Source organism: Homarus americanus, unplaced genomic scaffold (genome assembly GCF_018991925.1).
Source record: "Homarus americanus isolate GMGI-L3 unplaced genomic scaffold, GMGI_Hamer_2.0 scaffold24260, whole genome shotgun sequence".
In the NCBI taxonomy this organism is placed as follows: domain Eukaryota; kingdom Metazoa; phylum Arthropoda; class Malacostraca; order Decapoda; family Nephropidae; genus Homarus; species Homarus americanus.
The window spans coordinates 6516340-6588428 of NW_024721079.1; the positions used below are offsets into that span (position 1 = coordinate 6516340).

The following is a 72089-nucleotide window of genomic DNA, read 5'->3' on the forward strand; positions in this document are numbered from 1 at the left end:
CAATTTTACTCTTTTAGCAGTGAATAAATATATGGGACCTATTGTCATAATTCAAGGTACAGTTGCCTACATTTCCATCAGGTACAGTTAGTGTTGCCAATCCTCTCTCTTCTTGATGTATGAACCCAGGGAGTATTGAAGCATGATTCTGAAGTACTCACAAGTGAGGGGGAGAGAGGGTCCAAGGGATGACGGGACCGATGTGTGAGAGCAGGTGACAGGGTACAGAGGTTGAGCTGACGACAAATTGTTAGTTCATTTGTGATTGGCTGCCTTCACACAATCATATTTCATTAACCATCAGTTTTAAGTTTTTGTAATCCAGGTCAAACTATGTATCTGGCTGTATCATATTGATACTTTGTTTTTCAGATAATATAGTGATTCTGGGAAGTTCAGTAAGTCACCATTAAATACTGCATGTGGCTTTGGCTTAAATGCTGATAACACTAGTTCTTCATGTGTGTAGAGTCTCTTCTAGCATAAAATCATCACCTGAATCTTAGTTTGGATTCAAGTGAGCTTGGACTACTTCTTAAATATGTGGTTACACATTTTACTCCTAATATATGTTTTACCTTACTTGTTTATATCCCTTCTTGTTAAATACTGTGTGGTACTAGTTGCAAAAGCCCTCTCCTTTCCTCTTAACCTCTAAACCATAACCAGAGTTGTAAAGTAACGAAATAAATTTACTTGAGTACTGTACTCAAGTAACATTTTGGGTATCTACTTTTTAAAAAGTACTAAAAATTTTTAGTACTTTTACTTCTACTTAAGTATGGTTTTCTAATACTTTTACTCCAATACAATTGGAAAAAAAAATCGTTATTCGTTACATGCCCCAAACAAACAAACAAAGATTTTGATTGTGGCAAACTAATAATATATATATTTTTTAATTAATTAACTAATTATTAACTATATTAAAAGAGTTGTGTAGGGTATGGTGTGGGTGGAGCAGTGAAGGGTACGGTGTGGGGAGACACCACAAGGTCACATACCGAGAGGTCTCATGAGTTGATGTAATGTCAGGTGTCAGTGGCCATAACAGTGGACTTTCCCTTTGATCTTCTTGTGTCCATTTGCACCTTGACCACCCACCTCACCCAGCCTACCCTCTTATTCCCCCCTCATCGAATCCCCTCTCTTCTCATCTACCTTTCCATTAGACGTCAGTTACTCTTTGCATATACAGTCATTTCTGCTACAACGTGTGTTTTGTCAACGCGAATTGGTTGTAACGCGATTGATGAATAGAGGAACGCTGTTTGTAAAACGCGAAATTTTGCATATGAATGTTGGTTATAACATGATTTCATCCTCAATGTTTTGAATCCATCCTCAACGTTTTAAGTGTAGCGTGGCGAGGAGTTATGCAATGTTTACAGTTCACTTTCGACATCACATGTTCAATTGATTCGTGTGTTTTGTTTGTGAAGTATTTTTTGGGAGGTACCCTGTAAATTTTGTTCTTTTTTTTGCAAATTTAGCTGTTACCCATAAATACTGTAGGAAAAGAATAAGTAAAAAGAATGTTTCGCAGTGCGGACTAATAACGGTCTACACCAGCGCTCTCTGTTTACATCACCTGATGAGTTGAATCGTGCGGTTTATGTTGATTGCTCTGAAGTGTCCATGATTTTTGCTGTTTTCTCCAGTTTTGTTGTTAGCCATGAATATGGAAAGACAGGGTAAGAAGAATGTTTCCAAGAAGCGTTCTGGTGATCGAATTGCCGGTGGTGAACATAAAAGAAAGGCGATAACATTGTTGCTGGAACAAGCTTGAGTGCTAGCAAATCTGTGAGATCACAGCCAAAGTAATATGCACCTAACCCTATTTTCTCCATAAGCCCTGTTATTTTTATTGAGCGAATTTCTACAGCACGAGGTTTCACAAGAACACAACTATCGTGTTGTAGCAGAAATGACTGTACCTGTACCTAAAATGAATTTCAAAGAGGCTGTGATTCTAAAATGTCTTACATAATTTCATCTAAGATATAAAGCAGGTATCTAGACATACAGTATGTGTGAGACTGAATGTATTTAAAATTCTGCTTTAATAACTAAGTACCACTGCCCCCCACCCCACCCCACCCACCCATCAGGTGTTATGTGGTACGAAAAATTCAGCCACTCATCAATTAGAATCGAAGAGTGACGTTACCAAAGCCACACCCACAGTTAGAGGGACAGTTCATGGTGTCTTAGTCAGACTCGGTCACTATGGAGGCAACAATCATCCACAAACTCCTCAAATGAAGGAACTTGATAGCTACTTGGCAGGCCCAGGGAATGGAATGGAGCTACTGAGGTCTTTCCTGACATTATGTGACTTATCTCTCAAGCTTAACACCTCACTACCTGCATCTCCTGCTTGTGAGCATCTGTTTAGTCATGCTGGAATTGTTATTTATTATTTAATTAAGTTATTACACCCCTGGGGGCAACAAGCCTAGTCACAAGACCTTGCAGCCAGGCACTAATACATTGGTACTCATGTCTCGCAGGACACGCTGTGACTTGTGATATGGTGACAATATTGATATGATATAAGGACATTGGGAGTTATCACCCACCAAAGCTTGGGTAGCGTACAAGAATTAATTCTAAATTATTACGAATAAGTAGGTGGTGACATCGTACATAGTTAGTAGTAGGAGGTCCCTGACAATGGGACAGTCAAAGCAATACAGTAGTGTTGAAGGGTGTTAGTGTTGGGACAGTTAGAGTTTACAGGAAGTGAAGTGCGGGTCATCCCCCACCTCAGATACTTGCCAGATTGGTCTTTATCCTAGTTTAATGCGAGCAGACAATATTATGTCTGCGGGCCGTGAGTCCACGTCGACGATACTTCTGTGGTTAAGGAAGAAAGTGATCATGGTGTTGGATGGATATAATTTCAGCCCATTCACCATCCCTGTGATGGATTTCAGGGAGAAGAGTGGCTGAAAGTATTCTCTTTCGGTAGGTCATGGTGGGCTTATATTTAGGCCTAAAAGATCCTGGATGGACAGCCATAATTTTGAGAATCTGTTGTTAATATTAATAGAAAGATTAGCAAATAAACATGTGAAATGCTGTCTTTTATTTTTTATCTTTAGTTAACTTTTTTTAAATTTATTGTACTGTGATTTTATTTTAATATTTGAAACAAATAATTATTTTGTTGTTACTTTTTTACTTTCAGTACTTGAGTACCTTAAGAATGGGATACTCTTTTACTTCTACTTGAGTAACATATTGCCAATGTAACAATACTTTTACTTACGTAACAAAGTCCAGTACTTTTTATAACTCTCTTCCTCAACCCTGTACCCCGTCACCCCTTCACACACCGGCCTCCATCATACCCCTGACCTTCTCTCCCCTCACTTGTGAGCGCTTTGGAATCATGCTTCAATGCTGTCTGGATTCATACATCATGGATAGAGAGGATTGTAATGCTAACTGTAGCAGGTGGAAGTGTGGGCAACTGTAAATATGCCAACTTAGAACAAATTTAATTACATATGTATTGCAGAAAGGTGTAGTATGGAAACTTTGCTGGTATTTTACTTATAACTTGTCATTGCATTTTAGAAAATTTACCATTTTATTTCAGAAGAATTGATGATATACAGAGTAACCATTCACTGAATATATGTCATTATTTGTAAAGTTAAAAAATTTGTTTGAAACATTATGTTTGCAAGTATGTGTGTGGATGTGTGAGGAGTATGCTTATTTTAAATATTTATTTTTTTAATGATATAATCTTCAAAAAATTGGTTTGGATTTCATTAACATGAAAATCAGTTCCTTTTTCAATGAATGAAGATAGCATCTTTTTAGCTTTCTGCAATATGGACCTTAATTCAAGGCCACCAAAAAGTAATGAATTAAGGTAGAGTACTGCATTCTTATATGCTTTTAAGTAGAGGTCAAAGTATGACATACATACGAGAAGATTGCAATAGAATCTTGAATCATGGTTATTATTGTTAAAGTCTTCATGGGAACAGAAGTTTTTATATAAATTATTATCATGGTAGACTTGTGCCATACTCAAATACAAGAGTAAAATACCGGTGCCAAGTTATACACTAGTAGATATGATTTAAGAAAAAATAGAAACTGCCTGCTTCAGATCAAACAGTCCTGAAGAAGATTTTGCATTATGCTTAAGCATTGTACCTCATTTAGTTGTAATTAATTATTGATACTTGTGGTATTATTGTATTTGAATATGATATCATTTCTAGAAAAACAGGTCTTTGAAAATGGTTCATCTTCAATGACTGAAAATGCCTGTAAATATAAAATTATTGAAGCTAAAATCATACCTAACTTGCTAACAACACCTGGCCCTTCAGGCACTCTCATCCATGTAAGTCTAAGAAGGCAAGCGTGAGCTCTACATGCTTCCATTTTGGGTTCTGTAATGTTTCTCCACTTTTCCTTGCATAAGAGATAGGTGGGTGCCCAATAAACTATCCCTTGCACTGAATGGAGCAAATCTGAAGAAAAAAATCATACCCAACATATCTTACAAGAACTATTCATTGAACACTTTCATACCAAAAGAGAATTAGTCAATGAGTTTATAGCAAGTTATTGAGCGGAAATCAAATTTGTCATGGATGGGTGGATGGATAACAACAGTGTCATATCCCCTGATAATTTTATTTTGGAGGAGGGCAGACAAAAATGAGATTTAATCTTCCCCAGATTCAACTGTATAGTCATTCTACAAACTAACTGCACAGTTCTTGTTGTTTTTAGAATAATAATGAAGACATCAAATGTATATTAAGGTATTTTCTTTACCAGCAGTGCTCAATTGTATGGCTGTCATAATCATGTCAACATTCATTTGCAAGAAATACAGAGGATGTAGAATTATAAAACTATTAAAATTAAATTGATTGGTTACTATATTTCCATAAGATTGTGTTTTAGTGTGTATGTTGATTGGTTTTGATTATTTGTTTATGTAGTCCATAGTTGTTTAGTGTTCTTAACAAGTTTCATTTGTTATTTTAAATTGCAATACAAAGCTTGTGTATGAGTTTAAATATAACAACAGGTGTAATGCTATGTAAATATTTGATCGACAGGTGTTAACAACTTCATTACTAATGAAAACAACTATTTCTTCAGTTTAAATTGCCGGATATCAGTATGTAGTATTGTAGTGCAGTGAACCATCCTCATTCTTATGCCCCCACCATAGACTTTTAGGGGCCACATAATGCTACCATGGTCCGTCTGACTGTACAAATTTATTTCCATTCTATAATTTGAGGAAGGCTTTGTGGATCAAAATGGAATGTAGTTTGCAGCTTCCTATCAAGATTATCTAGGCTGAGTTTGATATTCAGCATATTCCATCTCTATTGTATGGAGTTATGACCCTGTTTGATTGAGAGGATTGACAAGGGCAAACATCATCTTCTGTGATAGTCATTGATTTATTTAACTGCTTTGAAATTTCAGATGGTTCATCCATGAAGTTTGAATATGCAAATTTTCCTGTAATACTGTGCTGTATGTGTTTTAGTACTTTTTATATACATATATATAAATAAACATGAATTTTTGTGCCAAAAGTATTAATATTAAAAAGCATATACAGTAGATGTCAGTGTTTATGGCTACATGGGACAGAAATAATTCCAGTTGAATAACAAGATTCAATATAAGATGTACTGTTCTCATAAAAGACACCTGAAACTTACTATTTAGAATAAAATATGCTCATTGGGAGATTTAAGGAATGAGATAGATGGCTGATGGCCATATATATAGATAGTAAGGAAAAATAGAAAATTGTAATTTTCTGAATGATATATTTTTGAGAGGCTGTGTATATGTAGCTTTTGAGAGATTAAGATGAATGTTGAATTGTTGCTACAGTTTTGAGGTGTGCACAGCTTAGATGATTGTAATATTTATTTCCAGTTGCTAGGTAATTGTTTTTAATAATGAGTGACCAGTGATTGCTGAGTTGCCTAATGTATTTATTTAGTGAATATCCCCCCAATTCACTTGGTACTGCAGTTGCATTGAAATTATCCTGTAAGTAAGTATACAATACTGAAAGCATCTTCAGGTATTGTTTTTGTTTTCTAATTTGTCTCCATTCTTCTTGTTTGTCTTTGTATATTGTGTCATCCAAAGGTAAACCTCTGGTCTCTTATGGTTAATTAGGCTGTAATGTATCTGTAAAAGTCATTAATCATAATGTCATCTTGCTGAATGTGTACTAACATCCAATATTGTAACAGTTAACATCATTTTCAGCTTATGTACTTAATTGCTAAATGATGACAGCAAATTTTTCAATAATTCAAATGAATTACAAGGAATTTTTTTTTTTTTTTTTTTTTAACATGCAGTATTTCTTTGGAAACAAAATAAAGATATAAAGGCCATCTATAGTATGTATACATTTATAGCCATTGTTTTGAACATCTACATAATCTTGTTGCATCCACATACCTGTTCCATTAAAATATGAAAAATAAGTAAGTGAGGTACAGTAACACAATATACAGTCGGTATTAACCCACAGGAGCAAATATTTTAAGAGCTAACTTGAAGATGCTCCTCTTGAGTATACTGTATATTGTGTAGTTGTGGCTACTTCAGGCAGAGTGGCTGAATGTCATAATGTATGCACATTTCTTTAGGAAAGATTCTTGTTGTAACTTGTTATTTTTCACTTTATTCAACACTCGCACTTGCCTTGGTAATGAAATAGGGAGAACTACAAATAAAAAGATGGTACAGTATATAACTAATCCCTAGAATGTGATGTGACTGGAACAACTGTAAACTTGGGTCAGGGAACAAGCAAACGTGTCTTTAGTTAACTGAAGAAGTAAGAATGCACGTGATGTGTTGATTAAAACTAAAATACCAAAATAATGTCCATGTATAGAATCAAAATTATACTGTGACCATCATAACTTGGTACTGTACTGTTCATTCACCCAGCACCAGACAAATTGAAGGTAAAGAATCTTCCAGTAGATTCTTCACTACGCATTTTAACTTCCAAACAGCTGCTAATTGAAAGTATCTTGTTAATGTAGAGTCACAGTATAATTTGATGCCATTTTTTGGATGTCCATATTTTTTTACACATTTTGTGAATTCATAATAAGCTCTCATTCCTTTGTTTTCATCATTAGCCGGTGGAGTGAAATTTTAATGTAAATACCATACAGTATGCTGGCTGCAGATGGTGCTTCATTTGTTATGTCTTATTTATCAATACAGTACTACTCTTTTTATCTATAATATTCCAGCATTTTCTTATTTTGTAAGAAGAATCCAAGCAGATCACTATAACTATTTAAGTAGGGATAATTTTTGCAACAAATCTGAATATTTTTTATTTTTCCATTTTTCCTAAAAGAGAACTAGTGGGCCAGACTGTGTCTGGGTTATCCTGATTAAGTCAGTCTGGATAAGGCTTTACTTTACAAAGGATAGTGCAGCAGCTTTTGTGCTAGTAAACATTGGTCAACATAGTATAATTATACCTTCCAACAGAATTGCAGAGCACCTACAGTACTGTGTATGATTATAATTTTTTCACCAAAGCATTATATCAGACACATTGATCTTTTATCGCATTAAATTAATTCTTAAGCAAGAATCCTTCCAGTAACTGATGAAATAGCAAACCTAGTTGATATTGATGGATATTGTGCACTAGAATTTATGTTTGTGGTAGCTTTATTGACCATCTCGTGGGTACATGTTACTGGAGTAGGTACAGTACAAGTCCACAATTGCAACCTCATTTTTAACTAGCATCAACAATACTTTTATTTATAGTTCATTAAGCAGATGATGAGTGAAGTTTAGGTACAGTGGAGGTGAGTTGTGTTAGAAGATGGAATAATATGTTGGAGATGAGTCTCATTACAAATCAACTTTTTTTTAAGTCATAAAATGTGATCTCTTGATTTCTGCAACTTGCCAGGAGTTGTGAAACTCATTTGCATTTGAGTCATTACACATCTGTTTCAATCCGGTAAGTTAGGAATAAAGAAAGCTTGATAGGTCATTTCAGTTTTTTGAAAGCAGAAAAATTTATCAAAGAATAATTTGTAATATGTGTCAACATAAGTGTACTGTCCCTTCATTCATATAACACATTCAACAGAATTAACAATGACTAAAAAATAGTCGTGTTTTTTTTGTGTCAACAGATCATATTTTCAGTATTCCGACCACTACAGTATTTGTATAACCCAAAATAATCAAACCTCTTAATCCCAGCAACAGCGCTGAATGGTCTATTGGCTCCAGTTTTGAGCTTAAGTTCCATAAATAAATAAATCTTAACCCCAGCTGTTGCAAAAAGGGCCTTTTGTATATCCCCTTTGTGTTTTTGGTCTTTAGATTTTTCTCATAGTTTTGGCTTTCAGACTTTGACTTTTTTCAGTCATTCACACAGTCACCAGTAATAAATTTATCACATTGTAAGTGAAAGGATTTTAAAGGATATTTTTGTGAAAATTACTCCCTAACAAGTATTATGCATGACACATTTCAATGTCTTTGATTGTTTAAATTTTACTTTTGACAGAAATCGGTATTGCAGTGTTATGAAATGAAGATTTACATGATAAATCAAATGTTAATGACAATTTTGGGAACCACAGAGGAGGAGCATGCTATGTAACATTTACTGCTGATCCACTTTGCACTCATGTATGAACAAACAGCTTAATTTTCATCATCTATAATAAGCCATTTATGTGGAAATTAGTAAGTTCAGTAAATAAAGAAATTATTTTACTTTAGGATCATAATCTAAAACAAAATTAGAGAAGAAATAATAGAACTAGAAGTACTAAAAACATGAAATGAGTCTTATCTCAGAATTCCAGCAGTTACTATGTGGTTGCAACAGATAAGGTTAAGGGCAATTCCATCATGGTCTCTCGTAAAACATTTTAATGCTTTATATTATTGTGTGTGTGTGTGTGTGTGTGTATTATTTTATATTATATTACACTTTTATTGCTGCAATACAATCAATGTATTATGTTGAGGATTTGGCCTTAACTTATTGGACAACTCTGAAGAAAATTACTTGTACTGAAACCAGTAATTTACAAGTCTGATATCATATTTGTGCCAAATAAAAAAATAATCATAATAATCATGAAATGTTCACCCACACTCTCAAAGTTTTAATGTAAACTTTGGCATCACCACCTCACACACTGAGAATGGCTATAACATCAGTGTAGGCTTGCCCAGGGAACATACAGTAAAAATATAAGGTCTGTAAATGTTTACATAGTTTATAAATTGTCTTTTGCTATCACAGACTTTTAATAAAAAAAAAAAAAAATTAAGAACACTATTTACATCATGTTAATAAGTTGCAGTCACATTCATTACCTCTTGATAAAATATCATTTTTACAAAATTAGGCATATGCTTTGAAACGCTATGCATACTGTACTGGATAAACATGGTGATTTGGGGTCATTGGTTTCTCGGTTGTTAGAAGGTGCATTGTAGAGATTAAGACACCATACCATAATTGTGTTTGGTTGTAATTTTAAAATGTCAGCACACTGGATGATTGCATTCCTGGAAAATGCTGTACACAGAAACCCTAGTAAGACGGGGTTAGGTTGCAGTCCCTCCCCAGACCTAATGTAGTACCTCTCTTCATTTGTACTCCTGTTTCTTGAACATATATAACTTATATCCTTTATGCACAACATAAAAAATGTGAATGCCTAACCATAAGGAATAGTTGTAGAATGTATGTAAACTAGTCCAGTCCATTATGCAAGCCAGACTCACTGGGAGCCACAGTAAGACTGGTGCCTCTTCACCTTTAAGTCATCAAATGACTTGGATTACAGCATAAATATTGTCTTGTGTTTCTTTCTGTGGTCATCCTGCTTAAGAGGATTAATGGGCAAAACATTTAGGTGGGGTCAATATGTGACAGTAAGTGAAAAACACAAACTTGGCCAAGTGCAAGCCAAAGTTGGCAACCACGGCATCTTGAGTTTTTTGTTACAGGCATCATGAGGTGTAATGGAAGTATGTTTGAGTGTGGCCATTATGCTAATGCAGTAACAAGAACGTATGTAAAAATGTGTATGAATGAGCGAGAAAGATTTACCACCATTTGAGGGATTGAGGTATTTGTCTTTCCCATGATGCTTCACTTGGTATGTGTGTTGAATTTTGCCAACTCCAATGTAATGACCCTCTCTTTTCTATGGTGCAATACTATTTTCCATTTTCTTTTTTGTTAACAATACACATGATTGAATATATAGTGACCAAACCCATTCAAAGAAAGGGACCAGAGTATTTTTATCTATTTATTTATTTAAATTTTCATGTAAATATATGTTGAATAGAGGTATTATTATTATTTTTTTTTTTTTTACCTATAACTATTCTGAAGAAACTTTACCAGACACTTTAATTACTGTAATGTACTATGGTTCTTAATGAAGAGTATGGGTGCAGGTCCTTTGATGATAAGGTACAGTGTACATCTGAAAGGGAGTGGTTTTTATACAGTAATACTGTATAGAAAAATATGGAACTGGAGTTGATTTGTAAGTGTAATTAATCAGGCTGTGTTGTGTACTAGATTGTTGAAGTCAGGTTTTATATTTACCTTTGGATGACAAATCAGTGTTAGGTAGTCCATAACTTGTGGTATAAAGAATACTGTACTTGATTTAATATAATGTATACCTATTTTGTCATTATAATTAATATACTGCAATATATTATTTGGATATTTTAAGCCAGTTTAATAACAAAGGGAAGATATATACTTTGATGTAATCTTGTGGAATTAGTACAGCAATACAATATTGCAATTAAAAAAAATATTTACACATGAAAGCATGAAGCAGCACTTCTTGTAAAGATAAATAAAACTTCTTGTACAATAGTTTGCTCTAATACTTACTGTTGTGCCTTGTTAGTAATTTTAATTGGAAATTTTAAGTTAATTTGCCTTTTGTAAATTTTTTAATGAATGTACCTATACAATAACTTGAAACGTTTCATTTTTGTTAATAGTGATGATTATTGAAGTTGCCATTGTACTAAAGTCCTGATGGCATCTCTTTACAAGCTGCTTCCAACTCTACAAGAAAATCATTACAAAACATGGGATTACAGTTTGTATATTGTTGGCATATTGATCTTTTCAAGTTAACACTTTCTGGCAATCCTGTTATCCTGTTTTATATTTGCATATCAGAAAGAACACACTTTATATTTATGATAATTAGTGCCATTAATCTGACTAGTAGTTGTTGATGATAATTTTATACATTCAAGACTATAACTGTTTATTAAGGATATTTTTCTAAATTAGTAGCAAGTCAGGTCCAGTAGGAAAAAAATGAAGCCACATCAGTTAGTTGTTAATATATCCAGCCAGTGATAACATGTTTCTAAGTTTAGTTTTGTTGCAGTGCCATGTCTATCTTGTCTGTCTGTCTGCCTCAACAGCATATTTGTGTGAATGAGTATGTGATTTGATACTAGAATAATATTGCAACAACTATTAAGTACAGTCAATATATGTAACTCCCATCTTTTGTTCATTATATCCTAGAGTAAAGAATCAATTCAGGAGTTCAGAGTTAGCTTGATACTGTGTTTGGAGCCTGTGTTTGTCAAGAGTCTTTACACTGTATCTTGGAGCCCAATAATCAGTGTCATGCCAACTTTAAACTTATAAGTTGAGCACTAAGTAGTGTTGTTTGTGTATCAATTTCAGTTAAAATTTTGCATGACATTTATTAGTTTGGGGGCCCATAGACACACTGCAAATATGTTTTACATATCCAGGCCTCAAAAACAGTAACATGCTAGCTTTAAAGCTTCTGAACTGACTCCATAAAGATAATTTGAATGTGCTTCATGGCTATATTCATATTCCACAGTGATTTGCCAAGCCCTGTGGTATAAATGTGACAGTGTACTCTGATAACTTTTTAGGTTTTGGACAGAAGTTGGTTGTATGCACTGTCACATTAAGACTGAGGTTTCCCTCGTGTAATTTATTAGTTTGCTTAACAATTAAGGACAAATGCCAAAATTTGTTTACTAAGTGCACGATGAATGGAAGTGGATGGTATTGGCTGTATGTTGTGCATGTTCTAGTCTCTCATGAGTTATTTTTTTCCCTTGGAGAAATTTCTCTTTAGAAGTACAAATTAAAAAAGGGCTAAACCACTTCTGTAAAGCCACAACTATGTAACCTTAATTAAGGTTTATACTTATCCATAAGAAATGGATATATTTTTTGTTATGCTTAAAAAATCTTCATTTAGAAGATTTTTTTGCATATGATTTTTTTCTATTGTAATAATAAGCTGCATCAACTTACCTAAGGAGTTGCATTAGGAAGAGATTCAAAGATACAACCAGAATAGTCTTTATATAGTCAGTGAAATCTTTTCTCATGTTTTAACTTTTTATGATGGCTTGTGTACAAGTGCAAATTTTTACTGAAGTACAGTTTTATTAGTGTAATATAATGTCTATTAGTATAAATGAAATTATTGCTGTGTTAATGTTGAGTATGATCTTATTCAAAAGAATCTTATGTAACTTGTACATATTGTGAAGTGATGTCAGGAGAGCAAGTCCTATCAAATAAAAAAATACATCTACATTTCCTTTTAATATCCTTGCTTAAGGGGGTAAGAATAAGTAATCCTACGAGCTGTTACAATTTGTAAGATGGGTACTTTTATAATTGTTGGAGATTTATTTTTATTTTTTATTTCTATAACTACCATGTACTGTAATCGTTTTTAAGTTTCTTGGTTATTTTTCTCATTTTATTTTTAACTTTTTTTCTATACAGTATTTATTGCTTTCTTTCAATATTTTACTAACTGTATTTTTTTCATTATTATTATTTCTTTACTTATTATGTATTTCCTCTTACTTTAATTATCAGCTTATTTATAAAATAAAAAATTCTATGGATATATACTGGTAAATAACAGAAGTTTCAGAATAGTGATGATAATTTCAGGGTTGTTTTATTAGAGCCAAATTCTAATAATAGCATCTGTGACTTGCTTTAAAAAAAAATTCTTGGGACTTGCTCTGTTGGTGTCCAAGCTATGACAAGTGTTTGTGGACAAGTACCTGTGGCACTTTCTATGAAATAAAAATACTGTATCAAGACAAGTACAGGTATACCCCAATAACCGACACCTAGAGGGACTGGGAAAAGTTGTTAGTTAGTGATTCAACAATTATCGAAGCAATTAAACCCATAAGAACATAACAAATTCAGGGGCTTGACTCACTGAAGTGCCTCAGGGTGTAGTTGATGAAATTGTGCCTATCAGAAGTGAAGACTCAAAAGAACTTGTGAGAAGTATATACAGTACTGTAAATAACACCTCTAAGAATGAAGGACTGTAGCAAAGAATAGTACAGCACATGTATGTGACAAAATACGTAAATGACCTAATTGGAGTGCATTCATATATAAACTAAGGAATACAGGTATAACAAAACAAAGAGGAAAATTAATCGATATAATACGGTTCACACCACAAAAAAATGTACAGTATATAACAAGATACACATCTCACCTTAAATTGGAAACCAGTACTACGGTATTATGGTTTCATTTTATGAGTAATGTTGCATTCAAAACTGTCTGAATCCTCCATGAGAGTTTTGTACAAAATTCCATTGGAATTCCTTATTCTTTACTTGATGAGGGATCAGGCTCACTGCTTTCTGGTGAACCTTTATCTGTTACGTATCTTGCCAAGGAAGAAGATAACTCAGTCTGTGGATAAATAACAGGATTATAAGATGATAACAAAATGCAAAGCATAGCAAATTTAACACTAGCACACACAAAATGCCGAGATGACACATACATGTATGACAGCAAGAATATATGTTGAATGGGAGTTATTGGAGAATGTAGTACAGAAGGGGTGAACTTAAAATAAGCTGTGTTGTATAGCCAACTTCATATTTCTCTTTTAACCTCTTTGCCACTGATTGGCTCATTAGCTGCGTGGGCGGTCGGTCATGTCTCTGATATGCACTGTTGGCAAGTACTGGCTCCAGAATGCATCTGTACTTGCACCAGTGTTGGTTGTTAAGTCTGGTCTGATAAGAGCTCATAATCGGTGCTGTCACAACACTGGCAGATTGTTCCACAAGTTTACAATTCTCACTCTGAAAAAGTTTGGTCTTAAAATTTTTTGTGACTGGCTTCTTCAACCTTGAGCTGTGACCCTTGTGTGTGTGTGTGTGTGGTGGGGGGGGGGGAGGCTTCAGGTATGAACACTCGATCGAGTAGTGCCATCCGAGATGTTTATAAGCCCATCTATAGTATAAGCTAGGTGTTCTAATCTCTGCGTAACTAAGGTGCCATTAAGCAGACTCCAGTCTGGTGACCCGCCTTTGGGCATTTTCGATCAACTGACAGTATTTTGCATATCTCGAAGATCAGTACCCCATTCAGGGAAACACTTTACTCTTGAAGAGTGTTATGAGGGATGGACCATCTAAAGATCTTCTCAAAATGGCCCAAGAACTTCAGTTTGTTGTCAACATACACATCCAAGTCTTTATCACATTTGGTCTTTACTAATGCAGTTTCTTCATCCCGCTGGGACATGTGATATGCCTCCTTACTGTTGGTACGACCGAGGTGCATCCTCTTACACTTCAGGACATTGAATCTTGAGTCATTTCTTCGACCACTTTTGAAGCTGACAGAGATCTTTCTGTAGCTCTTCACAGTCTGTTTGGTTCTTAATTTTCAAGAATACTGTATTCTGGCATCGTCCACAAACATTTGTATGGAGGAGTGCATGTCATTTATGAAACAAACAAACAATAATGGGACCAGTACACTGCCTTGTGGTATCCTGCTTGTCACAGGTATACATCAAGATTTTGTGTCATTAATCACCGCACACTGCCTGCAGTCAAGAAGAAAGTCTCCAATCCATGCTAGGGCACTTCCCCAAATCCCATACCCTTTCAGTTTAATTCGAAGCCTTTCATGGAGTATGCTGTCGAAAACCTTGGCAAAATCCAGATATATATTGGGGATATTGCCACCCTGTTCCAAAATTTGAGTCCAAAATCCAGCACCTTGAGTGGTTGTGTCAAGCAGGAGCGTCTCGGCATAAAATATGTTGGCAATCCTTCATAAGGTTGTTTCATAGATGTTCCATTATGCCATCTCTTATAAAGCTCTCTAGTACTTAACACACTGCTCGTCAGGCTCACTGGTCTAGAATTATTCATAGAGTGGTAATTGCCCTGGGTACCTTAAGCTCCTCTAGGCATTTACAGAACAGGATTGTAATGGGCTCACCAAGCTCATTGCACAACTCTCTTAGCACTTTAAATTGCACTATGTCAGGGGCAGGGCACTTATGAACCTTTAGCTTTGCCAATTTATTTCTTATACCCTCTTCTTAGAACACAATGTGGGTCAGCACTGTGTCAAGCTATCTTTCCTCAAATGCAGGAAGATTGTTCGCATCCTCTCCTGTGAACACTGAGGAAAAATTTTTTAATGCCAATGCCTTGTCTTGATCTGAATTGTCAAGCCTCAGATTCAATAAAGGCTTTCACTCTTACAATGGATCCCCAATCTGCTGTAAGCACAGTACCAGTAATACCTTCCAAAGTTGTTCATGGCACACGTGTTGTTTTTTCTCCATCATTCATTATTGCAAGCTCTTACCCACTACAGTGCCCAGTGGGAGGCCAGTATCAAGAGCAGTACAGACTCTCACTCAATTAACGTCATTTATATATTTTTAGAAATATACAAACACTAAAAATAATGCCACATAAAATAGATCAATATTATTTGCAGCTTCCCTCAGAGGAGAGCTGCATTGTGAAATGAGGCATCATGTATAATATTTAAGATATTTATCCAATCATATTATATATACTATACAGTTTATAAGGAAAATAGACTTGGCATGGATGACCTTATATTATTGTCCTATAAACCTACTATACACAACAGCATCCATGCTCAACTAGCATTACAAATGTGAATGACAGAGTTGCTGTTTTAGAAGATGGATAGCAGTAAAGTTTGCTCCCAGTTTTGGGATTTTCCATTAACAAATTTATGAATACTTTGTATTTTTTCTCCCTTCAGTTGTAAATGCTATAAATTAATTACAATTGTAAAAAAACCAACCTGGTGGTGTACAAGGTTGTGAGAGACTCGTTGTGCTGGGGAACTGAGAATGCCAACTAGCTGACCCTGTAGAGTTTGCAGTGATGGCAGTGCAGCATATCGTTTGAGGTCTTCCACACTCATGAACCGATCCTCTACAACTCCACCAATAAGCACCAGTCCAGAAATTTTCTTTTCAATCTTCAGCAACTGAAACAGTTGATGTTATTAAAGGTAAACAGTGCAGGTATACAATTAATGGCAAACAGTGAGACATTTTTAACAAAGTTAGCCCAACAAAGTCATCATTAGCTTATTTCCATTAGGGTCCTTTAAGCAAAGGACCCTAATGGAAATACACTACAGGTATCTGAACTTACATTCCGATATAATTACTGGATTTAATGTGGCAAATTAAACTATTCTGCTCATTTATTACTGTAATGAAAAAGTTATTTTAACTTGAATACATAAACTAGGTACTGCACTACAAAGTTGTGTTCACTGCCTCTTAGTGCCATGAACAATCACAGATAATCATAAAAAATATGATTCAGCCTCCAACTGCTTCATTCTACTACAGTATACTGATGATGACAGTTGACAAGGAAAGGAGCAATCATTTAAGTGATGTTTAGAGTTTTAAAGAGATTTAAAAAAAAATGTGATCATTGGAAATCGTCATCAATCGTGAACTTTCAAATGTTGAATTTAATAACTTATGGAAAAATAAGATATGACGGAGTTGCGGAAATGTGTTCCTACACCTACTGTGGCAACCTGTGTCTCCAAACCATCGCAGTACTGCAGTAGAATCACTATTTATGAATGAAAGGGTACCCCCTGTACTCTATTGTGGTTTAGAAATAAAGAAAATATAATATATAGTAAAACTATAAAATAAGAACAATTAAGAACATGAGTGTGTATTTGTGGGAGGTGAGCATATGTGTGGAAGCAGTGAACTGTAACTGTGTTGCCGAATGCCTCCCCCCCCCTTCCCCAGATGTGATGTCCCGGCATATACACACAAACCTCAGAGTCGGCTGGTTGATTGCCTGGCTGAACTGTGTGGCGTCCTCCAGAGGATGATTTGAGTATGGAAGGAGTAATTTTCATACATAAAATGTGTGTTATAGTATAAATGATATGCTATGTACAGGTGTTTACCGTTATATGATGGGGTTAGGGACCTCAAAAACCCAGCGTTAGGTGATCAATCGTATAATGATATTAATAACTCATGGGGAATAATAGGTTCCGTTTCTGAGACCCTGAAGAGCCCAAACAATTTTTATATCCTGCTGCTATACTGATTACATGATGTCTAAAAAACTCAAATAATTTATAAAGAATAGAATAGACATATCCTGGAATACTGCGAGTTATTGCACATCACTTTTTCATATCAGTGACCCAGCAGAAGAGGGTTGTAAATTAAATAGTCTACGCCATTGGATTTACCATAAAAGTGCATATAGTGGCACACAGGTCTGGGGAGGGGGAAGTGGCATGGGGTATTTCAGCTGGTAGCTGTTTCATGTGTCCCCCACCCCCCTTATTTTTTACAGGGAATAGCCCACCCGGGCACAGGTCATCGACCCACAACAGGGCTAGTGGGCGAAAAAATAAGTAAAAAGAAATTAAAAATAGAAAATAAAAAGATTATATTAATCTACACAATGAAGATGCCGGAAAACCAGCTTCTTGATGTGCGACAGATTATATGAGTATGGAAACGTTGAAGAAGGCAGAGCATTTCACAGTTTGGCTGTGTGACGAAAGAAGGATGTACTATAACAGATTATTGTAGTGTGACTGACATCCGCACAGAAATGGTGGGCACTGCGGGCAAGACAGGTGTTAAAGAGCCCACGGCCTTGCCGGCGGTACACAGGATGCCAAATCCACCGAACATTGCCTGTTAAAGTACCCGTAAAAGAGAGAGAGTGAAGCAACATTGCGGCGAAGAGAAAGGGAAGAAAGGTTATCAACTAAAGGAGGAGAGTTAATAAGGCAAAATGTCTTTGATTCTACCCTATCTAACAGTAGGACAGAAGAAGAGCCACCCCAGATATGAGAGCAGTACTCCAAGTTAGGACGAATGAATCCCTTATATACTTGAAGCAACTGCTCAGGATTGAAGTAGCCACGGTATCTGTACAACATTCCCAGCTTTCGGGAAGCAGCTTTAGCAATGTTGTGGATGTGTGGCTTCCATATCTATTTAAGAATTTGGCAAAATGATTGCCTCCTGAAATGTGATTGGTGGGACATAATCTAATTTGGAAAGTGTAATTGGTAAATAAGGAGTTTTATTACTATTGAATTTAACCAAGTTTCTACCTCCCCATTCAGAGATGCTGCACAGATCTGCATTGATAGATGAAATGATGATATCTCTAGAAACAGATCTAGTTTGTGAATTAGGGGGAAGGGGAAAATGTGAAGAGTGAAATGATTGCCAAATTTCAACGCAGTATTTTTACTTTATTTTATTTTTTTAGGTCCTCACATTTACTGATACAGTATACACGCAACACAGTTCAGCAGGGCGGTCACCCAGCTGACTCATGAGACGTGGGTGGCTGCTGGCTGTGTATGCCATGACATCACATATGGGGAAGGAAGAGTGAGGCTGGCCCACTGCCTCAATACATACGTTCACTTCCCACATACACACCCATGCTCTTAATTTTTCTTACTTTATAGTTTTATATTATATTTTCTTTATTTTTAAGCCACAGAGTATTGCACAGTAATGATTTTTCCGCAACTTTTATGGTTTCATTACATGTATCAAAGACAACATGCCATCTCACAGGCCACCTCCCCGGTTTTTTCCCCGTCAAGATATTGCGAAAAAGAATTTGTTTACCCTTTCACCGCGCCCGCTAATTTCGGCGGTATTCCTCAAAAAGTGCCAAGTCACTAAAAATGGAAATGCTTACTTTAACATTTTAACTACAGTACCTTTGTTTTTTAATGAAAAAAACCCACAAGGAATCCATATTTAACAATTAAAAAGTCAAAGTAATAATATCTAGGGAAAATTTACGATTTTGTAGGGAAAACACTTTTTTTTCTGTGTTCATAATAATGGGCAATATCATAAGTAGATTATATGTCAGATAGTGTAAACTGCAAGGATAAATAGTTTATCTTCCATTGAAGTCACATAATTTTATATTACCGACCATTATTCATATACTGTACAGTAAACTCCCGCTTTACGCGTTTCACTTTACGCGTTTCCATGTTTACGCGGTACCCTGACGAAACCGGAATGCTCACTTTCCGCGGTGTGTGTACCCTTTTACGCGGATAGCGGCGCGAGCAGGGTGCGCACAAGGTCGCCCAGTCATCAAAACATTACCGAGTTCTTCGCCCGCCACCCACCACAGCCAGCCCAAGTCAGTGATAGTGATAATGATAGTGAGGATATGGACTTGTATGGACTTTGAGGGGTTTGACAAAGAGGCCCTGCAAGCCTCTGTGGTGGATAGTGATACAATTGATGCAAGTGATACAGGTGAGGGCCAATAATCTGCCCTCTACCTCGGAACCAACCCCCCATCCCCGTGTGCCCAGCCATCTTTTCTACTAATGTAAGTGTTAAAAAACCTAATATTATTGATATTTCTCTTAATTATTAATTGTGTGTGCATATTACCATAAAATTAAGAAGTTATACAACGTAGGTATTGTGTCTGAAAAAGTGGAGTTTGGGGGTCGGCCCGGTCTCTTTTTCAATTAATCCCTTATGTTATGTTGTTCACTTTACGTGTTTCTCACTTTATGCGGGCCGCCGTGGGTTCAATTGACCGCGTAAAGTGAGGGTTCACTGTATATTGAAACCCTATATCTTAGGGCCAAATGCGAAAATCATTTGTGCACAGATGAGAATGATAGTGGGTAAATGAAATAAAAGATCCAAATAGACTAGTTATTCTATTGCACTTGTTATTTATTTTGACTAGAACACAATATAAAGTAAGATTACAAAGATGAAGTTGATTTTAAGACAAAGAAGTAAACCACCTTTGGGAATATATATAGGTAAAGAATAAATTCATATATATCCTTAAAAACTTGATTTTCCTTCCACATTTTACACGCCTTACTCACTCACGTATTGCAGACATTTCTGAAAGGCAAATAAAAACACGGTGTCGGAAAACCCGTCTCAATATGCCATGTTTGGCACTGGTTACATGCGTTGCTCTATTTCCTCTTATACAGCTGCTCCTCGGCTTACGACGGGGTTAGGGACCCAAATCCAGGTCGTAAGTCGAATTGGTCGTAAGTCAAAAATGTTTAAATAATACATAGAAAATCTAAAATGGGTGTCTCTTTTTCTTCTAAGCACCACAAAACTCTCACTTTTAAGCTTGCCAGCCATTTTTAAGTGAATTACAAATGAAAATTTTGTCAGTACGTACACAGCGCAATCACTAACATCGGGACTCGAAAATACGTAATTTGACAAAATTTTGGTACGACTGAGGCGGTTGTATGTCCAGGTGGTTGTAGGTCGAGTATGTCGTAAATCGAGGAGTAGCTGTGTTATGTTTCCATTCTCCTCTATTCATTTTGCACTACCGCTTTCTAATACACATTTCATATAGTACACCCTTAAACTTTTAAAATATCACTATATACAATTTTTCTCTAAAAAGAAAACATGAATAAACAATGTCACATGATTTTCCATCATGGCATATGCAAGAAATAATTTCACTTCCCAAATTAACTCATTCATTTCCCTTCTAATTTAATGATCATCACACTCCAAGTGCTAGTATTGAATCTATAGAATAAATACTAACATTATATATATAATATAAACAGTTATTAGTCATAAAAATGGGGAAACTGGGCAAAACACAGCAGCAATGTTGACTCCTAGTGTTTTGATGGCAGGAGCTTCAGCTTGCCCCAGTCGCCGCTAGGTGACAGCATCTACTGGGTCGGCGCATAATTCAAACCCTGAAGGACTGAAGTCGGGTTACGCGTTAACAGAAAGTTCTTTTTACGAATGTGGACTAAAGTCGATTTACACGGTAAAGGACATAAATAAAAATGTGAATAAAGTCGAGCCACACAGTGAAAGGGTTAAGAGACGGAGGATTTAAAAAAATAAAATAAAAAATAAAAATTACTACAGTATACCGAATAAATGTTTAGTTAATTAACGCTACCTGTAATTTGTATTTATGGTCTTTGGGTCCATTACATACATGTTAGAAGTTACTCATTAGTTCCCAAATACTCGATTTGCCACACTGTTAGCCGTAAAGGAATACATACTAAAGATTCTTCTGTATTACTGTGCAAATGTCAGACAAGTATGAGGGGTGGGTAAAGTGAATACAGAACATGCCTCATGTCTGTTTAAACCCCAGTCCATCTAATTGTGAATGGGTAATACATAAGTTTAGAGCTGGCAATTGACTGCAGCCCCAGCCACAGTGTTTCCTTGTGTAAAAAAGAAAACAAAAAAGAAACTTACTATTAACTTTGCTTGCACACATATCAAGCCTAAGGTACCCACTTTTATACACTTTAGATAAACAAAGGAATCTTACCTTTGCCACAGCAAGCTGATCACCAGCAAAGGTGACAGTTGTTGATTCATATAACTTCAAGAGAGATTCATATTTTGTTCCTGAGAAGGCTAATTTTATCATCTGGAAAAAAATAAAAAAATAAAAAAATAAAAAATTTACCCCAAGCACAAATTCACTAGAATATGGTGATAACACGAGTAAGATGGATACGAGTACAGTATTGAAGAATTGTAGTCTTTGAAGTAAAATGGTTGCTCTACTATGGTGAGTACCATAGTAAGGTATTCACTGTAGTAATGTGGCTGCTGTGGTACTAAGGCCACTGCAGGAAGTTCATCACTTCATTTATCCACTGTTTATAGATGACAGGCAGATGGCAAACAATTCAAGTGAGTGATACTCAAAATGACACTAAATCAACCATGTAAAATTCCAAAAGGAAAACTTTGGAGAAGTATTACAACAGAATTTATATAGAAAATGTGCAGTGCAATACTGGGGAGCCTATAGCCAGGGTATCTGTACTGGTGGAATCACCATGTTTGATACAGAACAAAAACAATTAGGTCTTCAACTTTCCTTACCTCTGAGTCTCATAATTTCTCATTTAAACACCACTCACTATAATTCACCTGCAGACTCAAAACAATTTACATTCACTCTGAATCTTTTTAATTTGGACTTGAGCTTTATTTCTTTGCATCAAAATTTCTTTCTTCATAATATTTTTCTACCCTACAGGTCCTTTCCTGATCTGTTGTCGTGTTCCCCTTACACAACAAGGACCCAAGATACCCATCTGATTTATCCAAGTAGCCTAAAACATCAGTTTAGCAACAATTTCATACTTACATTATTGTTATGTTTAAGATATGCCATATTAATCTTGTTTAGTTGAAGCCGTGTTGCAAAGAGCTCTGCCTCAGACATGGGGAGTTGGTGAAAGATAGCTACTAGTTTAGCATTCGCAATCTTTTCCAAAAATTCTCGAGCAAGAATCTGCTCAAAAGGATTGATCTGCCCAAGAAAAGAAAAGAAACAAAGGAATAATTAATGTTCTCAGAATGTTACTGAACTAACACACAATAAAAAAAAATCAATAAACTTACAATCATCATATCAAGCATGCCTCCTGGTGCTTAACTGTCCATCTTTATGATCCTGGGTATACATAATGGCATGTACAGTCATGGTCAGAAGTCCTGCCACCTCTCCTGCTGCTCCAAAAGCCCCGAGATTCACTCATGAATCCAAAGCATCCGTTGGACAGAATAATCTACAGTCGGTGTCTACTGCTTCTGGTTCACAAGGCTGAATCTCGGAGTTCATGAAGCAGCGAGAGAGGCAACAGGACTTTTAACTGACTGTACAGTACCTGTACCATAAAATATTTGCAACCTTTATATGGGCTAAGGCATTACATCATACAGTACAGTATATAGTATTTGTCATGTTTCATTTTAAGCCCTGTTATCTTATTACATCGCACTAATAAAGCATCTTTACACTATTTCTCTTTTAATCATATTTATTACAATTTCCATGATACATTTAATATGGAAACGTGGAAAAAACAAATCTCGATAAAATCACACAGGAAAAAGGGAAACAATGGAGCACCTTAGCTTTCATCTTTATTCAAGACATCTTCAGAGGCAACTGAATTACAGGAACTGAGAGAGGCTTATGTTCACAGGGTGACCTTACAAAACATCAGGTCAGGTAAAAAAACATGATATCCACACACCACCACCACTGCAAACATAAGAGGAGCTTATAAGAATGAGTGACGTAACTAGTCATGTCAAGTAAAAATGAGACCCACTAAATATCTATCTTACATCTAACTCAAATGCTTTCAAAACATTTTTACCCTTATCATGAGAAATGGTCACAACTATATATTTAGGGTGTACAGAAAGCCTACACAGGTAGACAGTTTCATAATATTTTTATCGAGTCACCTTGAGTCTACCAAAATGTCATTTTTTTTCTGCGATGTTTTTGAGATGTTTGCATATTTGTGATCCTGAATTTATTGAAGAAGAACTGCAACACATTCAGTCCATTGCACAAAAACGAGGCTACCCTTCATTGTTTGTTGATCGTTGTCTTAAAAGGGCAAAAAATCCTTTTATTGCACTCAAACTAGACAAGTTCCTACATTTAAGAATATTTTGGCTCTACCTTATCACAATGAATTTGTCCCGTTAGTTCAGTCCCTTAAATTATTAAACATTAATTTTGTGTAGCAATTGTAATGGAAATTATGTTGGTCAGACTGGGAAAGCATTGCAACTCAGAATAAAACAGCACTCGGTATAATATTAGAACAGCATCTGAAAGCAGTGCACTTTTCATTCATAAAAGTAACAATAATCATCCCATGGATTGGGAAAACAGTTTAGAAGTGTATAAATCATCATGTGTCACAGAAACACTTCTGATTAAAGCAAGTTCGATTAGCGAAATGAATTCTATAAACCTTAGTACAAAACTGATATGTTAGATAAATTTATTTGTCAGTGGCCCAAGGTTAAAAATGTTTTGAAAGCATTTGAGGGAGATGTAGGATAGATGATTAGTGGATCTCATTTTTTTTTACCTGACTTGACATCACTAGTTACGACGTGCTTTCTCATAAGCTCCTCTTATGTTTGCAGTGGTGGTGGAAGTGTGTGGATTAATGGGTGTCATGTTTTTGACCTGACCTGATGTTTTGTAAGGTCACCCTGTGAACACAAGCCTCTCTCAGTCGTTTTAATTCAGTTGCCTCTGAAGATGCCTTGAATAAAGACGAAAGCTAAGGTGCTCCATCGTTTCCCTTTTTCCTGTGTGATTTCATATAGATAGATAGATAGATAGATAGTATATGCTGTACCTGTGTTTGTGATTTCAGTAAAATTTTCTCTTTCTTCTTGCATGTAATTGAAGGATACAAATCCTCCTCTGGATCTCTATATATGGGTTCTGTCAGCTTCAGAGCCACTGCCCGATGCCAATGTGGTATTGCAGGTTTTCGAAGGTTTGGTGTTCTTGACCGATTTCTTAATGTCTGTACAAGAGGACTCCTGACAAACAAGAATCGCCCGCCAATTGTTAAAGACATGATGCCTTGTATTTCTTAGTTACACCTGTAGAAGAAGATTTTATTTTTAAAGCATATGGATATCTTGGAGCTTTAATGTGGAGAGGTAAAATCATCACATGCCACAAATAAAGGGAATGTGTGTGTTGCTCTTGATTCTGGCCTCCCTGCATCATAGCAGGAAAAGGCTCGGAAAAATGAAAAAATTTTGTAGGTGTTTATAAATCGCACCCTAATCAGGTAAAGTAAATGTAAGAACAGTGATGCTACCTTAAAAATACAGTGGTCCCTCGGTTAACGAGCACAATCCGTTCTAGAAGGTTGCTCGTTAACCGAAAAACTCGTTAACCGAAACCATTGTTTCAATGGGTTTTTGGGTAATTGGTTCCAGCTCACCGAAAATTGCCTAAATTCAACAAAAAAGGTAGAAAAGTACACTTACTTTGAGGTGTGTATGTAGAAGGCTCCTGGATGATGATGATGATGGGAATTAGAATGGGGGTGGAGGAGAAGGGAGAAGAGAAGGCATTGGGGTGGAAGAGAAGTCACCCCATGGTGCCATTTCACCCATAAAATTTTAGTTCTCTTGGTGTAATTCAATATTATTTTCTTTAAATCAACACTGCATGGCATTATATATTGTCAATATGTAAAATAAATTTCAAAATGACCAATAATTTGCTTGCAAACACAGAAATAAAGCATTTAGTTGAAGAGAGTCTCAAGCAAGATGTTACCTCCACTGAAAAGACACAAAGACTGACGCCTGTATGCTGTGTTGGCAGGCTGGATGGTGTGCCACAAACTAGTGACCCTACCTTCAATTATGTTCAATAATTAATTGTTAAAATGACTAAAAAATTTAATATTAAACTTTTAAAATTATTGAATAGTATAAACTTCTTAATATTTAGTAAAAGGGTAAGGAATTTAAGCCCTAGAACCGATTACTGTGTTGGCAGACTAATGCTACAGCTGGTGGACCGCCAAATGCAAACTAAAACATGTGGAGGTCGGCTCGTAAGAAACTCGTTAATCGAGGGATTGCTCGTTAACCGAAATTAAGAATTTTATGGAAGGTAACTCGCTAACCGAAATCTGTTAACCGAGGCACTCGTTAACCGAGGGACCACTGTAATAATTTTACCAGATATTAATTAATTAATTAATTTCCTTGCTTATTTTAAGTTTCTGTTGTAAAATTTACAAACATTAAAAAATTAGAATTAAATGAGCCATATACTGTACATCTTAACCAAAAAGTTACTTTAGATCATGTTCTCAGGCCAACTTCAGTACTGTATTGTACTGTATAATTACCGGGTAGCTTTGGTGTATTCATTTCACTTGTTTTCAGACAAAAACTTAGTGTCAACTCAACAATCTCTTCGAAGGTTCCTTTCAGATTTCTTTTTAATATTAAAATAGAAGATAACTGCAGTATTTTAGGTTAAGTTTGGTAGGTTAGTTTGGTTCAATTTATGAACGAAAATATTGAAAATGTAGTAGGCTACCTATACCTGCTACTTCTGGAGTTTACTGCCAATGCCTATGTAACATTCTGGAAGTACAGTACAGTACTAGTACTGTACCAAATACTGATACATTGTATAATTTATCACTCATAAAATGAACCAAACTAACCTACCAGACCTAACCAAAATACTACATTCTCTTTTATTTTAATCTTCTAAACCCCCCCAAAAGAGATATACATTAAGTGATACAGTATTTTGCAAAACATATTTCTTATGGATTATTCGCCATACACCTGTCCTATCCATACCAAACTTAATCTAACCAGAAGCAATAGATTTTATTATTGGTACACGAAGGTCAGATTCGTTTAAAACACTGAAATACACTGGAAAAACATCGGTCAACCCCTAGTAAAATACTACGGTAAAGGTAGAGAAGAGGGTAACCATCAGAAGGAATTGTCTGAATTGGTTTAAAATTTTTCTTCACACTAATATCATGATATTAAACACAAAAATGGAAACTACAATGGGTATGTTAGGTCAGGATCTACTAGGTTCTATGCATCGTCGTTTCCATTCTTGTGTTTAATATCATATTAGTGTAGAAAAAATTTCAACCAATTCGGACAATTCCTTCTGATGGTCACCCTCTTCTACACTTTTACCAAATTTACCGCTACATTATTTATTTTGCCCAGAAAACCATTTTGCACAACTACTGTACCTGGGCGATTCGAGCCGCCAAATATTTATACTTTTATCGGTAAAAGCGAAAACATAAAAAAGACGATAAACCTTCATTGTGACAACCTGAACTTTAGTAGAACCAAAATATAATAACCGCAGGCAATCTATATGTGTATGACAAGGACGAATTTAGTAGATACCTCAGTACTCCAGGGATAAAATATGCTGTTGCCTCGATCAGTAGCTCCTCCAAGTACACAACACAGTGTTAAAGAAGGACGGCGGTCGACCAGCACCCGAGTCCAAGACCCAATGACAACCCTCAGTGCCCGAGCCAAAGAGAGTATATAGGAGGAAGTTCTTCTGAAAGAGACGTGATGTAGACCCCCGTAGTGTGTGGCTGCGTGCGGCTGACCACTAGATGGCACTGATTAAATGGCAGAAAAAGTCGTCGGCTGGACATGGTGAGTCGGTGACTTGAGTGACACAAACATGGCGAGAAGGAACAGGCTTCACTGGTGTGTTGTGTGCGGCACAAATAAAAACAACAATAAAGACATGAGGTTTCATTACTTCCGAAAGTACAAGCAAAGGTAAATTGCAATTCCACCTCCCACTGTTAGAAAGTAAAAAATATATTTTTCTAGTGTATTTGTGTGCTGAGACCGAATATGACCTTCAGTGGTAATTTTTTCTTGTAGCACCGTTCACTTGTAGCAAGTTAAAAATATATTTTTCTAGTGTATTTGTGTGTGCTGAGACCGAATATGACCTTCCTTTTTGGCGGAAATTAGCCGGGTTTTTTTTAACGATTTTTTTTCGTTTGACATTTTCCGAGATTGAAGAAGCCGCAAGTCCAGAAAACCGTGAGGGCAAACTTTTTCGGAGTGAGGGTTGTAAACTCTTGGAACAATCTACCAGAGAGTGTTGTGACGGCACCGAGTGTGAGCTCTTTCAAGACAAGACTTGACCAACACTGGAGCAGGTTCAGGTACATTCAGGAGCCGGTGCATGCTCAGTATTTGCCAACAGTGCGTGACAGAGACGTGACCGATCGCCCGGGCGGCTAGCGAGCCGATCTTTTGGTGAAGAAGATAAATGAAAAGGAAAAGTAATCAGAGACGTGACCGATTGCCCAAGCGGCTAACAAGCCGGTCAGTGACGAAGAGGATAAAAGTAAAAGTAAAAGTTTACAAGGTTGTCTCGGAGTAGATGTTCCATTGTGGCATCTCTGATAATACTCTCAAGTACTTTACATATTATGCTGGTCAGGCTCAAGGGTCTATAGTTGTTCGTAGAGTGACGATCGCCCTTCTTGAAGATAAAACTCACCAAGCCACTTTCCATTCACTGGGGATCTTTTGTTCATCCAGGCCTTTACAAAACAGGATCTTCAGGGGCTCGGCAAGCTCGTTACACATCCCTCTTAGCACTCTAGGATGCACCATGTCAGGGCCGGGACTCTTATGGACCATTAGCTTTGACAGTTTATTTCTAATATACGTATATGTTTAAGTGAAGGAAATTGATATCCACTGACATAAATATCTCTTATGTCATAATTTGATCTTTGATCAAATTTTGCAAAAAACAAATTTCTGTATGATTTTGAACAACCTGGTTATGTTCCTTTGTTAGGAAAGGATCATGGAGAGGCCTCTGAATACATATGTCCAGTAGTTACCGTGGTATACAGTACTATACAATACAACTTTTTTTTTGCTTTTCATTCATAATCCGAGTGTTTGGTCATTATAGCATCAGCTCACATGTTACAGTATAATTGTAGTTGCACAGGTTGCCCTCATTTATTTTAGGAATTGTATTCCAAGAAAATGCTGACAAGTTAAATTATAAAAAAATGAATACAGATTTTCATAATAAAAGAGGGGTCATGCTCACAACCTAAGTTGATAATACCTGTACCTGTACTGTACTTGTGCAGTGTATTAAGTTTTAATGCTTACAATTGTATAAGTACTGTACAGTAATACAGTAATACTGTATCCGTTAGCCAGAATCCCTCAGACCCAGAATTCTCCGATAACCGGAATTGAAATTCTATCAGAAAATTGTTCCCAAAGCCATAATTTTCTGGAAAATTATGGCTTTGGGAACGATTTTCCAAGGGGAACATTTTCCGGAAAATTCTGAGAAAATTTCCCCGATACCTGGAACATTCCGTGGGTGGGGGAATTTATTTTTTTTTTTTGCGCGCGGGTTTGAGATGAAATCAGGCACATTTTCTGGAAATTTTGAGAATATTTTGCAGGTGCCCGGAAAATTCCGGGGATGGGGGATATTTTTCCGAGTTCGAGAGATGAAGTAATGAGCAATTTCTGGAGCTTCCGAGAACAATTTCCGTTACCTGGAGAATTACCGGGGTGAAGGATTTTTTTTTGGCTTTGAGAGAGTCATCTCATTACCCGGATATCTCATTTCCGGAAGTACTCTGGACCTTATTGTTCCAGCCAGCAGAGATTGTATCTCCATTAACCAGAATCCCTCTAACCCGGAACTCTCCGATAGCCGGAATTGAAATTTTCTTGGAAAATCATTCCCAGAGCCAGAAATTTTTGGAAAATTCCAGCTTTGGGAAAATTTTTCCGAGGGGCACATTTTCTGGAAATTTCAGAGAAAATCTTCCCATTACCCAAAAAATTCCGGGGATGGGGGGAGTTTTTCCGGGTTTGACAGATGAAAACCAGGAAAAATTTTCCGGAAATTGAGAGAAAGCTTCCGTTACACGGAAAATTCCAGGGGTGGGGGTTATTTTTCCAAGTTCGAGAGATGATGTAATGCGCAATATCTGAAATTTCTTGAGAGAATTTTTCCGTTACCTGGAAAATTTTGGGGTCGAGGGATTTTTTCCGGCTTTGAGAGATGAAATAATGCACCATTCTGGAACTTCCGATAAAATTTTTCCATTACCCAGAAAATTCCAGGGATGAGGGATTTTTCCAGCTTTGAGAGAGTTGTCTCGTTCCCTGGAAATCTCTCATTCCTGGAAGTGCTCTGCACCACCTGTTCCGGCTAGCAGAGTTATCACCGTATTCAGTACATGTTAATAATATTAATTAAGTATACAGGTACTGTACTGTACTTGTACTGTACCTATCAAAACGTAAGCACTTTTCACAAATGTTGGCAGAGGTTAATGATATAAATGTCTGATCTTGGTCTTTGATCCATAAAGCTTATATATTGTACACCCTCCCCCATGCCATTTGCAGGTGCTGCATGGTTGATTATTTGATTGTGGTATGTAATTACATCCCCGGTGACATAACAGCTTAGGTCATATGAGGTGCTGCATGAAGCTCAAGGGTGGTAAGTCTTATCTTACTCCAGCCATAACATTGATATTTCACTTTACTCCCAGTCCATTCCCATCAAGTACTACAAAACTTTATTTTTCACTTAATCCTCTTCAACACTGATCAGCCCAAATGTTTGGCTTTTAGCCTAAATTCCATAAATCAATCAACACTGATCGGTATACAGTATTAGCCACTTGGGTGGTTGGTCATGTCTTGTTATGCACTATTGGCAAGTACTGGGCATGCATTGGATCCAGAATGTACAGTATTTGAATCTTTGCCACTGTTGATCAAGTCTGGTCTTAAATGAGTTCACTCCCTTTCATTTTTTTCTCAGATAATGTCATCAGATCGAATTTTCCTTTCATAAACACTTTCTTATAACTACAAAAATAAAATCTTTGTATAACTCTTTGAGACCTACTGTGATAAAATGTGATGCTCCATGCACCTTGTGATAAGATTCGGTTTAGTGAAAGCCTTTCCCCATTTCATTTGTATAATATATAACTACAGTACTTACAATACAATGTAAAACTATTCATTTATTGTACAAAAAACAATTTCATACAAAAATTATAATTCATGTTCCAATTTTCAGTAATGAGTCACCCAAAAAAACTTTGGAGTATCCAAAATATGAGCATTGAAAAAGTAGTTTACAGCTACGAAATAAATGGGTAAAGAATTGTTACCTAATATACTGTAAACTCATAAATTTCAAAATGAGGCAAGTTTAGTATTAGTTAAATGTAGGGAAATAAAATAAAAGATGGTACAATGCTATACTGTACAGTATTGTAGATAGTGTTGAGACTACTGTATAAGCTCAACTCTCATGAGAATGAGAAATCCTCATACTGAAACCATTACACTCTTAAGAACATTATCTGTCTGATTAACTCTTGACATTGATGAGAGTAGGGCCTTTAAATAAGTGAGGTTTCTTGCCCTTGTCTGAAGCAATACAGTACTACTCATCCCATAAGGTCACTCATGGATGCCAATGTGTTGCAGGTGATTGCATACAAACTGGTCAGACCCTGATAAATTTATAACCACCTTGACCACTGGTTGCATGCATATTTGGTCAGCACTGGGTTTTCATGTGTGGCCTTAGGAAGGGCAGAAAAGCTTGACACTGGGGATTTTCAAGTTTTTTGTCTAAAGATACATAATGTTTGCAGAATTGAAGATTTGCCATACAGTATTATGTTGTAAGTTGAAGCTCCCAAGAAAATAAGAAATTGCATGCATTAAGGCAATAAAGCCAATACAAATGTAAATAAACAACAAAAAGTGGAAATAGCTGGAACATGTAAATACTGTAGTGTAGTGTAAACAATTTACACCTTTGTGTAATGGGTTTGAACCAAGGTCATCAAACGTGGTGGCCATGGTTCGAATCCGGCACCCAGAGGTGTAAATTGTTTACATTGATTTACTTGTGTATACAGTGTATTACAGGTTCTGATATGTAAACACTGTACTGTAACAAACCATCAGTGTGTCACAAAATGAATTTGGTTATGTTTGTAACATTCAACTACAGTATGTTCTGTAGCTCTAGACAAGACTACTGTATCTAAAACAATGGAGGGATCGTACACATGTCCCTCTAGTCTAGGTGGCCATTAAGTAGGCAAATACATGAAGTCTAAACCAGGACAATAACATAGCTAAACGTTCTCTGACCTTGCCTTGCTGTGGTTAAACATATACTGTATACAGAACTATATCTATAAAAGAATATTTATCTTGAATAAAAATATACAGAGGTATGTACAATAGTAGTGTACAGTATATGCATTTATACAATAATGACTACAATTAAAGTGATCATTCACTTTGGTCTTTGTGATCGAGTGTTAACTTTAGATACTATTCAACATCAGTCATCTTAATATACAGCAGAAAATGGCAGTGTAGCTTTAGAAAGGGGATGGGTAAATTTTAGTTAAATCTTTCTCAAACAAGTTCATATTAATCAAATTTAAACTTCTTATAAGTTGAAGACAGATGGATTTATCCAATTCTCACAGCAGTTTTCCTTCACCTTTTAGTTCTCAAAAATACAGTTAAACTGATACTCTGATATGTTTTACAATATACACGATGCTAGAAAACGAAATAACATTTCCATTTCCCTTATCAGTGGTAAAGTTAATTTAGATACCCGGTAACCGTGCTTATCTCTTAAGAAACGAGACTGTCATTATTTTGCATAAACTCACACAAAATGGGAGCAACAATTTCTGCGTTATTCAAGTGTACATGATGGCTGCCTTCTACGATCTTGTATATATATTTTTTAGCTTTTTTTTCATAGATGCTTAGCATTTCATTGTACATTTCCATGCTTTCATACAATGGCCCATTTGAACACTTGATAAGCAATAACTCGCATTGTATTCTGTTTGCAAATGCCTTCTGTTGTTCAAAGGTCATTCCAAAGATGTTTCTTGCTTTCAGCTGAGGGTCATAGTTGAAGGAATACAAACCGTCTGCATGTTTTGTTGATCCTCTCTTAAGTAAGATCTTAGCAGCCTCCTCACTTAAAGAATCCCCATAAGATTTTACCATCTTGTCTACCATGTCATTAAATTCATAACGTGGTGGGAGTCTTCCAATTTTGGATTCTAATGCTAAGAGATCTCCAATTCCTTGAGCAGTTTTCAGAGGTTGATCAGTAGCATCAACTGAAATGGGTTTGATGAGGTCTATCATTATTACTTTCTTAACTTTTTCTGGGAAAGTTCCTGCATACAATATGGAAGCACCACTACTCATACTGTGTGCCAAGAGGTTCACCTGGAAATGAAGATAAAATTTACAAATCTGCCATATCCGATTCTGAATCCAAAATATTTTCTACACAAATTAAATCCGATTGACCGTGTTCAGACAGGCAATGAGAACCTGAAAAATTAGTTACAAGATTTTATTAATTTGTTATTGATAGATCCTAAGCACTGATAATGTGCAGAACTGGAGTTTTTTTTAAACCCTCTACTTAATTACATGACTTAAAAACTATAATACAGTACAGTAGAGGTTGCTTTAAACCGAATTCGCACTAAATCGAAGTGTTGTTTCAATGGAATAATTTAGTTTGGTACTTGAGACGAACACAAAATACTAAAAAGACTGAGAGTCTACCCAGATGTACCTCAGCCCATCTCCTAGAATAAACAAAACATTGATTTTTGTTGTATTATGCTAAAACAAACACTCATAAATCAACAGCTAAAATTAAAGGATGCAAAATGGTCTGTACAGTATTCTAGCGATCAGCTGATGTGAGAGGGTGGTTGGGCTGGTGCTACACTCCACCAGCCTCTCGTCTGACTCGCCAAACACTTTCACTTTCCTCTCAACTTAGTTTTTCATTACTTCTTGCTGGCCCTTCCCTTGCCCCAACTGATAGTCTAGCCAGATGTACCTCAGCCCATCTCGTAGAACAAACAAACACTCATAAATCAACACAGCTAAAATTACGGGATGCGAAATGGTCTGTTTACTAGTGATCAGCTGATGTGAGAGGGTGGTCGCGCTGACGCTGCGCACCACCCGCCTCTCGTCCGACTCGCCAAGCACTTTCACTTTCCTCTTAACTTATTTTTTAATTACTTTATGTTATCTAAAATAGATTTTCACTCAACTTCAGTTAGGCAATTCATCCTCTGAAGATGCAGAGCTCAACTCGACCAGCTCATTATCCACATCACTGTCCAAATTGGTGCCCCCTTGAAGCACCATTTCCTCACTGCCATGCTTCCAGCACCTTGATTTTCTGATTCCAGTGTGACTGCTTGCCTTGATTTCTTGGTCTTTGGGGTAGTTAATGATGTAGTAGCTGGCCTCTTGGACATATCCGGTAGTGTCATGGTTGATGCACGTGGTAGAAGGAGATGGTGTCACACAATATGTCTGTTCACTAGAATGTCAGTGCGAGAACTGAGGATGCGCGAGGGTGGCGGGCAGCCGTTTAGCGTGCTCAGAGACGCTTGTGGTGGTAAACATTAGGCGCAAATTTTTTAACTGTGTGTATTTCCATATGTTGTGCCAGAATGACTCGCGTAAATAGGAAAGATTCGCTTTAAATTAATACTTTGTCCTTAATTGTGGGTGTCGCTTTAAATCAATAATTTTAAATTGAATCACTTTAAATCGATGTTCTACTGTATACAGTAAACCCTTGCCATTTGTGAGTTTACGATTCGCAGTAAGCAGATGGTGGCTAGCTTGCAAGCCTTTTCCCGCAGCACAACGAGTCACCCCATGCAACATCTCATGTTGTACTCTCAAAACTTTAGTGTTTCTGTGTGAAATGGCCCCTAAAAGACTGCCTAGTGTCAGTGCTAGTGGAGTGAAATGTAAAAGACATAAGTCAGTGATGACCCTGACAAAAAGGTTTTGTTATTAGACAAGTTAAAAGAGGGGATGAGTCCTGCCACGGCTGGTCAGGTGTTTGGTATAGGTATACAGTAGTGCACTAAGGTAGTATAAGTTGCTATTCGCAGTTTTGCCAATTCGCGCCATTTCTTGGAACCTATCCCTCGTGAATGGCATCAAAACAGCATCATGGCCCATATGTGAGGTCAGCAAAGTGCCTCCCTTCTGACTGTTATCAGGTGAACATATTAATGCATTAATATGGGAAACTTTAAAGAACTGTATTAAATTGCAAGTTGTAGGAATGCTGTTAGGCTAAATAGTTTGTATAATTAGCCTGAGAATTGAGATCATTTGTTAAGGTTTGTTTGTGCAATAACACGGTTATTTTTACCAATAGCATAGGGAAACCACTTTTAGCTGGTACAATACTGTATTGAGGAATGAAAAAAAAATTATGGCCAGTGTCTTATGGCTTATACTGAATAATATTGCTAAGAGAGGAAAGGAATATTTATAGAATCTGATGTTAGTACTGTACAGTATATCAGAAGGGAATGTTGTGCAAAACTTCAATGAGGGTGTATTTGCAATAGGAGTGTACTGTGAATGAAGGCAGCTAGAGAAATACTATATTGTAGTATACTACAGGTACTGTACAGCAATAAACAACACATTCTAACCATATTTCATTTCTTAGAGAAGCATTAGACATATTTAATATTGTACAGGATATTTCATTAAATAAGATTTTAAAGTTTAATAAGTATCAAATGAAGACAGTTGATCAGCAGATAAATACTTTTAGTTCCCCAACCTTAATAGATGGCAGCCTGCCATCGCCCAGCACTATGCCAACCAAACACAGGACGAGTCACCTTGAGTGAACAACTGCACTCCAGGAAGCAGTTGTTCAGACTCAAGGAGATGTATAATTTGTTAAAGTGTGTTGAATTGATGGAATGAGTACTGAAGTGAGAACAAATGGTGTCATAAGAATTATTTACTTTAATCTAGTCCTCACCAGTTGCTTGGCTAACATACCTATGGCACTGTAGTGTATCCCCATCACCTTTAGTATAAGAAAATCATTAAATATGTCTTGAATGTTTCATTTATTAGAGAAGCATTATTATAATTTTAATACTGTATGTTTCATTAAATAAGTTTTTAAAGGTTGAATAAATAAATATCACACGAAGACAGTTGATCAGTTTATGAAACTGTAATTTCCCCCACCCTCCATAGAAGGTAGCACGAGCAGGCACATCATCTGATAGCATGTACATTAGACCCTTGCCATTCGCGGGTTTGCGATTCGTGGCAAGCAGATGGCAGCTCTGGTGGCTAGCTTGCGAGGCTTTTCCAGCAGCGCAATGAGTCACCCCACACGCCTGTGATGTCTCCTCTCCCTCTGTTTGCGCTCACCCAGTACCTGTGACCTAGCATCTCGTGTTGTACTCTCAAAACTTTCGTGTCTCTTTGTGAAAATGGCCCCCAAAAGACTGCCTAGTGTCAGTGCTAGTGATACCAGTGGAGTGAAACATAAAAGGCAAAAGTCAGTGATGACCCTGACAAAGAAAGTTGAATTATTAGACAAGTTTAAGGAGGGGACGAGTGCTGCCGCGGGTAGTTGGTTATTAGGTGTGAACGAATCCACAGCGCGGTACATAAAGAAGAATCAACAAGTAACTCGTGATACTGTTCAAGCGAGTGCTTCTGCAAGTGCTAAAGTGGCGCAGGTTGTTTGTGACAAGAACATAGTGAAAACAGAGAAAGCACTGAACATTTGGATTGAGGACCACCAGCACTGCAAAAATGTTCCGATTGAAAGCAACGTGATTCGTGAGAAAGCTAAAAGTCTTTATGTTCATTTTTATGAGTTAACAGGTGGTAGAGGGGTTAGTGTGGCTACTGAACCAACTTTTAGTGCCAGTGAAGGTTGGGGAGGCTGCATCAGCTGACCACACAGCTGCAGATGCATTTCCCACCAAGTTAAAGAAAATAGAAGAAGAGAAAGGCTATAGACCTGAGAAAGTGTTTAATGCCAATGAATCCAGTCTGTATTGGAAGTAAATGCCTGGTAGAACGTACATAAACAAGCAGGAGAGGCGTGCCCCTGGGTTCAAGACAACCAAGGACAGTGATACTCATCTTCTGTGGCAGTGCAGCTGGTCACAGGATCAAACTTGGCTTGCTTTACCGCTCAGCAAACCCTAGGGCTTTAAAGGGTAAAAACAAGAACCTATTGCCAGTTTTTTGGCAGTCCTACAAAAAGGCATGGGTAACTGTGCAAGCATTCCTGTATACTTCGTCCCAGAAGTGGAAAAATACCTTGCTTCCAAGAAGATGGAATTCCAAGTGTTATTATTGATAGATAATGCACCAGGCCACACAGAAAGTTTGCAATTTAGCCATCCAGGTGTAGAGGTGGTTTTCCTACCCTCTAACACCACTGCTCTTATTCAACCTTTCAATCAGGGTGTAATATGCACCTTCAAGGCATATTACACCCGACGCTTTTTTGGTTGTATCTGTAGTGCTATGGACGCAGACCCTGACCTAGATGTTAGCAAGTGTTGGAAGGAGTTCAGCATTGCGGACTGCATTACCAACGTCAGTGAAACTTTCAATGAACTCAAACCAAAGACAGTGAATGCTTATTGACAAACCTTAAGGCCTGAGTGTGTGAATAACTTCCAGGGATTTTCGTCCATAGTAAAGGATGTGAATGACATTGTGAGTGTTGCACGTCAATTGGGTGGTGAGGGGTTTGTAGATATGGCTGCTGAAGACGTGGAAGAGCTGATTGGTGGGCATGGAGAGGAATTGACAGAAGAGGATTTGGAAGAGTTGGTAAAAAGTGCCAATGAAGATAAAGAAGAAGAAATTATGAAATTGCAACAAGAAGGTTGAGGCTTGGACAATTTGGGTGAACTATTTCGACAGGTGAAGATGGTAACTGATTTCATTGTTGACATTGACCCTTCCATGGAACGGAGCCTTAAGATTGTCTGAGGAATCAACCAGGTATTGTTTACATATCAGGAAATGTTTAAAGACCTCAAAGCAAAGAAGAAACAACTACCAATCACGATGTTTTTCAAGAAAGAACCAGCTACTACTGCTGGCACTCCACCCTCCTCCTCCAAGCCACCCAACACCTCACCACCCACTTCCCGGCCACGCACCACCTCCTGGTCGCGCGCCCCTCCACTACCCACCTCTCCACCACCCACCTGTGCATCACCCTCTTCCAACAGTGATCCTGATGATCCTCCTATGCTTTAGTAACCAGATGTCGCCCATGTACAGTGCACCATTTCATCCAGCTCCAAACTTCCACATACAAATGTAGGTATAGTATTGGTGACTTAAGTTTCTCATACACAGTATACTGTAAGTATATATTAGTGCACCAAAGTAGTATATAAGTTGCTATTTACGGTTTTGCCAATTCACGCCGTTCCTTGGAACATAACCCTCGCGAATGGCAAGGGTTTACTGTATTTAAAATTACAGTACAATACAGAACAAATATTTAATAATTTATTGCTACTTGCTAATTGTTGAAGGCATGAATATGAAATAAATGAATAATCAGTGACTAATCTATATTGTATGCATATTTCCATTATTTACCTAATGGCCACCCACTAGAGGTGGTCCTGATGAGGGACAGTGGCCTGTGTAAGATCCCTCCATTGATTTTGATCACTTCGTCAATAGCTATTTTGACGATCAGTACTGTCCTGTTCATGACTCCACAGCTTGGGCTGGTAGACCATCCCATAGGTCTACCACCCTCTATGTAAAGAAGTGTTTCCTTATGTTTGTTCTGCATGACAACTTGGCGAGTTTGTTCTTATAACCCTCTCTTGTTGGTAGTGTGTGCTATCACAAAGAAATGGCCCAGGTTCACGTTATCCATCCCTTTCCGGATTTTGAATGTTTCAGTGTGATCTCCCCTATTGTGCCTTGCCTGAAGGGTTGTTAGTCCTTAGGCCCTCAGCCTTCGTACTTGTATAATTGAGGTGACAATTCAGGAATCATGTTAGTTGCTCTGTGTTGAACCTTTTCTAGGAATATTAGGTTTATCTGGAGGGACGTATCTGAGATTTGTACAGTTGAAGAAGCATTTTCCTATTTTTGCATTCAAAGGTATGCCTTATAATTATTAAACCTTGGTTTTTCAGGAATGCAACCCTATTGTTAAACGAGGGATACCTGTACAATATCTTAAATCTTTATTCGATACACTGTACTGTACCTAAATATTTGTCAGTACAGTTTTACCCCGCCTAACGCGGTTTCACTTAACGCGTTTTCGCATATACGCGGTGCCTTGCCAAAGCTGAACTTTCACTTAACGCGGATTTTTTCCACATATACGCGGTGAGTGTCCGAGACGCTATTTTTAGATTTGCCCCACCCGCCACCCTGCCTGTTTTAGCTCATAAAATTCATACAAATTACCAGGCCAGAATATAATTTACATTGCTGGAATTCTTATAATTTGGTGATCATTTTGAATATAAACATCATATATTTTGCTTTAAACTTACAATTTTTAGATAAAAATTTTTCTCTAGGTAACTATGGTATCTTTTGTGCAAAATATATGACATTTATATTCAAAATATTCCTGGTCTTACAAGGAATCCAGCAATGTCAATTATATTATCCTAACTTTAGTTTGAGGTATTATTTATTAAAATTTAGTGGTTATCCCACACATCTCCTTGGGACGGTTGGTGGGGGGTGGGGGGGAGGGAGGGACCAACCGACCATCTGTTACCCTGTGAAGAATTATTATTTTTTTTTATTAACTGAAGATATTTGTTTTAGCTCATAAAATTCATACAAATTACCCGGTCAGAATATAATTTACATTGCTGGAATTCTTATAATTTGGTGATCATTTTGAATATAAACATCATAGATTTTGCTTTAAACTTACAATTTTTAGATAAAAATTTTTCTCTAGGTAACTATGGTATCTTTTGTGCAAAATATATGACATTTATATTCAAAATATTCCTGGTCTTACAAGGAATCCAGCAATGTCAATTATATTATCCTAACTTTAATCTGAGGTATTATTTAATACTAAATGTTAAAAACTCTGGAAGGGAGGATTGGTGGGGGGTGGGGGGGAGGGTTGGGACTGACCGCGCGGTTGGAAGAGGGGGGGAGGCAAGGTGGGGTACTTTGATTGACAGATAGTGTCATGAAGATTATTTTTTTTTTATTAACTGAAGATATTTGTTTTAGCTCATAAAATTCATACAAATTACCCGGTCAGAATATAATTTACATTGCTGGAATTCTTATAATTTGGTGATCATTTTGAATATAAACATCATATATTTTGCTTTAAACTTACAATTTTTAGATAAAATTTTTTCTCTAGGTAACTATGTTATCTTTTGTGCAAAATATATGACATTTATATTCAAAATATTCCTGGTCTTACAAGGAATCCAGCAATGTCAATTATATTTTCCTAACTTTAGTTTGAGGTTATCCCACACATCTCCTTGGGACGGTTGGTGGGGGGTGGGGGGGGGAGGGAGGGACCGACCGACCATCTGTTAGCCGGCTGTGTAGTGTGAGAGGGGGAGGGAGTTGAGTCCATTATTTGAATGGACATTAACTTGGCGACTGTATTTCTCTATTTCTCTTAAGTATTAATTGTGTGCATGTACCATCATAAAATTAAGATGTTATTTTTACTACAACATAGGTATGTGCCTTCAAAAAGTGGAGTTTGGGGGTCGGGCCGGTTTCTATTGGAATTAATCCCATATGTTCTGTTGTTCACTTAACGCGGATTTCACTTAACGCGGGACCCTCTGGGTTCAATTGACCGCGTTAAGTGGGGTACAACTGTACACTTTACATAGCTAGTGCTTAATTCTGCTTAATTTAAATTTTCTCAAATATTGTTACCGTCACAGTAGGATAAACTAGAAGAGAGAGGGAAAGGAAGACAGGAGAGAGACAGAGTGTTGACAACGAACTTTGCTGAGGTGCGAAATGTAAAACAGATGGCCCTCGCCTCGGGCTGACTCGCTCCCTGTGGGATTCAGAAGATAGTCTCTAGCCGTCCAGTGAGCTAATAAGTCCTACATTAGACTTGAAACATGCAAGTTTTTATATGGTTAACACCCTACTCTACTCAAATATATCATCTGTATTTGTTAATAATGAAGGAACGTACAAATGAATTAATTATCTCGTTTGTAATTTGCACTCTGCAGGTTTTGACCGAATAAAAAACAACCGAGTCCTACGTGCAAGGGTCTCATTGTCCCACAGTTGCTCATTGGGCGGTTACAAATATAATTAATACATTTTTATTTGTTCATCATGCAACCTAAAAAGTGATCTACATATTCTCTTCAGTTCCTAATTTGTTAAGGTCATCTGTATCTCGGCTCACCTCACTCAACCCGAAGTGCTGCACGACTCGTTCTATAACAAGTAACAAGTTTGAAAAATGGTGTGAAGTTCCGGAAGGCCTGTGAGATGAGAGGCCATGACCAGGTAAATCTATGGAGATCAAAGAGACATTTTTGGGAAGCAGAGGAGCCAATTTGTCCCAGGTCCCTGCATTGTCCATCCACCCATGGAGACCTACAAAAGGTATTCCTCCTTCATTCCATACTTTTCCTGAAACAAAATGAGGAAAACATTTAAAAATTCTGGAGAGGGAATGAGGCTCTACAGATGTAAGTTTATATCTGGTAAAGATACTAATTTATCAGACTTGGATTATATTACCTTCTAAAAGGATCTAATTGAAGAAATGACAAAGGCAGGATACAGGGTTGACCAAATCATCCCCTTAACACTGTGCAAAGTGTCACTCTTTATCAACCCAAATCAAAATTTTTTCCATGTTCAAGGGACCATAACTCACTTAATCTCATATCAAAATACTGTACTGTACTCTGCTGTTACCTGCTAGGATTTGGGTCACATTAGGTCGAAGGAGTCAGTGACAGTGTTAGCCTTGATCACCAAGTGTCAGTGCTGACATGATTATGACCATAACTAATCCCACATTACTGTTGCCTTCATTTACAGATACATTTTTACCGAACCTTTAAGTAGTTCCTTGCTATATTCAATTATACTTACACTTTTTTGCTTACTGGTATACATGGCTAACATACAAGGGGCAGTTAATAAACTATCTCCACTACCCCCACAACTACTGGATGTCACTAACTATTTTATTTGTCTAACACCAGGTTTTGCAATTCAGGAGAAATTTTTTGGTTACACTTGAATGCTTGGGTATACATTTGTTTAGTTGCTGTGGTGCAATTCATTTTTTCAAAGTAAAAGTTTAAAGTATGATACCTAAGAAAATTAATGACCTTGGCAAAAAAAAATTCATAATACCCCCTGTATAGTAGAACCCTGGTTATCCGACTTCTATGGGGATTGAGAGGTTTGATAAAGAGATTTTCTGGTTAGTTGAACCTCACTTTTTGATCCCCCAATAAATCCTACAGTGTGACAGGCTGACTTTGCAAATTCGTGTCTCCGAAAAATGGAATTCTTTAACATTTATTCCACTCTGTATAAACAACGTGGGTTAGAAACTCTAAAAGTTGTGGAAAAATCATTACAATACTGTACTCTAATGTGGCTCAGAAAAAAACAACAACTGTGAAATAACAAAAATGAAGAGCACAGGTGTGTATGTGTGGGAAATGAAGGCGGTGGGCAATACCCATGGAGGTATAATAGGGTGCAGGCGGCATGAGCAATGTAGACAGTTCAAGTGAGTGAAGCCTGTCAGCCGCGCAGCTGCTACTTTTTGATTGGCAAGAGCTCGCTGCCAGCAGGCACTCCTCACAGTACTGTAAGCACACATTGTGCTAATGTTTATTAAAAAATGTATTATTTAACCTTTAAGCCCTAGGTTAAGTTATGGCAGTACCCCCGTGGGGATAAATTGAGAAAAAATAAATTTTTCCAAAAATAATAAATAATAAAAATAAATAAATAAATATAAAAATAAATAAAACTGGTGGGAAAATCGTGAGGAGGATGTTCTGGAAGCGTCACCGGGGCCTAAGGGTTAATCTGAAAATATTGAGGCAATACATTAAACACTTATTAATCACAGAAATATACACAAATACAGTAAAACCTCGATTAACCGACTTTCGGATTAACCAATCCTGGACCCTAAAAATAAATAAATAAATAAATAAATGGACGTAAAATAAAAAAATAGGAATACTCGATTGTATTAGGATTTCATTACCTAAGAAATTAATGACCTTGGCAAAAAAAAATTCATAATACCCCTGTATAGTAGAACCTGGTTATCCGACTATATGGGGATTGAGAGGTTTGATAAAGATTTTCTGGTTGGATTGAATTTCCTTTTGATCTAATAAATCTACAATTAATGACAGGCTGACACTGCAATTCGTGTCTCCGAAAAATGGAATTCTTTAACATTTTATTCCTCTGTATAAACAAATGGGTTAGAAACTCTAAAGTTCTATTGGAAAAATCATTACAATACTGTACTCTAATGTGGCTCAGAAAAAAACAACAACTGTGAAATAACAAAAATGAAGAGCACAGGTGTGTATGTGTGGGAAATGAAGGTGGGCAATACCCATGGAGGTATAATAGGGTGCAGGCGGCATGAGCAATGTAGACAGTTCAAGTGAGTGAAGCCTGTCAGCAGCGCAGCTACTGCACGATTGGCAAGAGCTCGCTGCCAGCAGGCACTCCTCACAGTACTGTAAGCACACAATGTTTATTAAAAATGTATTATTTAACCTTTAAGCCCTAGGTTAGGTTACAACTTGCTGGCAGTACTATGGGGATAAATTGAGAAAAAATAAATTTTTCCAAAAATAATAAATAATAAAAAATAAATAAATAAATATAAAAATAAATAAAACTGGTGGGAAAATACGTAGGAGGATGTTCTGGAACGTCACCCGGGGCCTAAGGGTTAATCTGAAAATATTGAGGCAATACATTAAACACTTATTAATCACAGAAATATACACAAATACAGTAAAACCTCGATTAACCGACTTTCGGATTAACCGCCGATCCTGGACCCCTAAAATAAATAAATAAATAAATAAATGGGCAATAAAATAAAAAATAGGAATATCGATTGTATTCGATTTTTCCGTATCTCAGTGCATATAGTGCTTAGATTAAAAAAAATGTTTGTTTACTCAGTGCATATAGTGCTTGAAATAAACAAATCTTATACTGTATATTGTTTACACAATAATATGCATTTTATGGAAAAATATATTGCACGTAGATATGCTAAATACATAATTATATGAATAGAGGTACTTAAATGAGGTAGGTTACTATTAACCGACCTTTTGGATTATCCATTGGCCCCTTCCCCCCATATGTGGGCGATTAATCGAGGTTTTACTGTAGTACAATACACTTCGGTGTAAAACAGAATGTAGACTCTGCAGTACAGGACTTTACTGGCTACTACAATGAATCAGTTTTGTATATATATATATATATATATATATATATATATATATATATATATATATATATATATATATATATATATATATATATATATATATATATATATATATATACAGTGAAACTTCACTTTACGCGGTCAATTGAACCCACGGCGGCCCGCATAAAGCGAGAAACGCATAAAGTGAGCAACATAACATATGGGATTAATTGAAATAGAGACCGGGCCGACCCCCAAACTCCACTTTTTCAGACACAATACCTACGTTGTAGTAAAAATAACTTCTTAATTTTATGATGGTATGCACACAATTAATAATTAAGAGAAATATCAATAATATTAGGTTTTTTAACACTTACATTAGTAGAAAAGATGGCTGGGCACACGGGGATGGGGAGTTGGTTCCGAGGCAGAGGGCAGATTATTGGCCTTCACCTGTATCACTTGTATCAATTGTATTACTATCCACCACAGAGGCTTGCAGGGCCTCTTTGTCAAACCCCTCAAAGTCCATGTAAGTCCATATCCTCACTATCATTATCACTATCACTGACTTGGGCCGGCTGTGGTGGGTGGCGGGTGAAGAACTCGGTAATGTTTTGATGACTGGGCGACCTTGGGCGCACCCTGCCCGCGCCGCTCTCCGCGTAAAAGAGTACATGCACCGCGTAAAGTGAGCATTCCGTGTTCGGCAGGGTACCGCGTAAAGCGGGGTTTTACAATATATATATATATATATATATATATATATATATTATATATATATATATATATATATATATATATATATATATATATATATATATATATATATATATATATATATATATATATAGCAAATTCCGGTAATTGAAGATTTAGTTTCTTTTAACATACACAGGCCTACTGGCATAAATTTCAGGGTCTAAATAGAAGGAAGAACTGAAGTGGGCCTGGAGTCTTAAAGCTTGGCTATACAGTACCTAATAGAAAACCAAGATGGAGTACTGTACTGTGCCAGTAAAATTTGCAATGAGACTGTAAGCTGATCTTTGATATCTAATTAAATAGAGGATATTTGCATAGCAATGCAGTACAGGTATCTGGTTAATATTATACAGCAATTAACAAAAATATCTAACTAGTGAACAAACTGTTAATATTATCCATGAAACAAAATTCTTCTAATTTCTTATTCCAGGGTATATTTTATCATTAGAGGAAACTTTATACACTACAATAGCTATTGTTATTATTTCTAATGAAGTTTTGTTGAATATCAAAACCCCAAAATGTAGAGGAAAAAATAATTTCCTGTACAAAATTGAACTACAGTGTCACATGATAAATGCTAACATAGACACAGTAATACAGTATGCCATACTATATAAAGTTCAGGGTTAATCTGAACAGTTTCTGACAATCAAAATTAATAAAAAAATAATAATAATAATAATAAAAAATCTTGCATTTTTAAAACTTACCAGCAATGTGACCAGATGGAATTGGTATTATTATTTCCTTGGGTGTTCCAGAGTCTGACATCTTCATGGAAGTTGATATATTTCTCAGGTTGAGCACTTTTAAGGGTATACATGAACTAGTCCCATGTCTCTTGATATTCAAAAAATTGCTTCTGAAAGTTACACAAGGTACTAATGAAATACTGTATATGTTTTAAAGCAAATAAAAAATATCATTTGGTAGGTCAGTACAGTACAAGGATTGAATATACAATACAGTACGGTTTAAGAATTAAAATAGCATATAAACAGACAAGGATCAGGAGCAATTTGAAAATTATATAAGCACCTCGAAGTCCATTAATCAGTCAATTGTATAATATATATACAGCTACTCCTTGACTTACGACATACTCGACCTACGACCACTCGCACATACGAAAGCCGCAGTCGGTACCAAAAATTTTTCAAATGACGCGCGTATTTTCTAGACCGAAACGTTTCCGTCCCGTACGAGAGCGTCATGTGGGCCGGGTCGCGTTGCCTCGTGGCTACAGCACCCACGCCGTAGAGCGCTTAGTTGGTGTTTAGCCGTCGTTGTTGTCGATAGTGATCACGCTGTGTACTGACAATATTTTCGTTTCTAATTTTCTTTAGAATGACTGTCAAGCGTAGAAGTGAGAGTGCTGGTGGTGCTCAGAAGAAAAGGAGACAATCAATTACTTTTGAGACAAAATTGAAGATAATAATGCAGTATGAAAATGGAAAAACGGTAGCAACCATTTCACGCGAATTAGGCTTCTCGTACTCAACCATATCAACAATTTTGAAGAACAAGGAACGTATTTGTGAGGTAGTGAAAGGATCAGCACCTATAAAGGGAACAATAATAACGAAAAAAAGACAAGGTCCCATTCATGAGATGGAAAAATTATTTGTGATATGGATGGAAGATGAGATACAAAAGCGTGTACCCTTAAGCCTTCTAACCCTACAGGCTAAGGCAAGAAGCCCTTTCGAAAGCCTGAAGGAGCAGGCAGAAGATGAGTGCGACCAAACCTTCACAGCAAGTCATGGGTGGTGCCAAAGGTTTAAGAATCGTTACAGTTTGCACAGTGTAAAGGTGAGTGGAGAGGCAGCAAGTGCTGATGTGGGTGCTGCCGAAGCTTTTAAGGAGGAGCTAGATCGTGTCATCGAGGAGGGAAATTATTTGCCAGAGCAAATATTTAATGTGAATGAAACAGGCTTATTATGGAAGCGCATGCCAGAACGGACATACAACCAGAAAGAGGCGAAAACAAATCCTGGATTTAAGGCATTCAAGGACCGAATCACACTTCTGTTGGGGGGGGGGGGGATGTAGCGTTCTAACCTACAATGGTATGAACATGCCTCTAACTACTGTATACTGGGTTCAATTCCAATCCCGGGTCAGATGTGAGAAGGGCGTTATCCACTCCGACCCTACCAAGCATCATAGGTTTTCTCCGGGTCCTGGTTTTCTCCTGTAATAACATTGGACAGTGAAGGTTAGAACAGACCAAGTGCCTGAATGGTTAGTAAGCTGATACAAGGTTAAATGATAAATTAAATAGCCAAACTTTCTAATCTACCCTATCATTCAACCTAACTTCCTCGCCATATGTTTTAAATACTGTAACGTCTTTCTAACCACCCCACACTTTCTAAACTTCAGCCAGAGTGATTTTGAAAGAACTCACACTAGGTGCCATACCTAGTGTGAGTTCTTTCAAAATCAGACTTGACCAACACTGGAACAGGTTCAGATACATTCAGGAACCATTGCATCCCCAATACTTGCGAATATAGCATAACAGAGACGTAAGCGACTGCCCAAACTGCTAACTAGCCGATAAGTGGTGAAGAGGATAAAAGCTAAACCTTTTTAATAACACCAAAATTCTTTTCTAACATAACTCTAACCAAATTAAAACTTATAAGTGAACCAAACTTTATAAACTAAAAAAAAAAGAGGAGGCTTTTTCATCCAACCAAATTTTATAATCTTACCAAACAAATTTGGTATTAATGGAATATCCACTACAAAAGCTAGCTTGGTAAACACCTTTCATCTTTTACAACAACTTTAGGTTTAGGTTACATTATGGTTAGGTTTGTTTCATTTTCTAAGGTTTGGTAATGTGGTTTTCTGATGTGATTCTAGTGATTTTGCCCTCCATTTCTCCTGCAAATCACTCATCCCCCCCCCTCCCTCCACCCAAAAACCCTGCTTCCCCACGGGTCCTCAGGATCGTGGTAGGGGGAAACTTTAAAAGCAGGTGAATCTTGATGGAAATGAAGCTCAAATTTATTCAAATCGCACTAAAAAAAATAAAAATGGAAAAACACATTGCTGAAATAAAAATCACTGCTATGTGGGTCTTCCAAATTTACCACACATTTAACTTAACTTTCTAACTTACCCAAACTTTTAAATTTAGCTAAACTTTCTAGCCTCACTAATCTTTAAAATTAACTAAACTTTCTAACCTAACCAAACTTAATCTGTACTAAACTTTTTGGTAAAATTTCACTTGTTGCTACTACAGTATATACGAAATTGTAGTTGAAACTGTTTTTCCAGTGGTTTTTGATGTGTTATGAACGAATTTGACCTTCATTTCTGGTGCAGATCAATAGTTTCTGAGATTAGCCCCTCCTCCCATCTCGGAATCTAGAGATTTTCTATAAAAATCAAGTTAAAAAGTGTTCAAAACCATCGAAAAAACAAAACCCTAACGAACCTAAATTAAACTAACTGGGGAGCTCCACAATGGTTCAATGTTCTGGGTGTGTTCCACCACGTACGAACATACACACTAAAATGTTAAATATCTCACTAAAACATAATTTGTGCCAAAAATGCCATTGAAGAAAAGTGTCTTAGAATTGTCAAAACTACTGATTGCAACTATAAAATTCCCAAGATGGTGTAGTGACAAGTGAAATAACACCAACTTTTTAACCTAACCAAACTTTCAACCCAATATAAATATTTCTACCTAACCAGATTTTTATAACTTGATTTGGTTAATATTGACAACTGACCAACTAATGAGTTATTTGTTTTGGTGCTTATTTTCTTACTATATTTTCATCAGTGAATACTGATATGATAATTATTTCCTGTGCAAATGCTTCATTTGGTACATATTTAGGCGCCTATGGTGTGCTCTAATTTGTCTTCTTGGCACTGCGCTCCTTGTTGTGCTTTCCTGCATCAGTTTCATTTTACCATGGCATGTGAGGGTGTCACCGGTCATATATGGACGTAATTTGCGAAGTCAAAGCGAAAGACGATCTCGCTCTCCAATTATTCAAAGACCACGGCATCCTTCCTTCCAAAAGAGACTGTCCAGATGGCGGAAATCCCTGTTTTACAACCAGAGAGGAATTTGGTCTAGTGTAACAAGAAACTGTACCTGTTCTGCCACATTCACTGAGATTATGGCACAATCCTTCACCACTTCCTCAACGCTGTGGCTCGTCGCTTTCCCCCGTTTCAGTAACAGTAAGTTTGCCCACGGCAGGTGTTGAGTTATGCTAGGCTTTGTTAAAATTAGGTTAGGTTATTTAAAAAAAAAAATGTGCACAAACTATGAGTGTCCTCTATAAAACACAGTGAAATTGTGGAGTTATTATAATCATTTACTATGCAAAATCGTCAGCAGGTAAGTCGTCAATAATTACCTTTAACATGACTGAACTTTCAAATAAGTCTAAATTTCCTTACAGTCAAACTGGTTATTATTCGGTTTAGAATATCTTCAAATCACATAGAAACACTTAGTTTTAGGTAATTTCTACCTCGTATATACTGTACATAACTCAACCCTTGAAGCCTCTTGGAAATGCAATTCTTTCAGAAAAATCGCACAAGTGAGGAACGCCTAAGAAATTATATCAATAAATTTCTACGCGTTTTCTACCCCGCTGAGGTTTGAGCCCCCAACGTAGAGGTTGGGTTAGGTTAAGGTAGATTAATTTAGTGAAAGTTAGGGGTCTAGATGTTTAGTTTCTGATGTATTTGGATGTCGGTCCGACACCAAATACTAGTCGAGGTTCGGTTAGGTTACCGCGTAGGTTAGGTTAGGTACATGCACTCGATCTATTAACTCAGATTAAATTAAGTATACCGAATTTTTGTGACTTCGTGACACCAAATACCAGTCGAGAAGTGATTGGCAGTCCGATTTATTCTTGTAGGACCATCAATTGACTTCATTGTGGCTACATTTGGGTAATTACTAGCTCCCTCGGTACATGCACGCGATCTATTAACTCAGATTAAAGTAAGTTTTCCAATTTTTTGTGACTTTGTGACACCAAATACTAGTCGAGAAGTGATTGGCAGTCCGATTTATTCATGTAGGACCATTATTTGACTTCATTGCGGTTACATTTGGGTACATTTGGGTAATTAGTCGGACCCATTTGGATGTATTTTGTTCAGATCTCGCCTTCGTTTTTTATGGAAAATAGCAGTTATTTATCAAGGATGACTTGCAACTTTTTTTTTTTTTTTATAAAGTGACGCATTTCCCATGGAAACGAAGATCAGATCTAGGCAAAACACAGCAAAATACATCCGAAATCAAACATCTCACGAACAAATTCGAGGGTGTGATAAAACGAATATTTACTGTCAAACTTTTTAACCTAGTCATGTCTTCTAAAGCTTTTTGTTTAACCTAATTCCTAACAAATTCAAACTAAGCACTCCAATTTTCCGAACACACTCAAACTTTTTATTATACTGTAATCAAATTTTACCTATCCAACCTAGCAAAACTTTACAATTTGCTGAAACTAATAAAACTAACCAAGCTTTCTAACAACAAAGGTTCCTAGCATGGTTCCATGACAAAACCCCAACTGGTTTGTCATTTGTCAACACTAACCTAACCTAACCTAAGCTTAAAAGTGTTTTATTTTATATTTTATATATGTGACGGGGGTTTTGTCCGTTGGGGTTTTATCCGGTCACCTTCCTAGCATACCCTGTAACTCCCCACTAAACCTTCAAAGCTAATTGAATATTCTAACGGATCCTAAATGAACCTAACCTAACATATAATGAACTTCGTAACCTTATCAGTTATTAAGTTATACCTTAACACATCACACCCAATCAATCTTTCTAACCAAACCAGATTTCCTAACTTAACTTTGATGCTCTTAGTGCTGAGCTCATAACTGAAGATGGCATTCTTTTCACAACTTACTTTAAGTTATAGACTGTAGATGTCCCCTCTATAATTCACCTCTTACTAACGTTAAACAGCCTGCTCTTGAGATGCCCCGAGTGGCCGAGTTACCTGGACCAACAGTAGAAGATATGGAGATAAAGACTGATAAAAGTAACTTTTTATACATTGTTTGAAACTCAGCCTTATTTCTTATGTTAAAAACCCCTGCATTTAAACGCTATCGTCAGTTTGCAGCCGTAAACATTACCCATAACACGAAGTAACAGCACTTAAAATTCGCTGAACACCCATTGTCACTACAGTAGAGTGCCAGCTCTGCTTGTGTTTGTATGTTTTATATATTTTTTTTACTACTATTGATAGGGCAGTGCCAGCCAACCCCGATATCACGATGGTAGTCTGAAGACGCGGTAGATTTGATAATCATGTTATTTTTTTATGTGCCCAGTAAAGAACCGGTGAAATTTTTATTATTTATAACGCAAAAATTACCAAACGAAAGCAGGTCACTTACAGAAACTTACTGCGTCTGTGTACCATCTTGAAATTGCAATCAAATGTTTTTTTTTTACCCAAACCATTATTAGAGACTGTAACGATGACAGGCAAAGCTGGCATTTTTATTATTCCCATTTTCTCTTGAGTTTTATTTTGACGTGGACTAAAATTAATTTGTACAAGTACGCAAGGACATTTTTTTTAAATAGGTAAAAATATTACTTTGTATGTTAGATTTATTTTTATCCTTCAGTGGACCACTGGGGAATGGGCTATGGACCACATGGAAGTCCACTTGTGATTCATGGACAACAGGTTAAGAACCCCCTTCTATTATCTCCAGCTGGTTGCTCTCGGTTTGTTTTTCAAACCTTTAGTGTAATCTTTATTTATCTTATCTATCGATGAAGTAAAATGTATCTTTTAAGTGATTTGTGTTCTATTCAATTTTAAAGAATACAACTTAACATATGCATGGCCTCATCCGCAGGAGATAGCAGTCTTCAATTTTTTTCAATTGTTTATTCCTTGATAGAGGAAGCGGGATCCTAGTGCTGTTTTCTTTTTTCTTTTCCTTAATCCTCTTCACCACTGGTCAGCTCGTTAGCCGCTTGGGCGATCGGTCACGTCTCTGGTACGCACTGTTGGCAAGTACTGAGCATGCGCTGGCTCCTGAATGTATCTGAACCTGCTCCAGTGTTTGTCAAGTCCGGTCTTACTTTTACTTTTTACTTTTATCCTCTTCGCCACTGATCGGCTTGTTAGCCGCTTGGGCGATCGGTCACGTCTCTTTTCATTTATATTCTTCTCCAAAAGATTGGCTCGCTAGCCGCCCGGGGGATCGGTCACGTCTCTGTCACGCACTGTTGGCAAATACTGGGCAGGCACCGGCTCCTGAATGTACCTGAACCCGCTCCAGTGTTGGTCAAGTCTTCTCTCGAAAGAGCTCACACTCGGTGCCGTCACAACACTCTCTGGTAGATTGTTCCAAGAGTTTACAACCCTCACTCCGAAAAAGTTTGCCCTCACGGTTTTCTGGACTTGCGGCTTCTTCAATCTTGAGCTGTGACCCCTTGTGGGGCGAGCGTCCGCCAGCTCCAAGTAAGGACACTCAACTGAGTAGTGCCCCCTGAGATGCTTATACACCTCAACTAGGTCCCCCCTTGCCCGTCTGTAGTATAAGCTAGGCAAGTTCAGGCGCTCCAATCTCTCAGGGTAGCTGAGGTGCCGAAGTGCAGGCACCAGTTTGGTGGCCCTCCTTTGAACATTTTCAACCAACTGACAGTCCCTAGCATATCTCGGGGACCAGATGGGGTGACAGTACTCCAGATGGGGAAGCACTTCACTCCTGAAGATCGTCACGAGGGACGGACCGTCTAGATATCTGAACGACCTTCTTATAAGACCCAATAATTTATTTGCCTGATTTACCTTCTTCTCACAATGGCCCGAGAACTTCAGCTCATTGTCAACATACACACCTAGGTCCTTCTCACACACAGTCTCAACTAGTGCATTTTCTTCATCCCGTTGGGACATATGATACGCCTCCTTACCGTTGGTACGCCCCAGGTGCATCCTCTTACACTTCGTGACATTGAATCTCAGCAGCCATTTCTTCGACCATTCCTGGAGCCCACAGAGGTCCTTCTGCAGCTCTTCACAGTCCGCTTGGTTCTTAATTTCCCGAAATAACTTGCCATCATCGGCAAACATTTGTATGGAGGAGTGTACAACGTCAGGCATGTCATTTATGAAACAAACAAACAACAGCGGGCCCAATACACTACCCTGCGGTACCCCACTTGTTACAGGTACAGATGACGATTTCGTGCCATTAATCACCACACATTGCTTGCGGTCATGTAGAAAGTCTTCTATCCACGCTAGGACATTTCCCCGAATTCCGTACCCTTCCAGTTTGATTTTCAGCCTTTCGTGGGGTACACTGTCGAAAGCCTTGGCAAAATCTAGGTAAATATTGTCGATATTACCACCCCGTTCTAGAATATGGGTCCAAATATCCAATACCTTGAGCAATTGTGTTGAGCAAGAGCGCCCCGGCATAAAACCGTGTTGGCAATCTTTTACAAGGTTGTTTCGTAGTAGATGTTCCATCGCGGCATCTCTGATAATACTCTCAAGTACTTTACATATTATGCTGGTCAGGCTCACCGGTCTATAGTTGTTCGTGGAATGACTATCGCCCTTCTTGAAGATAGGACTCGCATAAGCCACTTTCCATTCACTGGGGACCATTTGTTCATCCAGGCATTTACAAAACAGAATCTTCAGGGGCTCTGCAAGCTCGTTGCACAGCTCTCTTAGCACTCTAGGAGCTTACACTCGGTGCCGTCACAACACACTCCTGTAGATTGTTTCAAGAGTTCACAACTCTCACCCCGAAAAAAGTTAACCCTCACAGTTTTCTGGGCTTGTTGCTTCTTCAACCTTGAGCTGTGACCCCTTGTGGGGCGAGCGTCCGCCAGCTCCAGGTAAGGACACTCGACTGATTAGTGCCATTTGAGATGCTTATATACCTCAATTAGGTCTCCCCTTGCCCATCTGTAGTATAAGCTAGGCAAGTTCAGGCGCTCCAATCTCTTAATGTAGCTGAGGTGTCGTAGTGCAGGCACCAGTCTGGTGGCCCTTCTTTGAACATTTTCAATCAACTGATAGTCCCTAGCATATCTCTGAGACCAGACGGGGTGACAGTACTCCAGGTGGGGAAGCAATTCACTCCTGCAGATCGTTACGACCTTGTAAGACCTAATAATTTAGCTGCCTGATTTACCTTCTCGCAATGGCCCGAGAACTTCAGCTCATTGTCAACATACACATAAGAACATAAGAAAGTGGGATACTGCAGGAGGCCGACTGGCCCATGCAGGGCAGATCCCTTTCACACCCATCCCAACACTTCCATGTGCCTATCCAACTTCGTCTTGAAGCTCCCTAGCGTCCCCGATCCTACTATAGCACTCGGTAGCCTATTCCACATATCCACAACTCTATTACCAAACCAGTGCTTGCCTATATCCTTTCTGAATCTGAATTTATCTAATTTAAAGCCATTTGTTCTAGTTATTTCGTTATTACTGAGCTTCAGAACATCTTCCATTTTACCCTTGTTAATCCCACTTACCCACTTGAACACCTCTATCATATCTCCCCTAACTCTACGCCTCTCTAATGAATGCAAGCCTAAGCTTTTCAGTCTTTCTTCATATGGAAGGTTTCTAATATTATGGATCATTTTTGTCATTCTTCTTTGTACTCTCTCCAAAGAATCTATGTCCATTCTATAATAAGGACACCAGAATTGAACCGCATAATCCATGTGTGGCCTCACTAATGCTAGGTAAAGTTTCAAGATAACGTCAGCAGTTCTGTTACTCACACTCCTAGATATGAACCCAAGAATCCTGTTTGCCTTGTTGCGAACGCTAATACATTGTTTTCTAGGTTTCAAGTCGTTGCTAACAAATACACCTAGATCTTTTTCACAATCTGAGTTTTCTATTTCCGTGTTACCTAGTTTATACTTAACGTTTGTATTCGTCTTCCCTATCTGTAGTACCTTGCATTTATCAGTATTAAAATTCATTTGCCAGTCTACTGACCACTCATGTAAGGTATCTAGATCTCTTTGAAGGTGTTCAAAGTCACTGTCTGAATTTATTACTCTCCCCATTTTGGTATCATCTGCAAATTTACTAATCCTACTACTTATACCTAAATCAAGATCATTAATGAATATAACAAACAGCAGAGGGCCTAATACAGATCCCTGGGGAACTCCGCTTTTGACTGCACCCCAGTCTGACTTAAATTCATTTATGCTGACTCTTTGTTTCCTACCAGTTAACCATGACCGAATCCATTTTAATAATGATCCACCTATTCCATGTGCTTCTACCTTCCTTATCAATCTCTCATGAGGGACTCTATCGAATGCTTTACTGAAATCTAAATAAATTATATCATATGACTTATCATTATCTACCGCTTCATATACTTCTGAGAAAAAGCTAAGCAAATTTGTGAGACAAGAACGTCCCTGGGTGAACCCGTGCTGAGAAGAATGAATTAAGTTGAATGTTTCAAGGTGGCTTCTGATTTTCGTAGCAATAATTGACTCTAGCAACTTGCCTATGATTGACGTAAGACTAATGGGACGGTAATTTGATGCAATTGATTTATCACCTTTTTTGAAAATCGGAACTACATTTGCAAGTTTCCAAGCTTCTGGCACTAGGCCCGATTCTAATGACTTATTAAATAAAACTGCTAATGGATTACTCAACTCATCTCTACATTCTTTTAATATTCTAGCATATACCTCGTCTGGACCAGGCGATTTATGAGGCTTCAGTTTGTTAATTTCTTTAAGCACATCGTTACTAGTAATATTGATATTCATCAACATATTTTCGATACTGTCGTTATATACCTTATGAACTTCTGGAAACTGTGCTAGGTTTTCATTTGGGAATACGGAGCGAAAATGACTATTTAACGTACTATACATTTCTAACTCATCATCAGTCATTTCTCCTGTCGTAGTTTTAAGGGGACCTATTGTATCTCTAACCTTTGATTTATACAGTTGATAAAAAGCTTTGGGGTTATTTTTCGATTCGTTTTCTACCTTGATTTCATAATTTCTCTTTGCTTTCCTAATTTCTGTTTTTACCTGTCTTGTTAGGTTCTGATAGTAACCAAGTAAGTGATTTTCGCCTTTCTTAACTTTTCTATATACTCCTTTCTTTTTCCCTAGAAGATCTAAGAGTCTATTATTCATCCATTTTGGTTGGTTCCCTATCGATCTGAATTTTCTTTTAGGGATGTGTTTATTTTGAGCATTATGGATTGTCTCAATAAATTGTTCATAAGTAGCTGCTAAATTAAATTCGGGGTTCTCCCGTCCTAAGTTGACAGTTTCCGGAGGTGTGGGGGGGACTTTTCACATTGTCTCAATGTAGTTTCTTCGTCCCGCTGGAACAATGATACGCCTCCTTACCGTTGGTACGTCCCAGGTGCATCCTTTTACACTTAGTGACATCTTAGCAGCCATTTCTTCGACCATTCTTTCAGCTCCTAGAGATCCTTCTGCAGCTCTTCACAGTCTGCTTGGTTCTTAATTTCCCGAAATAACTTGGCGTCATCCACAAACATTTGTATGGAGGAATGTACAGCGTCAGGCATGTCATTTATGAAGAAAACAAACAACAGCGGGCCCAATAAACTGCCCAGTGGTACCCCGCTTGTGACGGGTGCACACGATGATTTCGTGCCATTAATCACCACACACTGCTTGCGGTCATGTAGAGAGTTTTCGATCCACGCTAGGACATTTCCCCGAATCCCGTACCCTTCTATTTTAATTTTCAGTCTTATCAAAAAATTTTAAGTAATATGTTAAATGTTTTTATTTTTCTTACTTGTAAGACACTCACCTCTCTCTCTCTCTCTCTCTCTCTCTCTCTCTCTCTCTCTCTCTCTCTCTCTCTCTATATATATATATATATATATATATATATATATATATATATATATATATATATATATATATATATATATATATATATATATATATATATATATATTGTACTTGTGCTGTTTGATTCTGAGTTGCAATGCTTTCCCAGTCTGTCCAACATAATTTCCATTACATTTGCTACATGGAATACAATAAACACTCCATTTACATTCAAAGTTGGGCTATTCTTGATTAATATATTGGTAATGGTTGAGTCATACTTAAAAACAACATTAATGTTTAAAAATTTAAGGGACTGAACTAACTGGACAAATTGCAACTCGGAATCAAACAGCACAAGTGCAATATCAGAACAGCATCTGAAAGCAGTGCACTGTTCGTTCATGTTAGGAATAATAATCATCCCATGGATTGGGAAAAAAGCTTAGAAGTGTACAAATCATTATGTGTCACAGAAAGACTTCTGGTTGAAGCTAGTTTGATTAGGGAATTAAATTCCTTAAACCTTAGTGAGGGTCAGTACAAAACTGATAATATGTTACATAAATTTACTTGTCAGTGGCCCAAGGTTAAAAAGGCTTTGAAAACCTTAGAGCTAGATGTAGGATAGATATTTAGTGGGTCCCACATTTTTGACCTGACTTAACTTGACTAGTCACGTCGCCCTTTCTCTTAATCTCCTCTACGTGTGTGGTGGTGTGAGGATTAGTGGATGTCATGATTATGACCTGACCTCATGTTTAGTAAGGTCACCTTGTATATTTAAGCCTCTCTCCGTCCATGTAAGTCAGTTGCCTTTGAAAATGTCTTGAATAAAGACGAAAGCTAAAGTGCTCCATTGTTTCCCCTTCCCCTTTGTGATTTTATCAAGATTTATCTTATCCACGTTTTCAATGTGGATCTACATATATATATATATATATATATTGGCGGGTCGACCCAAAATTAGAATTCGTTTAAAATCATCTTATACAGTAGGTGCTCCTGAGCATGCTGATTCCGAATCTTTTTCTTTTTTTTCTTTTTACGGGGAATAGCCCACCCGGACACAGGTCATCGACCCACATCGGGGCCTTTGGCAAATGAAATTCAACACCAGCAAGTGCAGCGTACTCAATATTGGAAGAACAAATACTGATAATGTATACAGCCTTAACAACATCAACCTAGAGAAGTCGACTTATGAAAGAGACCTAGGGGTACTTGTAAGCCCGGACCTACGGCCTAGAAAACAGTGCGTTAATGTTCGAAATAAGGCAAACAGAGTATTGGGTTTTATATCTAGAAGTGTAAGTAACAAGAGCGCAGAGGTCTTATTGCAGCTATATCTTGCGCTAGTCAGGCCGCACCTCGATTATGCGGTCCAGTTCTGGTGCCCGTATTATAGAATGGATATAAATTCACTAGAGTCGGTGCAGCGAAGAATGACAAAAATGATTCCGGGACTTAGAAACCTTCCATATCAGGATAGGTTAAAGAAACTTAACTTGCATTCCCTAGAAAGACGATGAGTGCGGGGAGATATGATAGAAGTATTTAAGTGGGTGAAAGGAATCAATAAAGGGGATATAGATAAAGTTCTTATAATATCCGAGCAGGATAGGACTCGGAGCAACGGATTCAAGTTGGATAAGTTTAGGTTTAGGAGGGAGATAGGAAGAAACTGGTTCTACAAATAGGGTGGTGGACGAGTGGAACAAGCTTAGCAACTTTGTAGTAAGTGCGGGAACTCTGGAAAGTTTCAAAAGGAGGCTAGATAGATTCATGGATGATAGAGAGTGGTAGTAACTCTCGACAGGAGCTGCCATGCACAGGCCAACCGGCCTATTGCAGACTCCTTATTTTCTTATGCTCTTATGTTCCTATATAACCCAGGGCAAGGCAAATGAGTCGCAGTTAGAGGCGAGGTGATGATGTTGACAGGATGTTGTGTCGTAATCACCACCACCACTATCAGGTCAGTGCGTGTGACCCCTTGACCCACGCCTATAGCCTTAGCAACTACCATGAGCGGCCACCTTTCTCCACCAGACCCTCCCTTCCCTACATAACCACATCACGGCCACCCTCCACCACTACAACAACCACGCCACACTCACCCTGCTCCACCACAGCCCGCCAATGATGTATGGGAATTAAATCAGTGTCCTGCAAACATTTACTGTGAATTGATTCTTAAACATGTAAAAAATTAGAATTTCTGTACATGGTAAAGTTCAGGGGGTTCAAACAGTCTACAAACTTATGCACTACCCCCTCCCCTCCTCCCAGGTTTTAAAGTGTCGTGACAAATTGCAGCCTCTCACGAGACCTCTTAACTTTCACTTTACACCTCAACATTGTTCTTGTTGTGATGATTGTATATTGTATACACTTTCTGGTCTTGTAGTATTACCACGCGTTGGTCACATAGTATGATCACGTGTGTATCACACGGTGTTGAATACAAAGTACTGATCACGTAGTGTTGATAACGTGGATGTCATCACATGTTGATCACGTGGTCTTGATCAAGCATGGGGTACAGCAAGGGTGTCCGTGGAGGTTCAGGCGTCCTAGAGTTTATCAGAGGAGCTCAGTGATCACGACAAGATGGCGTGAGAGCTGTTGTTTGTGCACATGGCACACAGTTCTGTTGACACTACACGCTTCCGGTGTTACATAAGAACATAAGAAAATAAGGAGTCTGCAATAGGCCGGTTGGCCTGTGCATGGCAGCTCCTGTCGAGAGTTACTACCACTCTATCATCCATGAATCTATCTAGCCTCCTTTTAAAACTTTCCAGCGTTCCAGCACTTACCACGAAGTTGCTAAGCTTGTTCCACTCGTTCACCAACCAATTTGTGAACCAGTTTCTTCCTATCTCCCTCCTAAACCTAAACTTATCCAACTTAAATCCGTTGCTACGAGTCCTATCTTGCCCACTTAAACACTTCTATCATATCTCCCCGCACTCTTCGTCGTTCTAGGGAATGCAAGTTTAGCTTCTTTAACCTATCTTGATATGGAAGGTTTCTAAGTCCCGGAATCATTTTCGTCATTCTTCGTTGGTGAACAGTGTCACCCACGCACTATACTTCCTCTTGCCCCATCCCCAACCAAGCGCAATTATTGAACAGATAGTTTATAAAGTCACTTAAATGTGTTTACAGTTCCTTAAGGAAGTTACGCTTAGATGTGTAACTTTCCCCAAGGGACTTTGTAAATACTCTGTAATTGGTTATTGGTTGTTACACCAGACCTCACCGACAGTACCCAAGAATAACGAATGATTCTGTAACTGATGTATAATGATGATATAGGTTCTTCCCTGACTCTAGATCTTGAGATGTGTGGGCAAGAAATAACATACATGGCACTCAGCATTCTAAGTAAAAACAATATTTGTACCTCCACTGTATACATATTTTACATGTGTACGTTTTATATTACGTATTATGTATAATGTACCTCTCATAGTATTTATAATGTATGTCGCGAATGGTGTATAATAATGATATAAATTTTAAATGTCAGTTATTTCTCGCCTACCCTGTTTACACACTCCTAATTCTAAGTTATTGGAGGTCGTTCGTTGATCTCATCTTATAGAAGTAACTAACCTCAACATTTACCTCATTTACTAATGGCCACCCACTTGAGGTGGCCATGCCGAGGGAAGGAGGCCAGTGACCTATGTAGGATCCCTCCATTTTTTCTTGATAATTTTGTTAAGGGCTATTTTGAAGCCCTGTATACTGTTCTTGATTCCACAGCTTGGGCTGGTAAACCGTTCCACAAGTCTTATCACCCTCTATGTGAAAAGGTATTTCCTTATATTCGTTCTGCATGACAATACAGAAACACGTTTAAAAAGGTAATGCCAAAACGATATTAATTTGAAAACCGAATCAAAGGGGTCGATTTAGAGGGAAATTAAGATCGAAAATTGTTTATTTTGCACTGTTTACTGTTGTCGTGTCTGTTTCAGGGGGTTAGAGTTTCTGATGCTGAAGAACCGGGCGAGTCTGGTGAAAAAGTTCTTATTTCCGATTTTCTCAAAATCCAAATTTAGACCAAATGTGGAATTTCAAGAGTAAAAATCATACAATTGTATTTGAAGACATTTAAAATATTTTAAGTCCGATTTTTACTTGAATGAAAGAAAATGTAATGGTTGTACAGTGGTGGGGAGGGACTGAGAGGGTTATTTCTGGTTACTGCTCTTATCTATATACACATTATTTATTTATACTGTTCGAGCGTTATAATAATTCACTAGGCAGAGCCGTGGCACCTGGCGGTCAATGAGGGAGGAAGTAGTGAGAAGGTTGGGCGACGAAGAGGAGGAAGTGGGTGATAAGAACATAAGAAGAACATAAGAAAATAAGGAGTCTGCAATAGGCCGGTTGGCCTGTGCATGGCAGCTCCTGCCAAGAGTTACTACCACTCTCTATCATCCATGAATCTATCTAGCCTCCTTTTGAAACTTTCCAGAGTTCCAGCACTTACTACAAAGTTGCTAAGCTTGTTCCACTCGTCCACCACCCTATTTGTGAACCAGTTTCTTCCTATCTCCCTCCTAAACCTAAACTTATCCAACTTGAATCCGTTGCTCCGAGTCCTATCCTGCTCGGATATTATAAGAACTTTATCTATATCCCCTTTATTGATTCCTTTCACCCACTTAAATACTTCTATCATATCTCCCCGCACTCTTCGTCTTTCTAGGGAATGCAAGTTAAGTTTCTTTAACCTATCCTGATATGGAAGGTTTCTAAGTCCCGGAATCATTTTTGTCATTCTTCGTTGCACCGACTCTAGTGAATTTATATCCATTCTATAATAGGGGCACCAGAACTGGACCGCATAATCGAGGTGCGGCCTGACTAGCGCAAGATATAGTTGCAATAAGACCTCTGCACTCTTGTTACTTACACTTCTAGATATAAAACCCAATACTCTGTTTGCCTTATTTCGAACATTAACGCACTGTTTTCTAGGCCGTAGGTCCGGGCTTACAAGTACCCCTAGGTCTCTTTCACAAGTCGACTTCTCTAGGTTGATGTTGTTCAGGCTGTATACATTATAAGTATTTGTTCTTCCAATATTAAGTACGCTGCACTTGCTGGTGTTGAATTTCATTTGCCATTTTTCAGACCACCCCTGCAGTTTATTTAGATCCTCCTGTAATGCATTTGCATCCTGCCCTGAATTAATTTGCCGCCCTATTTTGGTGTCATCCGCAAACTTGCTTATGTCACTGCTGATCCCAGTATCTAAATCGTTTATGTAGATTATGAACAAGAGTGGGCCTAATACTGACCCCTGGGGAACCCCACTGGTTACACGGCCCCACTCAGATTTAACACCATCTACGCTGACCCTCTGCGTTCTATCTGTGAGCCATGATTTTATCCAATTTAAAACTTTCCCCTCGATACCATGAGCCTTAATTTTTCTCAGAAGCCTCTGATGCGGTACTCTGTCAAATGCTTTGCTAAAGTCTAAGTAAATAACATCGTAATTTTCGTCATTATCTACAACCTCGAAGACTTTCCTAAAAAACGTTAGCAGATTTGTTGGACAAGATTTTCCCTTTGTAAACCCATGTTGAGAGTCGTAGATTAATTTGTTTTTCTCTAGATGCGATCGGATGCTATCTGCTATAATTGATTCAAAAAATTTCCCCACTACTGACGTCAAACTGATCGGCCGGTAATTTGACGCTGATGCTCTGTCTCCCTTTTTGAATATGGGTACTACATTTGCCTGTTTCCACAAGTCTGGCACAACTCCAGTGTCTAGTGATTTTGTAAATAAGTTTACGAGGGGTCTGCTAATCTGTTCCCTACACTCTTTCAAGACTCGAGGGAAAATTTCATCCGGCCCTGGGGATTTTGTTTTCTTTAGTTTATTTATCTTCTTAAGAACATCTTCTTTTTTGATAGTGATATTCTTTAATTTCTCTTCTTCCTTTCCCTTAAATATCAGTTCCACCTCTGGAATTTCATCTCAAATTTCTTCTGTGAAAACTGATAAGAAGTAGCTGTTCAATGCTTTGCTTATTTCTTCACTGCCATTTATCAATTCTCCCCTCCCTGACTTTAAAGGCCCAACTTTGTCCTTGACCTTTGTCCTATATACCTGGAAAAATCCCTTGGGATTCGCCTTGGATTCTCTTGCTATTTTGATTTCATAGTCTCTCTTTGCTTTCCTTACATTTTTCTTAACATTCCTAGATAGTTCATTATACCTGTTTCTGAGCTGCTCCTCCCCTCCCTTTAATTTCTTATATATTCCTTTCTTTATTCCTATGTCATGTTTAAGTTTTCTGGTCATCCACCTTGGCTCATTCTTATTTGACCTAATTTTTCTGTATGGTATATTTTGTTCTTGTGCTTTATGTAGTATACTAGTGAATATATTATAGTCATGATCAATTGTTGTGTCATCTATGACCTCACCCCTTCCTACTGGGAACTGACGTGACTGTTCCCAGGTGACCTCACCTAGGTACCTTCTTAACCCCTGATAATCCGCCAACCGAAAGTTTGGGACTCTGACCATATTGTCATTGTTTTTCGTTTCCCAATTTAGGGTGAACCTGATTTCTCTGTGATCACTGTTACCTCGTTCTTCCCCTACTGTGATATCTCTGATAATATTTTCTTTATTTGTTAATACTAGGTCTAATATATTGTCACCTCTAGTAGGTTCTGTAATTAGTTGTTTCAAAAAATTGTCCTGTACTGCGTCTAGGAAGTCTTCAGATTCATAGTCGCCTACAATGTTGTCCCAGTCAATATTTCTGAAGTTGAAATCCCCCATAATGCATAGGTTGTTATATTTTGCTGCCCTACTCATTTCCTGCCATATGGGCTGAGCTGCTTCTTTGCCAAGACTTGGGGGCCTGTAAATCACTCCCATAATTAGTTTTTCTCTTCCTTCCGTGATTTCTACCCACACAGACTCGGTTCTTATTTCACCCTTTATTGAATTATTAATACAACATTTTAATGTATCCTTGACGAAGAGTGCGACCCCTCCCCCCTTCCTACCTTCCCTGTCCTTGTGAAAAAGGTTGTACCCTTCTATGTGGTACTCTGAAAACACACCCTAGTCCTACGTTTCCTATCTCTCGCACAAAAAGCCCTATCTACAAACCTCACCTGGCTGTCCCCAACTACCACGACCTTACCTGTGGGCAGGGTTTGTACAACTGCCCTTTCCTCTCCTTGATCCATACCGTCCTGCCTCTTCTCTTCCTCGCCAGCTTCCTGCAGCACCTGGTAAGGGTTACTACACTCCACACCCTGGTCAGCTTTCCTGAGCCTGACCCTAGTCCCCTTGGAGACAACCACTCTCCACGCCTGCTCCTCCTTCGCAGGTGTCCTGCTAGGCAGGACACCTACCTGAAGGAGTTCCGTCCTGAGGGCTTCATTTTCCCCCTTTAAAATGTCAACCTCACTCCTCAACTGCCCCAGCTGCCTTAACAGAGTGGCAAGGAGGTCATCTTTCCCCACACTCCCCTCCTCTTCCCCCACGACACAACGATCCACGGCGGCCATTTTCCTTGGTCTCTAACGGGAGCACTATCGGGCACGACCTTCTCCAAGCTGGGTCAGAGGTCAACTGAGCTGGGTCAGAGGTCAACTGAGCTGGGTCAGAGGTCAACTGAGCTGGGTCAGAGGTCAACTGAGCTGGGCCAGAGGTCAACTGAGCTGGATCAGAGGTCAACTGAGCTGGGTCAGAGGTCAACTAAGCTGGGTCAGAGGTCAACTGAACTGGGTCAGAGGTCAACTGATATAAGTGTGTTGAGCAGCACTGACACCATGGCTGAGCTAGTCCAAGGACAGTGGCACGGTGAGTTACTACTAGAACAGTGATCATTGAAAGTAAGTGTGTGTGTGTGTGTGTGTGTAATAATAATAATAATAATAATTAACGGTTTATTGAAAGAGCTTGGCAGCCAGAAGGCTGAAAATATACAGTTACATATTTGGGGAATGGGTTACGAATTACAAATAATATACAAGTAACATAAGTGACACAAATAAGACATATAATAACTTAGATGGGGATCAGCTCAAACTACAGTTTGTGTGTGTGTGTGTGTGATAATTAATCAGTAACGTAGGCAGGGTGTGTAGTGGGCTGTGCCAGGGAGCACTGCTGTGCGTTTGTTGAGTGCAGGAGATCCTGTGTGTGTGTGTGTGTGTGTGTAAAATAATGATGGTTGTTGCTTTTACAGTTTATTTGTTTCCTCTGACTCTATCTCTGTATCCGAACTCTCTAATTTCGACCACTTCATTATATATATATATATATATATATATATATATATATATATATATATATATATATATATATATATATATATATATATATATATATATATATATATATATATATATATATGATAGTTTTGAGATAACGTTTATCTCATCCTCGCCTTGTCGTTTTTACGATTTGCATGTTTGTTGATCATTTTGCTTCATACAAGATGTCATCTGGTCACTTTCCATGATCGTATCACACACACACACACACAAACACACACTGTTTCAAACTGGTTGACCACCCAACGTTGCCCATTCTTTAGTCATTTTCCCAGTCACGGAATGACTAGTCATGGTGGGAGGCACTGTACACTGATCCGGCGACACTGCTCGAATCTCCATGGTACTAACTGCTGATATTGGCGTCTATTTCATTGCCTTAAAATTGTGAAGTCATTCATACTACTTGGCCTCTGATCTAATAACAAGTGCTTAAGTTAAGGGGTCGAACTATAGTTTCAGAGCCTGCAATTTTGTTTTGGATTGTGCGCACACGTAATTTTTATTTTATTTTGTCTACACGTGAGGGTGTGCATATTTGCGTACATGGTCAGCATGCTCGCCTCGCAAGCGAGTAGACCCAGGTTCGATACCCGAGCAGGCTGAAACTATGGGCAAGTTTCTGTACGCCACTTGCCTCTGCCTACCCCCAAAAAAATTGGTGACCTGGATGTTAATCGATTTGAAGATCGTGCTGTGGGGTAATAGTTAGCCAGTGCAATTGGTGAGTTGTCCGGTCTTCTTGGATTATTCTTTGACTCTGGGTCATACAGGGTCATACAGCTCGTTAACATCGGTGTGATTGTTGTGTTGGCGACAGCTTCTATACTTAAATTTACGCCTATAGGTGACCCAAGGAACGGCCATCCCCGAATACGAGGACGTGTAATAATAATAATAATAATAATAATAATAATAAACGGTTTATTAATAGAGTTGCAGTCAGTGGCTGAAAATATACAATCTTACATGTGATTTAGACATAATGATTTGCGTTCAATACATTTACAGGGCTGTGTGTGTGTGTGAAGGAGAGGTATAAAGTGTATCTAACTCTAATGAGCCTCAAATCGCTGTCATGACAATCGAAACCATGAATTTATACATGTATAAAAACTTCAATGTTTTGGGGAGATATAAATCAACAGGAGGCAATAAAATATGTACCATTCTTTAGGAAATGTGTAACCTACTGTGATCTTGTGTGAACTAAAGTTTGTATAGGTAGTAGATGGGGAAGCATACGGTATATTAACAGTCTCTGGTTGGGAATACCAAGCACTCTTGCTGGTATAAGTTTTATTAATGCAGGCATTTGTTTTGTAATATCAAGTCAAATAAAAATATCAATATTGTCATTAATACAGTTCTTATACTACGACTACCGGTACTGCTACTGCTACTATGACAGTACTACTACTTCTGCTACAAGTTACTTATTATTATTGTTATTAATAATATTATTAATATTATTATTATTACGGATATTATTATTATCGTTTCGTTACTGTTAGTACAGTATTACTATTATTAACAGTATTATCATTTACCGTGTCACGTGGCGCAGGCACATGTGTAAATAAACATGGCTGGCTCCCGCTGTGTGAGGGGCGTTGAGAACACTGCTTAAGATAACAGTCGGGACAAGGTCATACTTATCAACCATGGTTGTTGCTATATGACTCTTCTCACGACATAAGAACATAAGAAAATAAGGAGTCTGTAATAGGCCGGTTGGCCTGTGCATGGCAGCTCCTGTCTAGAGTTACAACCACTCTCTATCATCCATGAATCTATCTAGCCTCCTTTTAAAACTTTCCAGCGTTCCAGCACTTACTACAAATTTGGCAAGCTTATTCCACTCAACTACCAACTCTATCTGTGAACCAGTTCCTTCCTATCTCCCTGCTAAACCTAAACTTATCCAACTTGAATCCGTTGCTACGAGTCCTATCCTGCTCGGATATCATAAGAACTTTATCTATATCTCCTTTACTGATTCCTTTCACCCACTTAAATACTTCTATCATAGCTCCCCGCATTCTTCGTTTTTCTAGGGAATGCAAGTTTAGTTTCTTTAATCTATCGTGATATGGAAGGTTTCTAAGTCCCGGAATCATTTTTGTCATTCTTCGCTGCACCGACTTCAGTGAATTGATATCCATTCTATAATAAGGGCACCAGAACTGAACAGCATAATCGAGGTGCGGCCTGACTAGCGCAAAATATAGTGTAGTTGCAATATGACCTCCGCACTCTTATTAATTACACTTCTAGATATAAAACCCAATACTCTGTTTGCCTTATTTCGAACATTAACGCACTGTTTTCTAGGCCGTAGGTCCGGGCTTACAAATACCCATAAGTCTCTTTCACAAGTCGACCTCTCTAGGTTGATGTTGTTAAGGCTCTGTATACATTGACAGTATTTGTTCTTCCACTATTAAGTACGCTGCACTTGCTGGTGATGAATTTCATTTGCCATTTTTCTGACCACTCCTGCAGTTTATTTAAATCCTCCTGTAGTGCATTTGCATCCTGCCCTGAATTAATCTGCCGTCCTATTTTGGTGTCATCCGCAAATTTGCTCATGTCACTGCTGATCCCAGTATTTAGATCGTTTATGTAGATTATGAACATCTATCTCTCCCACAAACATCCCTCCCACTAACCTCTCTCCCATGAACATCTTTCCCTCTTCATGCCTAAGACCTCGACCTTGACCCAGTGAAGAACTTGGAAGGAAGTCTGAGGAAGGTTGTTAATCGTTTAGCTTCAGGAAAACACTTCCAACATTTGTCTTCACTTTGAACTCTCTGCCTACGACTTCGAACAGTCATGTCCAAACTTCAAGGTTCAAAGAATCATATCCTGAATTATTGTTACCATGATTAATAAGGTTAAGTTAGACGTGGATAAGTTAATTTAAGTTGCATTACGTTAAGTTAGATAGTGTACACTTGTATTGAAGTTATCTGATGTCTCAAAATGTGTACATAGTATGCACTGTATTACAACTGTATGAACATGTTTATACATATCGATCAGTCTTCTCTCCACAATTTTTTTGTACGTATTAACAGGCGTTAGTATCACTTTTTTTTTTACTTGTTAAGTAAATAGACAGTTTGACTGTTGGCTGTGTTACTGAGGCTTTTATTTGTAGCTGTTTTTGTTCTTATCAAAAGTAAGCCATTATAAATGTAATTTGTTTATCAAGAGGCCAGCTAGACGCTTGGCAATCAGCCCACTGCGCAGTAAAGAACAACTGATTTCACCGGTCAGAATTTTTCAATAAGCCGCTGATAACATGTCACTGACTCACATCGGGGCCTGGGGGCGAAAATGTAATAATAATAATAATAAAGAACCATAAAGAATACAAAAATGAAAAAAAAAAGATCAAGAATGAGAAACAATATACAGTATGTATGTTGTGTTGTCAAAGTAAGAGAAACAATTGAGGCCCTGCAATTGTGTGTAAATGAGGCAGAAAGTCAGATCAGCAACCTGGGACTTGGTCACAATTTTCGTGATGCCATATGGCAACAGGGTCTACCATTAGACAACACATTATGCTTCCAGTATCTTCACTGGCGGTAGTACCTTCCTGTTTGGTAGCTACCTGCTTCCTCTTGGTCTGGGAAGTTTTTAAGTATGGAAACCATACCTGCTGAGAGACTACATCCCTGGAGAGAGTACTCTAGGCCAACTGTAAAACATTTTTATTATTCGGATAGGGAATGGGCTTTGGGACATAACCACCCATTAGACAAGACTCAACTGACAGATCTTGAGACAGAATCCCTTACAACTTGGAAATCAAACCTTGACTATTTTTTCAAAATGTCTAATATTGCACAAATAAGAGACCAAAGCTTCCAGCTTGAAAAGTTAATTCATAAATGATAACCTGTACTAGAAAAAACTTATTCACATTTAGTGATTGACCAGTGGAATAGTCAGCCGGAAGCTATATAAGCAGAAATAGTTTACCTACTAGGGCTGTGAAAGCTAGACCAATCTACCTGGTGAAACTGTAGAAGCAACAAATCGTTACTGAAGCTGAGGAGGCAAAATCATTCTACCTGCTGAAGCTGCGGAAACGAAATTTTTTTCTGCTAAGCTGTGAAAACAAGATCATACCAGAACAGTCTTATCAGAGCAGCAAGAATTATATAACGATTAGGTTGCATCACCATAACAAGGATAATTGAAAAATTAAGATGAGTTTGCAACGCTAAAACAAGGATAATTGATGCTTGTGCATTTGCAAGGACATGGATGGGCGTACCCTTTGGTCTGGCAGTGGGTGGGGTGGGCTGGAAAGGGCGGGGCAGTGGGACATCTCGACCAATGAGGAGCAAGGATGTGGGCGGGGCAACATGTGTCACTCTGGGTATATAATGCAGCAGGACGCACTTGATTGGCCGAAATAGACAAAAGGCGAAGTGACCAGTAAGCCTAACAACACCACTCCACTCTACACTTGATTGGGCTGATCAAGTCCTACTTCTGCAGTGAGAACCAACAGCCGTAACACGGAGGTGCTATTGCACGTCAGCTGACACCACCGTCACCCCAAAAATAATTTATAAACGCCAGCAATTAAGGTCATCTATAATCAACACAACGTTAGCCATAAACGTCCGCAATTAACGTTATCATTAAACAACAGTAATTAACGTCATTTTAAAAGCTATATACATCAATAATTATATTCAGCCATAATTGTTGACAATTAACTTCAGACATAAACGTAACTGCTCCACACGTCACCCATCAAACGTTAACAACACGTGCCACTACAGCGATTACCTTCAACACCACAAGGTATGTATGACGAGCCTTGCGTCTGTTGGTACAACGCCTTGTAGTATAAGTGGTAAATATATATTTGATTATGCTAAATAGGGGTAATTGCCTAATTAAGCCTTAAAACGCACCAACGTTTTTGTCAAAGAAAGATAATATTAGGAGAACATCTGCAATACAAAGAGGCAAATTAAGGTACTGTATAATAGAAAGCTATACAACGTTTGTTTAAACATCATCATTACATTGCTGTGGTAGCTCAGTGTGTACAGAGAGTTCTGTCTCCGTTATTTACCATATTAACGCGCTTAAATACCTTAACTGTTGAAGCACAGTAATATAACGTCCGCTTAGCACTACAGTAGTCTCACTTCATCGGTGACTTGACCATTGACCGTTTTGACTAACCATACTAGCCTTACTGCTATGTAGGCCGACCAATTGTGAGAATATTGTAATGATGAGAATATGAACGCTGTTGTGTGGACAGTCAGACATACAAATCCACGAACCGAACTGGTTCGATCATCACGCACAACACGTTTTGGACATGATCAAGTAACAGTGAGGTACAGTGACAACCACAGCTGGCCTGAAGGGAGGGAGGAGGAGGGTAGGGTGTTGTGTCATCCTTGTGGCCTCGGTGCTGCAGCCTTGTTGCTGGGGTCTGTTCCGCCTTCCTCTCTCTCTCTCTCTCTCTCTCTCTCTCGGCTGGCTGTCTTTGTTATCCTATTATTTTCTTTATTCCATTTTTCACTTGTTTATTTGTCTCCTTATAATTACTGTCAGTCTTCCCATTTTCTATCTCAACTTCTTTGTCTGGCTGTTTCTGTTATTCTGTTTGTTCCTACTTTCTGTTTCTCTCTTAACCTCCCCTTCTTTGTTTCTCTATAATTCACTCTGTCTATTATTTTCTGTTTCTCTATAATTCTGTCTGTCTTTCTATCCAGGATTTTTCTTCCGTGGGTCCACAGTATAAATGGTTCTATTGCGTAACTCAGTACAGTAATACATTCATTCAATATTAACTCCGTGACCTTTCGAATTTGACCTCACGATCTTTGGATTTTGACCCGTGACTTTTTTATTTTAACCCCGTCACCTTTTACGTTCTAGTCATATGACCTTTAAAACTTAACCATTTGATCTTTAATATTGACCATCTGACCTTCATTTGTAATTATCTGAGTATTAAGAGACATGTGAATCAGTAGACACAGACACAGACCAGACAGACCGACAGGGAAACGGAACTATCATCCTATAGTCTTAACCTTGAAGTGAAATTCATCTTGACTTGTAGTAATCTGATATACCGTGTATAGGTAAGTGTACTGTATAGATTAAGGTAACATCTTTATGATATATACTAAGACAACATGTGAATTATTCTACCCGTGCTTTATACCTAAATAATTTTCTGAATGACTTCTAAGTAATCCCATCTATAGGTTGAGGACAACTCTGATATGTGAAACCTGAATAAATTAGTTTTTTTTTATTACTTTTCATCGTCCTTTGATTCCCATTTAGGTTGAGGTATCGTCTTTATGGTACTGAAGCCTCATGGGTATTGTTGAATTTGCTGTAACTACTTTATGTTCGAGTCTTTATTTATTTTTACTAATATTTCCCAACACTATGACTATGACAACATTATTGACCATTATTGAAGCTGCAGTTACACTAGAGTTTTTACCCATAATAAATCCACCGTAGCGTTGATTTTTTTTAACGAACTCTTCAAGCTCTCTCGACAGCGACAACCTACCCCCTCCCCTATCTCAGGTAGCGTTAGTGTTAATTTTAAGACTTCTTTCCATGTGCAATTTTAAGGCCACCATCAATGAGTCTTGGGGAAATTATGACGCATGAATTTTTTTTTTACTGATAACCGAGCTGTCACATCTGGTACAAACCTTGCAACTTGTGTGTGTGTGTGTTGTGGTGGTCAAATTCCAGTCATCACTACTATTACACAATAAAAAAAAATCTTACATTATCCTCCAC

General features: G+C 37.8%; 3 protein-coding genes across 6 annotated transcripts in view; 1 reads left to right on the forward strand and 2 right to left on the reverse strand.

Moving 5' to 3' along the window:
• Positions 1 to 13557: 13557 nt before the first annotated feature.
• Positions 13558 to 27522, reverse strand: LOC121861496 (39S ribosomal protein L10, mitochondrial-like). The gene is made up of 6 exons (XM_042359294.1): positions 27240 to 27522; positions 24665 to 24917; positions 22636 to 22800; positions 21802 to 21903; positions 16235 to 16423; positions 13558 to 13831 (listed from the first exon to the last, which is right to left on the reverse strand). The coding sequence occupies exons 2-6, from the start codon at positions 24890 to 24892 to the stop codon at positions 13742 to 13744; spliced, it is 774 nt and encodes a 257-aa protein (XP_042215228.1). The 5' UTR covers positions 24893 to 24917; positions 27240 to 27522; the 3' UTR covers positions 13558 to 13741.
• Positions 27523 to 30844: 3322 nt separating this feature from the next.
• Positions 30845 to 51561, reverse strand: LOC121861495 (probable serine hydrolase). Of its 4 annotated transcripts, none has more exons than XM_042359289.1 (4): positions 51456 to 51561; positions 45732 to 45883; positions 41200 to 41429; positions 30845 to 33170 (listed from the first exon to the last, which is right to left on the reverse strand). In XM_042359289.1, exons 1-4 carry the CDS (start codon positions 51557 to 51559, stop codon positions 32556 to 32558), a joined length of 1101 nt encoding a protein of 366 aa, XP_042215223.1. In that variant the 5' UTR covers positions 51560 to 51561; the 3' UTR covers positions 30845 to 32555. The 4 variants fall into 4 exon arrangements, with proteins under 4 accessions (XP_042215223.1, XP_042215224.1, XP_042215225.1 ...); XM_042359290.1 differs by lacking the exon at positions 51456 to 51561 and adding an exon at positions 51189 to 51320; XM_042359291.1 differs by lacking the exon at positions 51456 to 51561 and adding an exon at positions 50957 to 51140.
• Positions 51562 to 69706: 18145 nt separating this feature from the next.
• LOC121861497 (neuroparsin-A-like) overlaps positions 69707 to 72089 on the forward strand; it is a 5171-nt gene continuing 2788 nt past the window's right edge. Inside the window, exon 1 of the mRNA XM_042359295.1 lies at positions 69707 to 70097. The gene's annotated coding sequence lies outside the window, so the exon portion shown is untranslated. The remainder of the gene's footprint in view (positions 70098 to 72089) is intronic.

Bases quoted from the DNA above. Each gene is read 5' to 3' on its own strand.
- LOC121861496 (XM_042359294.1), bottom strand. From the start codon at position 24,892: ATGTCTTTAACAATTGGCGGGCGATTCTTGTTTGTCAGGAGTCCTCTT. The intron at 22,801-24,664 runs GTACAGCATATA...TTTCTTGGGCAG, and splicing joins TACTGAAATCACAAACACAG to ATCAATCCTTTTGAGCAGAT. The intron at 13,832-16,234 runs GTTGGTTTTTTT...ATTTATCCACAG, and splicing joins ACAACCTTGTACACCACCAG to ACTGAGTTATCTTCTTCCTT.
- LOC121861495 (XM_042359289.1), bottom strand. From the start codon at position 51,559: ATGCCAGCTTTGCCTGTCATCGTTACAGTCTCTAATAATGGTTTGGGT. The intron at 41,430-45,731 runs GTAAGTTTTAAA...ATTTTGTTTCAG, and splicing joins TCCATCTGGTCACATTGCTG to GAAAAGTATGGAATGAAGGA. The intron at 33,171-41,199 runs GTGAGCCGAGAT...CTTCATTTCCAG, and splicing joins AGCACTTCGGGTTGAGTGAG to GTGAACCTCTTGGCACACAG.